This window comes from Opisthocomus hoazin, chromosome 3 (genome assembly GCF_030867145.1).
Source record: "Opisthocomus hoazin isolate bOpiHoa1 chromosome 3, bOpiHoa1.hap1, whole genome shotgun sequence".
Lineage (NCBI taxonomy): Eukaryota > Metazoa > Chordata > Aves > Opisthocomiformes > Opisthocomidae > Opisthocomus > Opisthocomus hoazin.
Genome location: NC_134416.1, coordinates 25329036 through 25401124, shown reverse-complemented (window position 1 = coordinate 25401124; position 72089 = coordinate 25329036). Strand labels below are relative to the sequence as shown.

At 45.2% G+C, this 72089-nt stretch overlaps 1 protein-coding gene across 1 annotated transcript; it reads right to left on the bottom strand.

Annotated features, from left to right (window-relative positions):
- Nucleotides 1-24363: 24363 nt before the first annotated feature.
- Nucleotides 24364-52129, bottom strand: YWHAZ (tyrosine 3-monooxygenase/tryptophan 5-monooxygenase activation protein zeta). Its single transcript, XM_075415773.1, has 6 exons — nt 51975-52129; nt 49461-49764; nt 32830-32953; nt 28976-29139; nt 28787-28882; nt 24364-25424 (listed from the first exon to the last, which is right to left on the bottom strand). The coding sequence occupies exons 2-6, from the start codon at nt 49752-49754 to the stop codon at nt 25365-25367; spliced, it is 738 nt and encodes a 245-aa protein (XP_075271888.1). The 5' UTR covers nt 49755-49764; nt 51975-52129; the 3' UTR covers nt 24364-25364.
- Nucleotides 52130-72089: the final 19960 nt, after the last annotated feature.

Genomic DNA, 72089 nt, shown 5'->3' with positions numbered 1-72089 from the left:
TCACTGCCCCACTCTCTGCTGGCACAGAGGTTTGTGGCCAGGACGTGGTTGCAGAACGTGAACCACCAGATCTCAGAGCCCAGCACAGGTTCCCATGCCCCAGCCCTCCTTCTGCAAGCAGCTACCGGGCCAGTGGTTTTGAGCCACAGCCTGGTTTTTAAGCATTTCCTATTGTCATTGTGGAGATTCTGCATGATTTCTTTCTCAGTCGCTGAGGAAACCAGCTTTGAAGACAAAACAGGAGCAAAGGGGTCCGAGATTGGTCTTATATTTGGTGCAGAAAGACCCAGCTCCCATCAAGGGGCTGAAGCCCACGCCACCTCCCTGTGCCAGTCATGACATGGAGAGTGCCATGCGACCGCACCCATGGATGATTTCCATCGCAGCTAACGTGTCAGCGAGGGCATCTAATGGAAATAAGCTGTGCCTGTATTTTTGGCCCAGTTACCTTTTCTTTTCTGGAGTGTCAGGCAACCAGCCAGACTCTGCTGCAAGTGGGGGGCACGCTGTTGGAGCCCTTCTGGGATGTGGAACCGCTCTGTATGCCCACAGCTGTAGTGGGCTGCAGGAGATGCGCTCAGCGCTTTTTGCTTCATCAACAAGATGAGGTCCTTGTGTCCTGTGCGGATGACCTCCATGTAAGTGGCAGGCAGGGAAGTTTGCCTCGGTTTTGGAGCCAGGAGTGAGTATCTTGACAAAATACAGATTTTAGGCTAGGGATGCAGAATTTGAAGCAATCAGTCAAGTTAAGTTAGCAAGTACCTGTCCATCTGCTGATCTTGGCCTGAGCCTGAAGAAGGTAACACCTTTCAGGTGACCAAAGCTCCCAAGTTACTGTCCATCAGCTGAACCATGGGTTGGGACTGATCTGCTACGCACGACCCCAGTGAAGTGTGTCGTTCTGAAGCCCATAAGAAAGTGGAAGCTTGTTGCAGCCACTCTGGAATACCTGGCTGGGTCTGGGGGTCCATGTCTGTCCCGTACCATGAGGGTCTTGCAATGAAGTCCTCCTATACATCCATGTCTCCAACAGCTTGGAAAAAACATGTGAGCAACAGGAAGGTGCACAGGCTGTTTCCTTCACTGTAAACAGTTACACTCTTAACGAAGCCTTCCCAGTGGAAACGAATAAATGACACCCCCCGTTCCCAGCTTTGGTGTGAGAGTCAGCCCACCGAGGCTCTCCTGGCTCTCCTCCTGCCTTTCTTTAGTCCGGTGTGGTAGTAATGGCACAAAGCCTTTCTCCCTGCTGTGAACAGGGATTGTCGCAGCCAAGGCTGCATTATACACCGTCATCTCCAGTATCAGGACAGCCAGTTAAAAACAATTACCTTCTCCATCTCCCGGCTCTTCCCCTTGTGCCTTTCAGCTATTTGCACCAAGAAAATCTGTGTTTCCTGACAAAAGAGCCATGTTCTCCTTTGCTGTTTCAGCTAGGATGGAGTGCCAGCGGTACGCTTGCCTGCTGCGTCCCCTGTGAGCGCTCGGCTTGGGGCCTGCCCCACCGGGGCATGGGGTCAGAGGGCTGACGGGGATGTTCCGTCTAGCTGCTGTCCCTGCCCTCGTACGTCACAGTGAACGGGAGCCAGAAAGAGGTGGCCAGAGGCAGCTGTGCCAAGATGCAACTCCCAGGCTTTACCACTGCTGCTATTTATAATTTCTCCTGCCTGTGCCGTGTTGATGAGATAATAGGCTAGCTGTTTTGCTAGGCAAGCTGTGTTTTTTTACCATGGATCTCTCTTGCTTTGTCATCGTTTCCGTGCTTTAATGGGATGCTCTTTTATTTTTTATGAAATGCTTTACTAATTCCAGTAAATAAGAAAGGTGGGGCACATACTGGAGCGACTTCAATTGAAGTGAAAACCAGTGTTACAGACCAGAGGCGGACGGACTGGGGACTGACCGCTTGGACCCCTTCATCACTCTGAAGAACCGTATCCAGCGATGCAGTCTGCCACTTGACGGCTCCTCCTTCATGGGTTGTTGGTGGCCCAATCCGGAGGGTGCAGGCCTCTTACGGTGACTTCTGTGGGAATCTTCACATGCTGTCTACGGGGCACATCGCCCCTGTGCTGGACTGAAGCTGGAGCGCTCGGTGCACTGTATGACAGAGCCTGCCAGGTAGACCTGTGCAGTCATTAGTTTCTCTGGCAGCAACAAGGCTCGAAGCTTTTCTCTAAAATCCAGTAATAATCCAGAAGGGAAGCAGAGCCTATCTGCAGGAGCCTGCCTGGAGAGCTGAATGGAGAATTATAGCCCTATGGCACTGTTTACAGAAGGATGGCTCGAGAGCTTTAAAGCTAATTAACTCTCCCTGCAGTTTCATGGGCTTTGCCACAGCAATACGTTCTTGCAGGTGGTGTATGTCCTGACCGCCACTTCGAATTCAAAAATCTCAAGAATAGAGATGCAATCAGGGAGCCAAAGGAAATTCAGAAGAGGACTGTCCGCTGAGGACAAGGAGAGAGGGCAGCCCTTCCAAAAAATGAGGTCACTGGAAACGTGCCCACATTCATGCAAGGCCTGTTGCTGAGCCTGAAGCTGTTCCCAGGCCAGCGCTCTGTCCACAAACACTGCCTTCTCTTTCGAAAAGCAGAACTATAAGTTACAGGTGGGCTCTAACCAGAAGCCAGGATCTCTAAAACCGCATAGGTTTCTGGAAACATCTGATTCATGTTCAAAATTTGCTGCTTGTCTCCGCTTCACTACATCTCAGGACTGAGTGTGTGAAGAAGGGCTCAGCTTCCCCCGGAGTTCAAGCTGTGTGCATGTGGAGACCTCTCTTATTTCTCCTGTACAACTCCTGCTTCAGCCTGAATCTAACCCACATTTATTTAACATGCAGAATTCAAGCTGCTGGTTATAGGCCTACATCCTGAGAGATCCTTTCTCCTGGAAGCTGCAGGATCCTCCCTGCAGGCCTGGGCAGCTCATCCTCCCAACATGATGTGGAGTGGAAAGTCACATTTGGGGTGTGTGACTCAAAAGGGAGTTTAAGAAAGGTGTCTCCCCCAGCGTTTTGTCCTGTGATGTCTGGTACCATGTAGGTGACCGCAGCAATCCAGAAGGGCTTATTTTATGAGAAAAAGCTGATTGCACCTTCCTTGAGCTCTCCTTCGTGCTCCACTTTTTAGGCAGTTAATTGTCATCCCTGTTCTGCAAGCAACGAACCGCTGGCACACAGATCTCAGATCACAGCCTTTACTGCTTCTCTGGCTTCCTCCCTGCTGTTTCGCACCTTTCAGAGGTTTTAAAAAGACAACAGCAGAACAGGGAAGGTTGTCCAGAACTGCTGATCTCCTTTTGCTGACCCCCAAATGGTCATGTCCTGCAACCCTCATGGAGCAAGGGAGGATGCCGCCACGCCTTTTAACTCACTTTATTTTCCTGGCAGCGCTGCTCCTCTGCCCAGGGGTCTGAGGTCTCTTGGGGTCCTGCCATCCCCTTTCTTGTGGCCCAGAGTGGGGGGGGGTGCTCTTCTTCCTGTGTTAAAATGTGCAAAACAGCGGCACTTCAGGACAGCCTCACCTCTAAACCACACGGTGCCCTGGAGGGATGTCCAAGATTGCTCCTGGTTGGATGGAAATAACTGCATTAAAAAGCATCAGCCTGCTCCCAGCAGCCTGGTGGTTCATCCCGGGGGCATGGTCCCAGGCATGTCCCCAGGGTACGTCCTTGAGGCATGTCCCCTCTCTCTGCTGGTGGCCCTGCCGGGTGCAGACAGAGGAGCGGCCGGTGTTGCTGCGAGGGGAGCGCGGCGTCAGGGTTTCTGGCTGGCTGGAGCTGCCTTTCGAGGGCTGCCAGCTGCGTGTCCTCTGTGCTGCACTGAGATGGGATGAGGCACAGGGGAGCAAAGGCAGCCTGTCCCCTGGGAGCCACGCGGCTGGTGCTGGCGGGGGTATCATGGTCGTGCTCGTGATCCTGCCACCAGCTCGTGGCTGGTGACTGAATAACCTCAAGTCAATTTTTAACTTTCCGAGCACATGAGCTCCTTTTTCAGCAAGATGACGTGGCCCCTGGGAGGCTCGGGCGCTGACGAAGCAGCCGTCTTGTTGGATTTCCCTGCTTGCTGCTGCTGAAAACCACGGCTTCCTTCCCCGGCAGCGGGTGGGTGCCTCCGGCTCCCTCTGGGCCCCGTTCCCTGGGGCAGCCGGGCACCTGCTGCCCTCCCCAGTGCCCCTCCAGCCCCTCCGACAAGTACCAGGTCCCCTAATGCTTTCATGCTCCCAATCCCTTGCACCTCCAGGGGAAGGACGGTGGAAAAAGCAGTCCCAGGTGGCATGTGCTAAATGCACGGTGCAGCGTGAGGTCAGGGAAGAGGGTTTGTTTCCAGGCCCTGGAGAGCGTGGAGCCATCACGCCTGAGCAGCACTTGGGCACTGTCACTGCTGCTCCCGCTCCGGGCAGAGGGGTCAGAGTAATTGGCAGGCGTGTGGCTGCACTCCATCTCGCTTAAATGGTGGTTTCTTGTTCTGCTGGGGAGCGTGCCCCGCTGCTGTCGAAAGAATGCCAATGGCTTTCTGAAAGCAAATACATGTGCTCTGTTGAGACAGAGCAGTGCTACCTCTCTTCTTCTGAGCGGGGGGTGAGCCGTGATCAATCAATTAGCACTGATTAACCAGGAGGAAGAGGAAAGCTGGCTCAGGTAACGTAGCCCTGCTCCTTGAGTACTGGGGCAGAGTGGTTCAGGTCACAGCGGTCCTCAATCACAGCCTTGGGTGCGTGGGGTAAAGCTGTTCCTGGCTGCTTTTAAGTAGGGAATAAGCATGAGAGCATTGGGGCTGGGCAGGGGAGGGGCTGCTCTGGGGGAGGAAGAGGTGAGGAGCAGGGATGGGGGGACAGATCTAGGCGGCGGGACAGGGTGGGTGAGGCACGGTCACCCCAGAGGGAGCTGGCTTGCAGTGCTGCCTTTGGAACGTACCTTACCTCGGTGCTCCCTGGTTCTCAGATATTTGCACTTGATCACTTCAATGCCTCGTTTCCTGGTTTTAGAATCATAGAATAGTTGGGGTTGGAAGGTCATCTAGTCCAACCCCCTGCAACAAGCAGGGACATCTACTGCTAGACCAGGCTGCTCAGAGCCCCGTCCAACCTGACTATGAATGTTTTCAGGGAAGGGGCATCCACCACCTCTCTGGGGAACCTGTGCTAGTGCCTCACCACCCTCACAGGGAAGAATTTCTTTCTTATATCTAATCTAAACCTATCCTCTTTCAGTTTAAAGCCATTACCCCTTGTCCTGTCCCTACATGCCCTTGTAAAAAGTCCCTCTCCAGCTTTCTTGTAGGCCCCCTTTAAGTACTGGAAGACTGCAGTAAGGTCTCCCCAGACAGAGCCTTCTCTTCTCCAGGCTGAACAGCCCGAACTCTCTCAGCCTTTCCTCACAGGAGGGACACTCCAGCCCCCTGATCATTTTGTGGCCTCCTCTGGCCCCGCTCCAACAGCTCCATGTCTTTCCTGTGCTGAGGGCTCCAGAGCTGGATGCAGGACTCCAAGTGAGGTCTCACCAGAGCGGAGCAGAGGGGCAGAATCCCCTCCCTCGACCTGCTGGCCACGCTGCTTTGGATGCAGCCCAGGGTACGGCTGGCCTTCTGCGAGGCTCGTGTCGTGGCTTTTCACCCACCAGTGTGACCTTTTCAGCAATCCGACCTGCGCAGCAGCAAAGGCAACGCTGCAGCAGCCCCAGGCTTGCTTGTTTTTTTTCAGCGCAGCATTGCAAACAGACCTCAGGGGTGCCGGGCTGTCGTGCAAAGCCACAGGGGCTATTCCGACCACAAGCACTCAGCCCAGCTCCCAGAAATCACAGTCACCTCTGGAGGCCCGGCCCCATCTGTTGAGAGGTGTCAGATCTGCTCTGTGAGGGCCTAAGGACTGGCGATGCAGTTTTATTCAGCAGGGAGCTCTGGTGTGTTTCGTCCAGTTGACATCGATGGCGTTGCCGGTGGGAAGTGCCAGCTGCGTGGCTGAGCACTCCTGAGGAGACTCACGGACGAATATGGGCAAATCCACTGTCTGCCCAAACTGAGAGGTCTCCGGGAGCCCGACTGTCACCCTTTTGTTGGTTCCAGGGATGGAGTTTTTAATACAGTATTTTGTCGGCAGACAAATACCCATTGAGAACTACAAGGGCATTGCTAGGGCGTGCAGAGATGCAGTTAGAAAACCAAAAGCTCAGCTCAAATTGAAACTGGCCAGAGATGTCAAAAACTACAAGAAAGGGTTCTTCAGGTACATAAACAACAAGCAGAAACAGAAGGAAAATACTGTTAAACAGGAGAGGTGAATTAGTCACCAACAATGCTGAAAAGGCAGAGGTTTTTGACACTTTCTTCACCAGCACTGCTGGGCCCCAGGGCTTGGGAGCAAAAATCCAGGTTGATGCAAACACAGAGCCATCGTCAGTGAAGGAAGAGTTGGTGTGCGAACTGTTATGGGAGATTGGCCCCTGCAAATCGATGGGCCCTGACAATATCCACCGGGGGGTATTAAGAGAGCTGGCTGATGTTGATGCAAGGCCACTCTCTGTAGTCTTTGAGAAGTTGTGGAGATTGGGGGACATCCCAGAAGACTGGGAGAAGCCTAATGTCACCTCCATCTACAAGAAGGGCTTCAAGGAGGATCTAGGAAATTACAGGCCCATCAGTCTGCCTTCAGTCCATGGGACAGTTATGGAACGAATCCTCCTGGAGTCTATAACAAGCCAAATGAAGCACGTCATTGGGAATAGCCGCCACAGATTCACCAAGGCCAAATCGTGCTTGACAAACCTGATCACCTTATACGGCAAAAAGTAACCTGCTTGGTTGATGTGGGGTGAGCGGTGGACATTGTCTACCTGGATTTCTCCAAGGCTTTCGATACGGTTTCCCACAGCCACCGCCCAGACAGACTGATGTGTTACAGTCCGGACAAGTGGTCTGTGCGTTGGGTGGGGAACGGGCTGAGAGGCTGCACCCAGAGGGTGGTGGTGGTAAATGGCTTCTCTTCAAACTGGCTACCTATCAAAGGTGGGGTCCCCCAGGGATCGATATTGTGCTCAACGCTGTTTAATATCTTCATAAGTCATCTGGATGATGGGATCAAGGGTACACTGATGACATTTGCTGATGATACCAAACTGAGTGGGGAAGTGGACACTTTGTAAGGGTGAGCCACTCTGCAGGCAGACCTGGACAGGCTGGAAGAGTGGACTGACAAGAACCTTACGAAGTTCAACAAAGACAGATGTAAGGTCTTGCACCTGGGAAAACAAAATCCAGGAATACAGCCAAGGCTGGGATCTACCCAGCTGGGCAGCAGCTCTGTGGAAAGGGACCCGGGGTCCTGGTGGACAACAAGCTCAATATGAGTGAACGGTGTGCTGCTGCAGCAAAGAAAGGCAACAGGATGCTGGGTTGCACCAACAAAGGCATCACCAGCAGAGATAGGGTCATTATCCCACTCAGCACTTGTCAGGCCACACCTGGAATACTGTGTTCAATTTTGGTCCCTGCTACATAAAAAAGATGTGGACAGGCTGGAGAGGGTCTGGAGAAGGGCCACAGAGATGATCAAAGGCCTGGGAAGCCTGCTATGTGAGGAAAGGCTGCGGAAACTGGGATTGTTCAGCCTTGAGAAAAGTAGGCTTAGAGGAGACCTTATCACCATGTGCCGATATTTAAAGGGTGGCTATAAAGAAGATGGCCAATTCCTTTTTACAGGGAGCCACATGGAAAAGATGAGGGGTCATGGGTACAAATTACTCCTGGGGAGATTCCAGTTGAACACAAGAGGACAGTTTTTTACAATGAGAACAATCAGCTGTTGGAATAAGCTCCTCAGGGAAGGGGTGGGTTCCCCAACATTGGACACTTTTAAGATCTGGCTGGAGAGGATGCTGGGCCATCTTGTCTAGATGGTGCTTTTGCCAAGAAAGGTGGGACCAGATGATCTTTGATGTCCCTTCCAACCTGGTATTCTATGACTCACTTTATTATTAGTGGGAGCAAGACTTAGAGCTACTCTTGAACTCAGAGAGACTTTTAAGCCCTCCTGCCTCCAGCAGCAGCCGCCTGTACCCGGCACCTCGGCAGAGGCAGCTGAGATGGCCCCGCTTAGCCCATCCTTCCCCACCACACTGGGGGCAAGGCTGCTCAGGGAAAGCTGGGAAGAGCAACGCAGCGCAGGTGCTGCAGTATTTCAAGCACAAAGAGATACCAGGCTATGATTATCTTCCATGAGGATGTGAACAGGTGAAACAGGGTGTAATTTATGATTCTTCTGTTCAAATGGCAATGTGTGAGCTGCTACGGTGGCTGAGGATCGAGTGACAGCAGCAGCCTGCAGGTCGGATTGCAGCAGGCGTCAGAGCTGGAGGGATGCCCGAGGGCAGGTCCCCTTGTTCCTCAGATCCGCATGGCTTTTGGTGAGGTTTACGTGGAGACGGACGACTCACCCTTGTTTTTCAGTGGAAGGGTCTGCCCTGGGCTTCCCTAGGAGCATCGTGGGGAGCTGTGGGACTGAGCCCAGGTCACAAGAACAGTCCTTGCACTGCTGTGTGTGCACCTCTGTCAGCCTAATTAAAGCCTAATAATTAGGATTACCATTCTCTTTATTTTTAATTATGAGGTAGCGCTTTATTTTAGAGTGCAAAAGTAACCCTGTAATTACCTTGTACGATTACTCGGTTGTTAGCCAGTCTCTGATGCTGCAGACACCAGGAGAGCCCTTGGCAGGCTGTCACGGGGCTACATGAGCTGGGCAGAACCCCTGGCAAAACCACGCCGTCCTCTCACCCTGACCACACCGCGAGCGGCCCCATGCTGCTCAGCCATCTGGCCCCAGCCCGTGCTGGTGCGCGGGGTTGTTCCTTGCTGGGGGCAGAGGGTGACATGGCCTCTGCCCGGACAGGTTGCAGCCCTGGCTCAGATCCGAAGGATGGATGAGTTTATGTGGTCACTGTGGCGAGAGCCAACGGTGGCTTCACCGAGCACGTGGTGATTACGATACGATGCTATGATCATACGATTCTATGAGGGCGCGGGGCCGTGCATTGCTGTGGGAGCAGCCTGGCATCGACCCGGCTGCCCGGTGCCCTGCGGGCTCACAGCCGTGCTGGAAACATGCTGGACAGCTTAATTTTTCCTTCTGCTGACAAGCCTTGGGCGGGTGGAAACGCTGTTCTCGGCTTTGCCTCTGTCACTGCCGGGACCCTGTGCTCTGCCGGGCTCGTGGCGAGGTCCCGTGTCTTCCCTCGCACCCCCCGCTGGGTTTGCTTCTTCAGCTGAGCCGTTCCAGAGGCTGGCTGGTATTTCAGTCGCTGAAGAAATTAGTAACTGATTTATGTAACGTCTCGTGTGACTGCAGGGTCTTCGCAGAGACGCAACTGCGAGCAAGTACACTATTGGCAGAATGAGAAAATGCTCCCGAAACCCTGCCCCAGGGCTAGCGGTGGGAATGGCATCGCCCGGCCAGATGCCTCGTCCGTAGCGGCTCTGTCCCCTTGTGCTCAGCTCGGCTCTGCAGGCGAGGCCCCAGCAGCCACGACAGCTCAGCCTTCCCCGGGCCAGGAGCAAGCTCCCTCCTGGAAAAAGCAGCTTTTGGCCTCCCCTGTTTCTGCAGGCGCCGGGTCGGGCCCTGCCCCAGGAGCACAGTGCTCAGCACCCAGGTGTCCCATCGCCCGGGGCCCATTCCCGCTGGCATCGCCTGCTCTCCTGGGGCCGATGCTCTGAGCTGGGATGGTCCAGGGGTTGTTTTGACACACAGACGTGCGTGTCCATGGGCCAGGGTCCCCGTGCAGGAGCGGTAGGTGGGAAGGCTGAGCAGCGATGCCAGCTCCGCTCTTGGCAGCTGTGATTTAGCAGCGAAATCTAAGTAGGAAATAACAAAGAAATGCTTGCAACATAAAAATGCTTTTGGTGCGAATAGAAATGTTTAAAATAATCTGGATTTTTTTCATGTAGACAAGGCTCAGAAAATGTGCTTTGTCAAAGTGACATGCAGTGAGCTCAAGTAGGTGTACCCATTTCAGGATGAAAGAACAGAAGCCGCTCGCTTGATGGACCCAAAAGCTTTCTTAGAATTACAAAAGGAATAAATGATCTCAATCATATTAACGCCTGGGTGGTCGCCTGAATCTTCGCGAGAAGTGCTCACCACATCCCAAACGGTGTGGTTTTAAGCCCATGCAACAGACCACTTCAGATGACCTCATGATCTCTTTTTCAGTGTGTAAGTTATCGCTGTTTGGGTTTCATTCCAGCAAGAGCGCGTCCAGTTCAGTGAACCCCAGTGCAGGAAGACAACCGCTGGTCTCGCCTGTGAAGGAGCGCTCTGTGGTGCCAGCACATCCCAGCAGCCTCCTCACCAGTGTCCCAGACGAGGTCCAGCGGCTGACAGCTGGCAAGGGGAGAGGGGAGGAGGGCTGCGGAGCCGTGTGAGCGGCTGGACGGGAGATGTGGCCCCTGCTCATGCCTCCAGCAGGTACTGGCTGCAGCAGCGCTCCTTAAAGCGGTTGGGGTTGGACTAGATGACCCACAGAGGTCCCTTCCAATCCCTAACATTCTGTGATTCTGTGGTTCTCGCCCAAAGCCACAGCAGCTCAGCGTGGTGTCTTCCCAGCAGCTGCAATCAGGACACCAACGGCTGAAGCTGCTGTATGGCCATGTTTATAAAAAGAACAGAAAACAGTTTCTAGGTTGTAGCTTTCCCTCCAGCAGTGTGTTTTCAAAGGCAGTTTCTCAGACTCTCTTCTGATCTCAGGTGAGTGGGACCGCTGAGTTTTGCCGTACTTACTTTGGTTCAGCAGTTGTTGCCAGATTCAGGAAATCAAAAGTTCTTCGCCAAGGGACTTATTCAAATGCAAAATGAATTAGGCTTTTTTTATCTTGCTGCACACATACTTCAGGGATTTTGGAACATTAAGAACCCCCAGAGACTCCTTTCTTCTCTCCAATTACCATGGTTCGTCTTGACAAGCCGCGATACCCGCCCTTGCAGGCAGCTGCCGGCAATGCCACGAGCGCGGGGGAGCGACTGGGGCCAGTGGGAACAGTCCCGTGTTGTTTCTGGAAGGGGCACTGGAGTCTGGGCTCCACGGTGGGGCTGTGGTGGCTGAAGTGTGTTAAGAAAAAACATCACGGGGCAATGGAAACCAAATTAACTCCCCTCTCTCCCATCCCCGCTCCTCCAGCTGAGCTGATAGGAGACAGCAAATGCTGGAAACTGTAAAATTCACTTTAATCACGCTGGATCCTGGCCACGTGCGATGGAGAGATTCTCAAGTGAAAAGGCACTGAGAAGTGCTGTGCCCAACATTTACCATCTAAACCTGGTCTGACACGACATATTGGTATCTCCCTACAAACCTTGCTTGGCTTCTGCCTCCAGCTCATCACGGTTACGGCAGCATGCTACCAAAACCATAATCTCGCAGCAAATGTTAAGAGATCTCATCAGCACGTTGTTTACTGTCGAGTAACAATGCAACACGAGGATGAGACAAACCCACTGATGAAAATCCTTTACATGTATTGTCTATAAACAGAAAGTTCACCTTCACTTCTGCTTAGGGGAAAGGAAGATGGAGCAATGTGCTTTTTTACTGCCTAACCTAGTTTCTTTTCAGATATAGAAAAAACTGTAAACATTTTTCAGCTCAATAACTATTTATATCTTTTATAAAGATATTTTTGTGTCTTACGCAGGAGTGGAGAGCATGCAGGGCAGGATTCAGTGCTGCATGACCTCTGCTTCACGCAGGAGTGGCTGATGGGAGAGTCGGCCTGCTTCAGGTCGCAGACGCTGGCAGCAAACACACCTTTGCTCCACGGGATGGAAAAGCGAAGTACTGCAAGTTTGCAGGCTCGAGCAATAGGAGCAGGCTGCGGTTTCTGTGCAGGCTGCCATCAGAAAGGAGGGGGGTCCCACACGCTCCCAGTGTTGACACTGGCGTCTTTGTGCGGCTGCGATCAGGGACCCCATCCAGCTGAAAATAAAGGTTAGTTTTCAGCTGCACCAGTTCTCTGATTGTGAAACCACACAACAAGATGATTCGGATATCCCAGGATATCCTGGGAAGCAAACACAGCAGAACTGCAAATCTTTCCCTCCAGTGTGAACTGCAACTTGTGCCACGAGGCTTCTGCTTTCTAATTGCAACACGTACTTTCTGCGCAGTTGAGCTTCCAGTCCAGTTTCTCTGAAAGATGACAGCAAGACTCCAATTGATTCCAGAAGGAGCTGATTCCCCACCGTGCCTGGGGCACAGCACGGCAGCAAGGACCGGTCCCCAGCGCTGCAGAGAGACCCGCTCAGATTGGCAGCTGCGCATGGGGACCGCGGCTCCGATCCTGCACTTTGCAGCGGGGATGAGGGCAGTGCCCTGCCGTGCACCACTCTGTGCAGAGAGCATCAACGTGCTGCGGGCAGCTTTAAATTAACGCTGAGAAAAACATGTCCAGGTCTCATTCGCAGGTTTCCTGAATGCTTTTTCACAGGATCACAGAATGGTAAGGGTTGGAAGGGACCTCTGTGGGTCATCTAGTCCAACCCTCCTGCCGAAGCAGGGTCACCTACAGCAGGCTGCACAGGACCTTGTCCAGGTGGGTCTTGAATATCTCCAGAGAAGGAGACTCCACAACCTCCCTGGGCAGCCTGTGCCAGTGCTCCGTCACCCTCAGAGGGAAGAAGTTCTTCCTCATGTTCAGACAGAACTTCCTGTGCTTCAGTTTGTGCCCATTGCCCCTTGTCCTGTCACTGGGCACCACTGAAAAGAGTCTGGCCCCATCCTCCTGACACCCACCCTTCAGATATTTATAAGTATATATTAGGTCCCCTCTCAGCCTTCTCTTCTTCAGGCTAAATAAGCCCAGTTCCCTCAGCATTTCCTTGCAGGAGAGATGCTCCAGTCCCTTCATCATCCTCTTTCTTCACCCTTTTTTTGCTTGAATACTTACTCTCCCCAGCTTTGCATGTCATTTCACTTCAGTGCTCTGCTCCGTGTGTATGACAGGTTGAAACACCAAGGGTTTATTACCTGCACAGCTCCTCTCTTTATTCAGAGATTATGATTTTGACAAGAAGTAGCTTCTTGAGGCCCCAAGGTGCCCCGCTGCCCTCCTGCCCCAGCCACACAAACAACCCAGAGGGCTTTGTGGGAGCTGCCCGCTGCTTTCCCTGCTGCTTGGCAGCAAGGGAATTGGTTATAGAAAAAAAAAAGGGGGGGTCAGGAATCTCCCTGCTCCTCAAATCATTGTCTCCAGCAATGCAGAGGGTGCCCTTTGTGGGAGCTGGTCACACATGTCGGCTCAGGAGTGCTGCCAGAACTGCCTGCTCCCGCGGACATGGGCTTTTAAACACGCGCAGCCTGGCTTTGAGGTGGGGGAAAAGGGTAGCGGACAGGGCTGCACACACGGAGCAGAGAGCAGGCACGAGTCAGAGCACAGAGGGGCAGCTCCTCTGCCTTCAGCCATCAAAAACCAGGACTGGCTTGCCCATCAAAGGAGAGAGGAGCATCTCTAGGAGGTGCAGTTACAGGGAGGGCGAGTCACCCGTGGAGAGGGTCCCTTTTAATTCTGCTGGTTTTTGAGGGGGCTAGAGGGGTTAGGACCACCCTGGCCCTCGAAACCTGCTCCTGGAGGCTGATGGAGAGGGCACTCCCACTCTGCCTCCCCTCTGTGGTACCAAGGCCAAGGGTTCGACACTCTGCAGCTCAGTACCTTGTCCTCTTCTATAGCTTGATGCTGAGCAATACTGCCCAGGGGCCTTTGTGCTCAAAAGTGCTCCATTAGCCTGGATGTGGTGTTGAATTTGGGGAGCCTGACATCTTCCTCCTACTCCGTGACCTGGCACACCAGATGCTTGCTGTTGTGAGACAGATAATCGTGCTGTCCTATGAGCTAGGCAAAAACAAAGATTACAGGTATCTCTGGACAGAAAACACACATGTTGCTGCTCTACTAAGAGAGCTCAAGTTCATTATTTACTACAGAGAACAGAGTTTCAGCGTGGGTTGCCAACAGTGCTTACTTGCAGGCTCCAAGGCTTTAGTACTTAGGTCTCTGGACAATTCTCCACTGAGGTTTCATAGCAGATGGAGCTGCCAGGCAGTCACAGACAGAGATGTGAACTCCAGCACCGCGTCCAGCCTCTGGAGGAATTCTGCAGATGCACTGAACAACAGCTGAGAGCATAAGCCCCCCAGGACGTGTGGTTTTTATGCCTCTGTAGAGCCCAGCACAGCATTTGCTGCCATTATCAACAGCACAAACATCTCCTAAGATATTTCCCTCTCTCTCGGATAATTGTGCATCTTCTGGCTATTCTGAGAAGCAACAAACCCTTGTCTTGGTGCTCCTTCCTCAGCTGTGGAGTAGCTAGACTTCGACACTGCATCCTCAGGCTCTCCGTCAGAGATGCAGCTAGAGGTGGGTGTCAAGATACTTTCAGCAGTAGCTCTGAAGTAACTACAAAAATACTGTTTTTTCCATCAACAACATAAGCAACGTTTTCATTTTTTGAAAGGTAGATGTTACCTCTTGCTGTAATATGCCACTGAAGTTGCATTAGAGTATCTGATAGCTTCTCAATCTGTTTTTTTTGTTTTTTTTTAACTGAGTTATATCTTCAGCTGCATATGGCCTTAGCATAAGGAGTTTAAGTCTATGACACAATGGGAAACTGTAGCACGTGCTACATGAAAGAAAAGACATAATTAAAGAGGATCTAATATCACAAAAAATAGTATTACAGTCCATTCTGTAGGGTTAACAACTAAAAGAAAAATGTGTCAGAGTGTAACAGACATTTCTTGAATCAAGAAAAGATTGTCTGGCTCATCCCTCTTGGACATCTTATTTCCTCGTGAAAGATACTTAATTGATTCTTTAATTTGTCCCAGGAACCTTTTTAGGGAGAGTGTGATGTAGCTTTTGCTCAGTATGTGGCATGAAGCCTGCTCCAAATTCAGTTTACATTTCCTCAAAAATAGCTGTGATTTTCTATAAGGTTTAAATTACATCTTGAAGTTTCTTGTTTGGATAATAAATGTTTCAATCAAACATTTCAATTAAAAGATCTCTATTATGAATTTAAGTCCCACCTGGCAGCCCTGCAGACTGAAGTCCGTTCTTCAGCCAGGGAACAGGAGCAGAAGTGAGGCCAGCAGCCACCTCGAATTTCTCTGCCAACATCTCAGCTGTCACCTTTAGGGATAGCTTTTAGGGACAGAGAAGAGTTTAGGCTTCCTCATTATCCTTTCCAAGAAAATGTAATTTCCTATTATCATCCCCCAAAACCTAGAGAGCACCAATGACAGGTGGTGCGATTGCGGCAGAGAAAGAGCTGGCCTGTTCAGTTGGCCTTTGGTGGATGAACTCTGTCATCACAGCTCTGCGCTGGGCGCCTGCAGCAAGCCCACCCAGCTCCCTGGAGGTCTGTCGCTCGCGATGCCTTCTCGGGTGGAGGAGGAGCCAACAGGCAGGCAGAGGAGGTTGGTCACATCATCTCCCCAGGTTCAAACAACCTGAATTTCTGGGGAACCATTTTGGAATATTCCATCAGTGATGGTGATGGCCATAAACAGGTGCTCTCCCAACGGCTCGGAACTGGTTCTCCATTCCACTGCTTGACCTGTCATTTGTACCGTCAGCCTCGGACGGGATTTTCATCTTCCAATGCTTTAACGACCAGAATGCGTTAACTGACTAATCTGCAAAAATGACTCAGGAATATCCATCGCCTGCGGGGAGGAGATCTTCATGGCTTTGTCTCTGAAATTAGTTTGTTCCGTGTTTCCGAGAAGCAAGTCACAGATGGGGATTCAGCCCTTAGAGCACTCCCATGTTCAGCATCGGTTGCTAAACGTGGATATTGCCCCATCCAGATGCTCACAGAGACAGGAAAGCAGCACAGCATGGAAGTCAGGGACAGCACAGGTCAGAGACACTGAGCTCTTGAACTTCTTTGGGGAAGAAGAAGATTCCTTTTCATTTTGCAACAAAATACCATATATACAGTATTACCAGAAGAAAGTGAACAGACAATTCGGTAATGGGCTACCTTGTTTCATCCATTTGATAGGGAAAAGGAAAAAAAGGAAAATCTTGAAATTCAGAGACAGAAAATCCAGATTTTTTAGTCTGAGTAAAGTTTCTTCTTAAGAAAACTGCTTGGCAGAAACCAGCACAGCAATTTCTTTTTCACTTCCCTTTGTTATCAATCCCAAAGTATTAGTAGGATAAAGGAAAAGGTGACTCATGAATCACCGTGGCTCTTCAGAGGTATGAGGCACAGTCTGGTGAGGCTGCAAACTCATCACAAACTTCATGGCTGTGATCACTGAAAGCCTCCCTCCCTCCCCCTCCGCACATACATTTTCTGCCACCACCAAATGTTCATCCAGGCATCCGTTTTAGCCTTCCACTCGACTTTCAGGTGGTTTTCCTAATTACGGCATCTTGGACCCATCCTTTCACAGAATCACAGAATGGTAGGGGTTGGAAGGGACCTCTGTGGGTCATCTAGTCCAACCCCCCTGCCGAAGCAGGGTCACCTACAGCAGGCTGCACAGGACCTTGTCCAGGTGAGTCTTGAATATCTCCAGAGAAGGAGACTCCACAACCTCCCTGGGCAGCCTCTTCCAGTGCTCCGTCACCCTCAGAGGGAAGAAGTTCTTCCTCATGTTCAGACGGAACTTCCTGTGCTTCAGTTTGTGCCCATTGCCCCTTGTCCTGTCGCTGGGCACCACTGAAAAGAGTCTCCATTTCCATGGATTTGGAACATGAGGTACTACCAAAATATTTAACAAGAAACTTCTCTGGAGATTTTTCCCCCATTATTACCATGTTTATCCCACCATAAAAAGACTCTCCACTGCATCCCAACCATCAGGGCTATTTCCTTCCTCTCCTTGAAAAAATTCATCAGCCCTTTCACTTTCTGTTTCCCTAATTCCGCACCTCTCTCCCAGCCCGCTCAGGCAGTCTGTCTGTCCTGGCAGTTGCTGGGGACGGTGGGAGCTGCGGCAGGCAGCGGATTGCCGCTGCTCGGCGGCTGTGGCAGGCAGGTAGCTCCCATGGGGTGCCTCGAGGTTGTCCTTGGCTTGTACGCCCTGCAACTGGGGATGTCAAGGCTGATTTTGATTTTACTTTTACTTTCTGCGCGTATTGAAAACCTTGGGCTTTGCACATATGGCAGATTGAAGAGCAGGGAAGAATTATTTCTGGTGTGTATTATATCACTGCAACAGCCACTGAAGCAAAAGATCCCTTTGCTGACTGACCCCTCCGGATAATAATTTTGAACTCCTGCAGTAATGGAAAAGGAGAGACTGTTGAGTCTGTGACGACATGCCCCAGTGCTCAGCAGGCACTGGCAGGTTTCTAGTTAAGAAAAAATCAAAATCAATTAGGCGCTTCCTTTCAAACCCTTATCTGTGCAGTATTCAGTATCTGCACTCTGATGACGATGTCATTGTACAGGTCCTCCTATGACCTTAATTGTGACCTGAATTTCTAGTGAGGATAGCAATAAAACTAAACCCAAATTTTAATCAAAATCTCATCACAGTATTGCAAGTAGCATAGGCCTGACATACGCTTAACACATAAATTCTTCATTTAAAAAAAGGCAAGGGAAAAAAAAGAAGGTACAAGTCTAACACTGCTTCTCTCTCAAGGTCACATTTAATAAACCTGATCCCATTTTGAAGAAGTCCAGACCGTTTTTCTAGGTCACGTTCCACCTAAAAATTCTCATTTTTCAAGTCCACATGTGAACAGTTTGTGAGAGACTTCTCAGTCCCACAAAATGGCAGGCTCCCGCCCCATGTGCTGCTCCAGCCGACCTCACTGCAACGCTCAGAGGGCTGGCTCGGAAGCTGGGTCATGTCATCTGCGTGCTTTGAGGTTAGATTCTTGCTGCCTCACTTCCCTATCTCTCTCAGCACGTCTTCTTACTTCCTTTTGTTGTAGTCTTGTTATTAACATTTTCTTTGCTCACCTCACCAAAGTATCTGTTTGCATTCTTTGTAAAATAATTCCAGAACACATAATGCCACAGACTTATCTTCCCTAACATTTTAAGGTAAGCTATTTCTATAGCCCCAGCTGTGCAACCTTCTGTTTTGTTGGGGATTTAGCAGACAACTAATTTCAAGTCTGACAAAATAGACTGGGAAAAGATGGATACTACACAAAATCTGCTATACAGATGTTAGACTTTGTGAATACTGCTGACAGGCAGCAGGAAGTAAAACCCATCCTTATGCCTTGGCAGGTTGGGACTAAAGTTCAAGCTATGCTAGAACTGCAGACTGACCATCAACCTGCTTTGTCTTGGAGGAAATCACTCATTGCTGATGTTGGCTGCTCCAGGTAACGGACTTACACTTCTGTTTTCCTGCTATTGAAAGGTAAGGACTTTGCTTCAGAGACTGAATAATTTTTCGCTCTAGCGTAAGAACCTGTCACCCCTCTGTGTCCTGTTGCTCATGGACACATGGCAGGATGAGAACATAGGAGGTGAGTGGTCTGGATTCGCACTGAAATGCCTTACATCATCTAGTCTGGGTGAAATCTCAGCTAGAAGCATCAAGGAGTTAACCCCTCTCTGCTTTGAACAGAACTGTGAAACCCAGTACAGAAACGCTGTCAGGTCTCAAAGCACGTGTACAGATGTTTTGCTAAAGTCTAGTGTTTTCTCTACAAAGCCTAAGCCCGTCACCTCTGGTCATCCCAGGACACATTATGCAACCAACAGAGGCAACGGTACATCCTCACCTTTGGTCAGAAAAATTCTCATTCATGACTTGCCACTTGCTGGCAACCCAGATACAACCTCACTGACCTAGAAGGGTTCTCCAGTTCCTTTTGGCGGCAGGAGTTGGAATTAGATATGCTGATGCTAAATGGCTTAGCATTAACAGCAAAACAGCTTAACTACCCTGTCCCAGAAGGTTAAACTATAATGAGCTTCTTAAAAAATGCTCAGTGCAATGGACGAGCACTAGGCTTTGCGGCACAAGGCTGGAGATCGGTCTTCCTCTCCACCCGGTGCGTGGCTATACGGCCAGCAGAAAGAGTGGATCCAGACCAGAACACGGCTAAGGATTACTTTTGAAATGTAAAGAAATGATCAAGTTTAGATGTAAAGAAATAACCCGATGGAATTAAATTTGACATTCATCTATGAATAAGGATATTTTACCATGATAAGGGCTGATATTTAAAGAATTCTTTCCTCTTTAAGGATCTTAAAAAATTCAGCAGCTTGGGCTGAATTCACACATGTTGACAAGCTATTGCGTCCGCCCTACCAAGTCACCTGGGGTCCACGCACGCTGCCAGCCTGCCTGGGACGGTCTGCGGTGACAGCAGCCCAGGTGTACGAGATTCACATTTTATGTAGCAGGCACTCTACTCCACAGCAATAGTGGCGTTGTAAATGAACGCTTCCAATGTGCAGACGCCACTTTACTCACCACAAATATGTAGATCCCTGATGAAACGCTTCAGCTTTAAAGGGCTACAGCACAGCTTACACAAGGGACCAGGATTAAAAGCAAGGAGAAGAAAGAACGTGGAGTGAGCAGAGGCAGGGAGGGAGTAATTCCTCCTGCCAAAACCGATGTTTCTTGTCAGGCAAGAAAGGGCTGGGTAACAGAAATCATCTCCTAAGTTGCTGCAGGGAAGAACACCTCTGGTAAGAAAGACAACATAAAAACCGCCCACCCTAAGAAAGGAAAAAAAAACAAAAGAAAGGAAGCCCACGGTTAAAAGCAGTTGTTTTCTTTGACTATTTTCCAACCCCTTTTAAAGACAAGCCTCAGACATGTAAGCCAGGGCATGACATATTTGAAGTTCTGTCCTTGAAACCTTTTCTTTTTGCCCCCTTCCTCCCAGTCAGGAGTCACATAAAGCAATGCGTCTGCAGTGAATGACAGCATTCCAGATCCGCATCTAGCAGCTGAGTTTGGGGGCCCCGTGCATCTCCACCTCCTCCCAGGCTACTTTCAGCCGCTATAGTCTGGTAGGGTCTGGAGGTTTTGCCAGTAGGACTAAACATCCACCTAAATAGGTGCATTAGAAGAAGTCAGAAAAATAATTTTCTGCAGAGCTCTACCAGAAAGTTCTCCAAATGTGTTTAAAACTGCCCTGCTCACTGCAAGAACCTTGGATGTTCCAAAAATGCGGATTCCTGAGAGGCCAAGCAAAAATGCACGGCTTGCACAGTGAACCTCTGAAGCCCTTAGAAACTTCTCCTTCCGAGCCATCATTGTTGCTGCATTTTGCCTAGGAACAGAATGTGAAATCGCCATTTTCCCTCTATTTTTTAAAAAGCCATTTGGTACACGGCATGATTGCCTTGGCTCTACTCTGTACATATTTCACTACTAATAACCGTTAGCCCACCGGAAAACCAGCAGATCCACTCCTGACGTAAATGGTGGGGGTAAGGGCTGCGCAGCTATGGCCTCGCCCCGCGATCCAAGGAGAACCCCCGCGCCAGCCCGTGCTGACGGGACGACCAACACCCCTAATGCTCCCTTCTTGCCTCCAAAGCAGATCTGCACCTCTAACATAGTTCACTCTGCTTCGAGCGCCCATTTAAAGACTGCTGCGTTGTGCACCTGATGAGGCTCCATGTCAGCCTTGCTGAGGAGAGGGCAGAAGATAATCTGACCCACAACTGAAGCAACTGACGACAACACAAAGTGCTGACGCTGGTAAAATCACCAGGTAAAAAACCAGGAGAGCAGCCTCAGCTTTCCTGCTTTCAGCTGAAACTGAACTACTCGGGATAGGAAGGCGTCGGAGCACTTTCCTGTCACTCATCTGTCAAAAGCAGAGCTTGGGGACAGCAGGGCACAATGTAATGAACATAGAATTTAGTGTTATTTTCTGGATTCATATTGAAATTCTCTCTTGTCATGAACATTTCTGAGGTTTTTAAAAAGCAGGTAGTTGTTATGGCAATGAGCACTTGGCAGGTTTAAAATTTTTTTGGTGGTGTTGTTATTTCAGACTAGGCTACAAAAAGAAGAAGAATCCTTAAGGCAAATGATTTTGTTACATCAAAACAGAAGAATAAATGAATCAAGCAATCTTCACAGTGCAATTCGAACCTCAAGTGGAAAGGCATGCTTGGGTCTTCCTTTAACAACTAGCAGCTCCTTCTACTACAGCAGCTAACAGTAATACTAATTTTTCTAAGGGTAGGCAAAAAATTATTTTCAATTATATCCTCAAGATTAATGCGAGGCCTTTGAATATAGCTCAAAGGCTACAGCAATTGTTCAGAATAGTTCTCACTTTCAACAGGTTCCTCACGTGAGTTTTGAGGCACCTTACCACCACATCAGTAGCAAGCAATCTCCCCTCTTTGAGAGGCTACTTTGAGTACACGTTTTCAGAAAGGCTGGGATTCCCTATCTCCCAACAACTTTTAACTGTACCTTGGAAGAAAATAAAGCTACTTACCATTAAAAAAACCCCAAGAGAGAGTTGGGAATAGAAGCTAAATCTTGACTTCCAATACACCTTCTTATCCACAGGGCTCTCCTTCCTTCCCTCCTCCATTCAGAATCTGGACATATTAGCCTGTCAGGATCTCACTGAGATGTAAATTACTGGAACTAAGGAAGCATACCCAGTCACATGCTGCCGGCCGCGCAGATGGGTTACCAACAGAAGGTGCAGCTAGTTTAGCTACCTGCCTTCCAAAACGACCTGAAGCAAAAGGCAAGGTAAAAGGCAGGTGCTAACAGGACTGTCAGAGGCTGCTTCTGCAGCGCCTTGAACCTGCATCTTAAGGAAGAAATCTTCACAATAGGGGTGGTGAAGCACTGGCACAGGTTGCCCAGAGAGGTGGTAGATGTCCCACTCCTGGAAACATCCAAGGCCAGGCTGGATGGGGCTCCGAGCAACCTGGTCTGGTTGAAGATGTCCCTGCTCACTGCAGGGGGGTTGGACTGGATGATGTCTAAAGGTCCCTTCCGACCCAAGGTATTCTGTGAGTCTCAGTTTCTGCACGCCCATGTTGTCATTCTGACGTCTTCCCCGTCAGGAGCAGGAGGCTGCGGGGGGATGCCAGGCTGCCCTCGGCACAAGAGGCCCTTCTGTTTGGACATCCCCGGCCCCTCTCCTTGCCTTGCCCGTCCAACCTGAGCTGGCCAGCCCACAGCCGGTGAGCACTGTGCGGTTCCCAGAGAAGCAGCATTTGGTATCGCAAACATCTGCAGTGCTACTGCTGCACCAAAGGCTCGAACAGGTCCAAGCCCCACTCAGCAAAGTGGGAGACCACATTGCAGAACGGGACACGCACTGTGCGTGGAGCAACACTGCCACGTTTTAGGAGAGTCTTCAGTGTCAGAACAAAGACTGAAAATACAGAAAAATATGCTTGCAATGAGAGGAGGCTGATCATTCAATACAGGAAATTTTTTCATGATCAAATACTGTAGATCACTCCAGTGGAGGCACGGAGGAAACAAAGACTCGGGGGTGAACCTTCTGTGATATTTAAAAGATCAGCTTAGGTACTGAAGTAAGAGAAAGCTTTCTTAAAAGAACAAAACAAAAAAACATCACACCAAAAAAATCCAATGGCCTCTTGTGTAAAGATACCTTCATACTTTGTGTTTCAAAGCACAAGAGTAAAATATTTCTCTGCCATATTCCCACCAGTTCTCATTTGATTGTATGCTTTTTAATTTTCAGTAATACCTTGACTTCTCCAGGTTCATGGAGTAACTTTACAGAACCCTATTAACTCAAAACTTTCTTGAACAGTTGGATAAAAATAATAATTAAAAAAAAAGGCATTTTCAGGTCACATTATTTCATATAGCTTAAATTTAAATGTTTAAAGTGGTTTACCATACAAGTTGAAAGTCAAATCCTTCCAGTAAGGGAAGCAGGCAACGTCTTCATTAAAGCCTTTCTAAGAGACAGAACTCACATTTGTTAGAGAGTGGCCTTTCCTTTCTAAAAGTGGATCCAGTATCCCCAAAGGAATTTTTTAGTCATGGTCTGCCAACTTGCATTCCTTCCAGACTGGAATGTAACCCTTTGTTTTGCAGATGTATTTGATTACTGCTTTTTCCGTTTGACAAGTGCTTTCATGTATTAAAGAAGTCATTATTACTTTTTTCAGTGGTAATTGAGGGATATCCTAAATTCTCCCTTAGAAAGTCTCATTAACCTTTGCCCTCCATATTCCTCCCCTCTTCCCATTCTTAATCAGCTTCTGATTTGTATTACCTATTATAACAGATTACTAACTTTCAGTTCCAGGAATTGTGACTAGTGTTCCTAACTACTTTAAGCTTTGGGAGAAAAGGCGGGTAGGATAATCTTAATCTCAGTCCTTAAATTCTAGTTCTAGAATTGGAACTTCTAGAAATGCTTCTAGAATGCTTCTAGAAATGGAACATCACATTCTGAATGCAATTATCATATGTATTAACATTTTTTTTCCTTAAATACAAGAAAAAGCTCATAGTGAACTTCTAAAAAGTCAGACCTGTAACTTGAAGTCCACTGCATGTGCCAAAGGGTAAGGCAGTAGAGTTCCTGTTCAGTGACCTGGTTCACCTTACTATTCCAGGTATCAGATTAAGCTGGTGACACCAACATAACTTTTCATCCAAATAAAAGGTATCTAAAACTAGAAAATATTTACACTGTGCTTACAGGTGCAGCTCAATCAAGAAAAAGTCCACTCCAGCTTCCCTTGTCAACTAAATACAAGGAGTATATTTTAATACAGTTCAATTATTTTCCAAGAGTCTCAGTTCTTGACAGAGATGTGATTCTGTTTGAAAATTAGTCTCACTTTCCCTGTAATTATTTCATTTTCAAACCAAGTATCTACAAATGCCATAGTTACTCTGAGAATACCATCAGTACAGACCTCCATGGGGACGAGGAAAGGAAGAGCATCGTTACACCCGGGAGCCTTTCCACAAACTCAGCTGTAGTGTCTGAACCCTCTGGACTCTGCAGAGGCTCCTGCTCAGTTCTCTTTTAACGAGCCAACAGCAGCAAGCCATGGGGTTTCCACAGAACTAGGCCTGTCCCAAAGGTCAGCCCTTATAGAACTTTGTACGCTTTCTGCCGTAAGTCTGGGGACCACATGTTTAAGGCATCTCCAGGGTACCAGCTGGACGGTCAGAAAGCTGCAGGCATCTAAAAGCTATGAACTAATTAGTTAGAGCCATCTTAAAATCAGATATAAAGTATTCAGTCTTAACTTCCCTGAAATTAACTAAATGCCTAAGTGTGTACGAAAATTTTTCCATAATAAAAATACTTCCATATTGAATTTGTGTATAATTACTCTAAAAGGTGTGGAGAGACAGATCACATGAAATCTACACCAAAGGTAGTTGAAAAGTCCATTCATAAAACTTTTATTCCACTTACATCAACTTAATACACATGTTCTGAACAGTTATGCTTGGATTGTTCATGAAAATTTCATAAGACATTAAACAAAGCTAGCCATCATCTCAAGTTATTTCCCTGTTAACTATTTTTACAGCACATGCATGTTAGGCAAGTATCAAAAAAAAAAAAATCACAAAAGCAAAAAACCTAAAAAAGTTAAATACATGGGTTTTTGTTTTACTGCTGTGCTCGATATACAGTGTCATTATGGATATCAAGCAATTCATTTTTTACTGCATCTTTACTTGTACATTTGTTCTTAGGTTGCTTAAACCATTTAAATACAAATAAAATGTGTAGCAAAAATAATGAAAGCAACAGCAGGTAACTTTACAAATAATGGAATGTGAACCGTTTCTCTGTCCTTCTCTAGAGAAAGTTGACTGGGTTATCAAACTACCTTAAGGAACACTTCAGCTGCAATCAAAGATGTACACTTGATTGGTATATTCCACAGATTTCACATGTTGACGTGACATGCAATATCTATGGGACATCACTTTACTCACAGCCATGTGTGCTCCAGCTTGAATACTCGCGCTAACTACACCTGTGGCTGCAACTGATTATCCCTTTTTTCCATCATGACAGACCAATATGCAAGCAGTCATCTTTGCTTGACATAGAAAGCTGTTTTAACACTGGCCTTGTGGGAAGCCACAATGTACCAAAAGTACTATGCCAAACATGTAAAACTTGTATAAAAATTTCACAACCCTATATTGGCCACCTCAGATGAAAACAGATAAGTTCCCCAAATGTTAACTGGCTCTATTCCCCTAATATTAAACAAAACCACATGGGAAATATAGAAATCCAAATAGAAGTAACATAAACCTGTCAAATCGTAAACAAAAACTATTTGTGGGACAGCATGGATGACAAATGGTCTACTGTGTAAATTTCAGAATGAGGCAGACGGAAGTTGGAAGGCTGGTTAATTCTCCCCTCCTTCTCCTGCTTCGGCTTCATCTCCTTGGGTATCCGATGTCCACAACTGTTTGGGAAAGAAAACAGAGCAAAATAGGTAAGATATGACTAACAATTGATAAGGAATTATTAGAAAGAAACCCTACTTCTTAAATAATAGTTTTGTAAGAGGTCCTACTAAGCACCATGGGAAAAAAAGCACACACATTAACATGAATATATTTCTTGGCTATTGCTTCTACACAAGACAAATGGAAATCTAGTCCTAGGTGCCGTAACCCTACACTGCACTTAATGAGGAAGTTCATGAACAGTCAAAACCAAAGCTCCCACAAGGTTCACTAAAATACGATTACAAGCAGGCAAGAATCAGACCTACAGCACAGATGCATGAGAATCAGGAACTAAGAACACTGGTTTTCCCGTGGATTTGTACCTTCTGCTCAAGTGAGCTTTACGCATCTTTCTGAAGGAAGAGCTTCAGTAAAGGTCTCTCTTCACACCCAACATTAAAGTGAATTCTACCTCTTCTTCACAACAGGCATCTGAAGTTTTGGTTTTTTTGTTTAAAAAAAAAACAAACAAAAAAACCCCACCAAACCATTTCACTGAAATCTCTACCCCTTGGCTCTATTCAGTCAGTCGTGCCCCCCCTCAGCAACTTTCGGAACGCAGAGCTTCCAAACTCAGAGGGCAGGGCAAGGAGGGAAGAAAAAAAAAAATCAGGCTAAACATGCAGAATGCACAAAATCTTATTTTCAGCTCCATAAAATCCTACGAAGGAGCCATATATCAAGATTAAGCACTAAGGAAACTAAGCACCAGTTCCAGAGCAACACCCAAGGCAAAGAAATAATTTTGTGAACCAAGTATTTTGCCACGCTGGCTGCTTCCAAACTATTATCAGCCCAGTACAATTTGTAATCTCTCGCTTTACGGAGTTACAGCAGCATTAACTGAATAAGGATTTATATCCTTATATATATATATATGCTCTATAGCATAAGGTGGTAAAACCTAAGAACTAATTGTCTCTCTACCTACAGTCTACTCTCTACCTACACTAAGGTCTCACAAGATGCTAAAAAAAACCCACAACCAACCAACCAAAAATCCATCATCAGAACATTTTATCCTTTCCAGGAGTACAAGACAATAGAGCAACTTGCACAAGACCAGTAGCTTTGTTCCTGCTCTGAACATAATATGCCATATCTGCACTAAATGTTCCTTGCTGAAGGCATTAAGCAACAAGTTAGTTTACTGGTGACAACAGCATACTCAGTTCTAGCCCCTGCACTACATTCTGTACTACACTGTGAGAATACTACATTCTTCTCAACTTCAGTGCTATTCTTATAAGGAACAGTTAGTAAGAACAGTTTTATTAGAATTGTATCAGAGGCACCTGTCCTAAATCCTCACCTCCAGAATATCTACAAACATGTACATATACATACCTTTACTCATTAATTAAAAAGGGCCTGACTGGTATGAAAGGTGGATTACTATTTGAGAGCACAGTTTAACGAATCTGCTAGGGAAAAAAAACCCTTAAGGGGAAGAGATGCCTTTTTTTGTGTCATTTTTTAAAGAAAAAACATTTTCATAACAGAGCAAAGAAGGAATTACCTGTCAGTCTCAGTAAAACAGATTCTGGCTTCATATATTAAACAACCCTCTGAACACTTCTCTGCCTTCAGTCCCCACTAAGAATGAACAGACTCTTGTTCAGCCATACAAGACTCAACGTAAAAAGAATCGACGACTGAGGAAACCATTCCTGCACATAACTGATCAACATGCTGAATCATTGTCAAAAGCCTTTGTAACAGACTTGCATAACTAGCAAAACAGACCTTTTTCACATTTATGAAAGTCATTGCAGTCTGTCAGTCACACACCCATCCAAACTTATTTTCTACCTCAAGAAGTTGTGGAAAAACATGGAATCAATGCACTTGTACAGGTCACGCTAAGCATTTAAGGCAAGACATACAATCCATTCAAGAACATGGAATCCTGCAGCTGTCCACAGCTTTCTCCTTTATAATGGAAAGCTCACATCGATTATCAGGCCTGCTACTGTAAGTCACACACTGTGGTAGCTCAGTCCAGCTTCTGCTGTTGTATGAAACAATTTGCTTTCCAACTGCCATGGCAAGCTTTACGTTATTTTTACTGGGAAGCTAGCAATTAAAGTCAGCTTCTATTCTCTACTTCAATACCACTCATTCAGAGGACAGCTCTTGAGCAATCTCACTTGAGGGGAAAGCATAGACAGACATTGAGAGATGCCAACCCTGTATCTGTCTCCATTACAGAGGTTGAGAAATCTCTTCCATTTGTTTTGTAAGCAACAGCTGGAACAATCACAAGTAATTTTTTCAGTAGTGTTAAGTTGCCATTCCAGTGGAAAAAGTTCCAAGGAACAGGCAAATAAAGTGTTAGAAACAAAAGCAGAAAATATGGCAACTCCAATTTTATGCATCTGTACAACTGTACTCCTAGTTACGTTAAAAGAAGCCCAGCTATTTTGTAAATGCCTCTGATATCAGATGCACAGAAGGTGAACAAGGGGTTACATCTGGCAACACGAGGTGCTGCTTCTTTCTTCAGTTCTGGCTTGCAGTTCTCCCTTCCCCCATGAAGACCAGGGAATGAACTATGCCATTAATTACACTGTTGCATGTTTGCTTACATTTACTGTGTCATTTGCTTTAGATGTTTATCTTTGCCAGCTTGAAAGTTCAAAGTAGGTTAAAAAAACCCCACATAAGATGAAGATTTTGATTACTCTGACAGAGCAATGCAATCTCAATCCATAATTTAGACCAAAGACAGCTATGAGTCCAAGGAAAAAATAAGAATTAAGACAGTTGTTCTATGACTGCCATGGAAATAGCCTGGCTAGCACCGATTCCAATTCCAGCTTTACCAAAATTAACACCAAACAAAAAAAACCCCAAACAACAGGCCCTTAAATGGACTTGCTAGCTTTGTCTGTAGTTTTCATGTAGGATCTATCCCTTTGCACATGCAATCACATAGAATAAGCTATGTGAAATTTGACATAAGTTTTGAAGAGGCAAACGCAACTGTACTCTCAAACGTGGTTTAACAAATGATAACAACTTTGTTAGCCACAGTTCAAACTACGTCACTTAATCTAAATTCCTTGAATAAAAAAAAAAACCAAACCTGAAGAATTTGGTCAATTTGTCATGCCAGAAAACTTTGTGAATTGGCATGCAGACAAAAAAGAGGAGGCAGGAGAAAACGATGTAGCTCAGAAACATGATGTACTGAAAAACTCATCTGCAAGGAAATGACAAACACAGCTCTGCAGCTAAAAATGCACAGGACAACTCTGAGTGCCACAAAGACCAATCCCGTTATCAACAATATGCAAACTTTAATGATACTCACTGTCAAGTTGTCTCTCAGTAACTGCATTATTAGCGTGCTGTCTTTGTATGACTCTTCACTTAATGTATCAAGTTCAGCAATTGCTTCATCAAAAGCCTGGTGTTATAAAAACAAACAACCTCATTGGCCACACGACAAAAGGTTATGCAAATAATATAAACGGATTTCTCCCCCCTCCCTTAGACTTACCGTTTTTGCAAGGGAACAGGCTTTCTCCGGGGAATTAAGAATCTCATAATAAAACACGGAGAAGTTTAGGGCCAGACCTAATCTGATAGGATGTGTTGGCTGCATCTCCTTTTTACTGATTTCAAAAGCTTCTTGATATGCTTGTTGTGATTGCTCCACTATCCCTTTGGGGAAAAAAACAGACACACAAAAAACCCCACAACAAGTAAGTAATTCACATACTGTATTAAGACATACAATCAGGACTCTGTTCACACTTGCATGAACAAAGTACGTTAAGAGTGAATGCCTGTGAATGAACATTTTACCCAGTAAGTTGCAATTCTACGAAGATTTTACTAAATTACATTCTTAAATTATTAAAAAAACGAAGTTGTCACTGACCAAATCACAGGTTTGAGTCTCCCCCTGCCACCCTGTGACTACTTGCATTAACAAAGGTTTGCAGCACTTTTGTAGCACTTCAGGAATATAAAACCTACATGAAAAGGTACAAAATTGAAGTTCTAACTACACACAGGTTTGATACAGTCCCACAATTTCAATGTCTTTAAATGCTGCAAAGCATTACAGATCCACGTTTTAGTCACAGAAAACACTGATGACCTTTGCCAATTATGTTAAACTCTTTCAGTAACAGTCACCTGTGAATTCCCATTCAAATTGCTTGGCAAAGACAGTGTGGCATACATCAACCCAAATTAAAAACATATTTTTTTTAAAAGCTTCCAACAGTTCCATTTCCAGTGCAGACAAGGAAAGTGTTTTTACCTGGGTTCTAGTACCTATAAACTTTGAAGTAAGGGAAAAAAATTGGTCTCTTTTTAAAGAAATTAATCTTTTGCCATTCTCTTAATTGGTTCAATTGTACAAGTATGAAACGCTTGGTGGAAAAAAAACAACTATGTTGTGTAGACTAAGACTGAAGAGCTCAACAGTTTCCATTCTCACTGAATGCACTTGAACTTCTGAGCAGGCTATGCCTGCACAAGTCAGAGATCACGGCCCAGCACAGCCCACAAGCTGGACTATGCCCTTGATGACTGCAGGAGGCAAGAGACGTGCTGGACCCTCAGCACAAAGGGACCATTGTTCTGCACTCCCCAAGACTGTTCACAGCATCTGAGAAAAAGGTGGGCAGGAAGTCACTCCATTCAGATGCAAAAGGATTCCAATCCTAACATTTCTGGATCAAACCAGAAACACATTCAGCATGAGGTCTGCAACAGCGCCAGTCACATGTATTCAAAAATAAAGAAAGGAATTTTAGGCTAAGGGCTCAAAAATACATCAGTATTTAAGTCAGAAACAAAGTCTGAGAATAACTGAATACCAATATTCAGGATGTCTACACAATCTCTATTTGTTCACCTTTATGTATTCACAAAAATTAAAGTATCATATTGTCCTCTTCAACATGGAAGAGGGAGGACACTCACTGCACAATTATTCAACACTTTGTCCACTCTACACTCATTACTAATACTGGAGTGCTTCAGAAAAATCAGACAACTGCCATGATACCTTGAAAGCAACCAGAAATTGGTATATTATGGTTGAGAAGAATCAGGTTTACTGCAAGTTAAATTTAGAAATAGTGTTTCACCCTCCTCACAATGGAAAAGCCTTAGAAAATGGCACTGTTTATGAAAGCAAAACAAGAAAGTTCAAGGAATGAAGCCGAGCATTTTATTTTTTAATCATTTTTAACATCTGTAAACTCCTCCCCCCCCCGGGCTATTTTTTATTTTTTCTCCTTATTTGAGAAAATAGTAACCTTTTGAGCAGTGATTTGGGCAACTCAGTGCAAAATTTGATATATTTTGTTAATTTTTAAATCAGGCATCCAGTACAAAAAAGCTACAAGAGTTTTAACCTTGAATTCTTTAGAAAGTGTTGTACAGTTCCAAAGTTCAAGGCTAAAATAGCAGGGTGAGGTATCTGCTTGACATTCCTGTCTGCTAGAAAACCCCAGTTGATAAAACAAACAATCTGGTCTATGAAGATAAAAATCCAATTCCTAGAGTTGTGAGCTTTATACTGTTGCCGTATTTACTGCAAAAGGCCAAAAGGATACTGTCCGGCTAAATGGCTATTATTTCCTAAACAGTAATTATCAACTGCTCTTCTTCAATGTCACAGACAGCATACAGGAAAAGCTTGGGAGATGAAACACTTACTGGGGAAAGGAAAAGAAAAAAAAAAAAGAAAAAAAAATCTTAAGTTTAGGTGCCATAGTAACTACGAACTAGATGGGCTTTCAAAAAATTTTATTCATCTGGAAACCCAATAAAAACTGCTCAGCCAGGAGACTGGGTTAAATAAAAACGAACTTCAAAATCACTTTAAACAGAGATTTTCACAGTCTAATTTTAGAGTCTGCAACTTTATCCTCAACAGAAAAAGAAATTTTGGGACTCAAAATATTGTACCTTCTATGCATGTGAATGGAGATTACTGAAAGGAAAATATGATCAGTCTTTGTACAGTAACAGATCTAAAGTACTGGTTACACATGCAATTCTGCAGTGATAAGACTGGGTCAGTCTGCATGCAGTAAACATCAGAAGTCAAATCAACCCCTGCTATACTAAGTCTTAGTATCTTTATGCAACTTCCTGTCATCCAGCGTAGCAGGGAAACTGGGCTACCCTATGTAACGTGGATATACTACATAGGCCACAACGCTAGAGCAGACACATCTATCCCCTTGAAATTATTCCAAGCTTGTTTCACCCCTACACCAAACCCAAGCTAGTTTCTGTGAAGTCACACAGACACCTCTATCATAGTGAAAGAGCTTATTAGCTTGAGAGCAGCACTAGGCCCCAGGGGCACCACAAGCTGAACAGCACCATAAGGAACCTAGCAAGTCCTACAAAAGGGGCAGAGTGCTACTGAGCACCTGCCGCACACCTGAACGGTTCTCCAACAATCCCCAAGGGTCCCAAGTTCATGCATTCAGATTGCCTGCACACTCCCAAGCAGCCCATGCTCCTGCAGACTGAGCGCAGACTAAACCAAGAGAACAGCCATGGCTAGCAGAAGTTACCAGTCTGGGCTCTGCGCTGAAGTGCGCTGCTCTTCAGGACACACTGCCACCAGTCCTAAACTGGCGCCAGGGAACAGCCTGCCATTGTACCTAGACATAATGTATCGTTCCGAGTCGAAGGTGACTCTGCATGGAGTTAGCATCTTCAACTAGAGCAGTTAAGCCACCTAACAAGTGCCTTATATTAACTTTTCTAACTAAATTTAGGTGAAGGCAACTTACCTGCAATTATGACAAGCTGATTACATGAAGATATAAGAAACTCAAGGAAATAAGAAACATGTGGACATTCAACTGCCATGGTTATGGAAGAAATTTTCCTAACAGAGATTACTTTTATTAATCCTTTTCTTCTCCAGGTAGTTTCTAGTCTCTTTGCTCACTGACCCTATGCAGACTTTTTGTATTCTGCAGAAATGCAGGAGAAATAGCATGAGTAAGACTTCAAAAAGCTACAAGACTTTGTCCCCCAACAAAAAGATAAAAAACCAATACTCAGCCAGGCAGAAGATGCATAAACCTGTACTTCAGTGATAAACCAGACACACGCATACAAAAGTTAGAGTTGATTTCAAAATTTCGTGACTGAACACCCGTACCCTGCTTACAAGGGCAGAGGTACACAGAAACTTTCATAACTCATTTGAAAGACAACGACCTATGATTTTTCTTCAGAAAACAGGAAGCCTATTACCAAAGAAATCTACATCCAAATCAGAATTATTCTAAAATTAGTCGTGTCACTGCCCCACCAAAAGCAATCTAATTTGACAATATTTAGCCACAAGCTGACATACAATACCTTTCTTGTCATCTCCAGCAGCAACCTCAGCCAAGTAACGATAGTAGTCTCCTTTCATTTTCAAATAGAAAACTTTACTTTCTGCTTGCGAAGCATTAGGGATCAAGAACTTTTCCAACAGAGACTAAAACAGAAACAAAGAACATAGTGTTTTGAGCATACATACTTTTACAGCACGTTGAACCAGCAACTCAGTTATACCACAGTCTATTTCGAAGTCAAGACAGCTTTACTTTTTGCCTATTTTCTTCACATCCTACATAGCATATTTGGCTAAGGAGAACGTGTTCTGGATCACAATTCTAGGTACAAAAAGGAATGTTGCATGCTGTCACTCTGTGCGGAGAAGGTTGTGTGAATTTAGCAGATGAGTCTTGTATGACCAAAGGAATGGTTTCAATAAACTGTTAAACAGTACCCTGACAAAAATAGGGTAATGCAAAGAGCCTGGGCAGAATGTATACAATGGAAGAAAGTCTGCACCTGCAGAAGATAATAAAAGCATTTGAACTATCAGCTGCCAAATCAGAGACCCAAATATTTTAAATACACGGGCAAGAAATAAGCCTCCTTAACCTTGTTCCCATTAACCAGACTCTGGTACTCGCATCACCAGCAAGAAACTGGAAGGTGAACCTGGATTCTTGCATTTCCACACAGCTGACAATCTGACTGTCAGCTGTGTAGCACTGAAAGTGATCATCCATTTGACTTTATGTGCTGCCCTAACCCATCCTTCCTACATCTTCCAAAGCAAAGGTAGCTCTCTGGAGTCACTCCACCAAATCCTTCCTGTGGGCTGCCAGTTGAGACCAGGTTTTTCCAGATTATTCTAACTGCTTATTAAATTAACATAGCAAGTTCCCAGCTGAGGGAGTCATGTAATTCAGCAAGAGTTCTATTATGATGAAAAGAAAAAAAGGAAAAGAAAAAAAAAATCACTAGCTCCAACACATTTAGTCAAATTAAGGTACAAGCTTGTCAAGCTTCATACTGAGTGCTTAAAGTCAGACTGTGAAAGAAAAGCCAGTTGTTTAAAAGCCAGAAAAAGCACAGAAGTGCTCCTGAATACTCAGAATTAAATCAGAAGCTGTTAAATATACTTTGCTAAGGCTATGTAACAAACAAATTTTAAAAAAGGTTTTAGTAAGAATTTTTGGGTATCCTTTTTTCCCCTGTAAATTGACTGACATTTCAGTTTTGCCTCGCTATTTTTAGCTTGTATTTCCAATGACACTACAGAAATGGACAATCTATTTCAGTTCCGATTCACAGAATGATGGCTGCTTTACAGTGCTTTCCTCTAAATAGCACTCGGGAGGGTAAGTGAGTATCTTAAATGACGTACTCCTGCGATAGGCATACTCTGAATATGGTAGGCTGTTAACCACTGTACTGTGGCACAGGTACCTGTAGTACCTGCTCTGCTTAATAGGCCAACACAAAACTGTTTGCAATTCACAGAAAGAGCAAGAAGGGTGAACAAGCTCGGTTGGTTGGGGTTTTTTTGGCGTTGGGTTTTTTCACGAATATTTAGCCTGGTAGCCTCAACCTTGTGTGAAACCCTTCAAAATTAAGTGACCTATTCTGGCAGCTTGCTCTCAATTCCATCTCAGCAGTAATGAAGAGTGATGTCTGGCTCACAGAAACCAAAATCAAAGTTCAGCTTTGCCTGTGCTCCAATGAGATAAAAACCTGTTAGTGGACTTCTTTGATTTGTTTCAACATAATGAAAGGTATTTATTCAATCATCTTTAATATTAGATATTACCAGTATTGTGGGGGTTGGTATATAGCTTCATTTTACAACCACGCAGGGAGACACTGAAAAATACTGGGTGTCCTTGCTTCTCGTCTGAATGACAGCAGACACAACCCTTTGGCAATAAAGGAAACACACCACCAGCAAGCTGGCAGCAGCAGTATTTTTATGGAGCCAGCCAAATGGGCTGCCGCACTACCTGATGCCAAGGGCACCCTTCTGGAGGGTGTACCACTATGCGAGAAGAAGGCCGCAGAGCCACCTCTGCCCCAGTGCGGCTGGAACGAAGCAGAAGGCTGTAAAGTCTATGGGTCACACGCTTCAGCTCTCTGTAACTACTTAGGCACTTTGTTCTCATGTTAGAGAACTTCAAGATTCACAGCCATGACATTTTTCATCAGTGCCAAGAAACTCTGACTTCAATGACAAATGAAGGTTCACAGCTGCTGAGAATAAGGTTCCTTATCAGTTTTTCTCTGCAGGACTGCAATTAAGTCAGGTGTGTCAGTCCGCACCTACCATTCCGGCACCATGGGGAGTTGCCCTCCTTCTGTGCCCTCCATTAATCGGTCAGACCAAAATATTGTCAGTGATTCTAGAAACAGAAATTATTCATCCTCCATACAGAAGGTTGTTCCATTAAAGAGTACAGCTCTGCTCACTCCCATAGCGGCAACCAAACTTCCAGACTTTAACTTCACTTAGGCAACAAATGAGGTAAAGTTGTTTGCAAACACCTAACTGAATGGGTGAATTGGACCAGCAGACAGAGAAGAGGAAAGTCTACCAATTGAGAAAGTCCTCCTAATCAGATAGATACCAGCAAGGCATCAGCAGCTCAGACAGCACATATTTTCAATACAAGGTAAGTTTTAAACCCATGTCAAATTTGGAAGCCTAACAAACTGAGAAAAGTCCCTTTGAACAGCTATTCATAGAATATGGTCCATGCAAAGAGGCTCTGACTCCGAGACTGCACTGGTAGCTTGACTGTATCTGGATGAAAGACTCTATTCTATACAAACAACATGTAGGACTGGTAGGCCGCATATCTTTGGGAGAATTTTATTTATGCCAAACACTTCATAAACAGCAACAACAAAACCTAAAAGTAGATTAACATTTAAAAGTTAGCATGTGAAGTTACTGTAAGGAGAGCTCTCTCCTATTATTTACCTAGTACTATATAGTCAGTTTCTCCTGTTCCTACCAACCTTTTTATTTCAGGATATATTTTCTTTTATTGGCTTAAGTAAACATAAAACACTCCTTTGAAAACAGCCTGAAGATTCAGAGTGCACTGATTTATCCTAGACAGTGGCTGTGAAAGCTGCAGTCTGCATGGAGGTGGAGTGGCTACAGAAAGCCACACGGATGAGACCAACAAAACTACTGACCTTTCAAAGTTCAATTACAGAAGATAACATAAGATGTTAGGCACAACGAAAGGCATAATCAATGTCACACTTCGTTATCTGCTAACACATCTGCCTATGGGGAACACTGTTTATCTGTCTTTTTGTTTTTTTTAAATAGCTTTAACTGCAAAGCTTCTCAGGAGCATATAATTTTTTCCACAAGGAGGAATATCTTGATATTTAAGTCCTATTGACAGGTTGTTTGTCCAAAGCAGAAGAAACAGAAACAAGAACCGTTTCAATAGTACCACCAATATTTTGGTGGAAAATATCTCCTTTACATGTTGATATGCCCATGTTTATCAGTACAGAGCTGATCACCATACGGTCCACTGAAGTGCTAGCAGCTAGTCAAAGACTGGACCAATAAGCTCATCTGTAATTACTAAGTTTGTTAGGTGATCCACATCACTGCAATGCATTCAACACCCTGACAACTGAAGTCCATACAGCACGGGTATATTATAGCTACATGGTATGTAGCTAAGCCCTCGTGCTCATTCATGACATTCCTGCTTTTGTGCCAAATTCCCATCCATTTTTGATATACACTAATACGCGCGAACTACAACTCCATGGGCAGTTAATAACAGTGCCTCAATCAGAATCTGGTAGAAACAGCTTTTTGAACAAAACCAAAACACTGCTCCCTGGCCCCCAAACCCCACAACTACTCAGCCGTAATTGTCAGAGCTTTTAATTTGACAGCAAGAATCCAACTGCTGTGAAACAAACCACAGCACTGTTGTCAATTAGGCAGATGCAGCAGCATCTTAGAGCGCTTTTCAGTCAAAACCTGTAACAGCTTGTACAAGTGCTTCTAATACTTTTCATAGCAAAGTCACACACAGGCTTTCCAGACAGACTCAATGGAAAATTATTACTTTTTAAAAAAAACAAAAAAACGCATGCACTAAATCTGAATATCAACTCTTACTACTATGCTGGCCATTAAAAGATCAGGCTTCAACACTTCACATCTGCAACTGCGATTATGACTAAGTTAACAGCTTTCTGGTACTCAGGACTGCGAGCGACAGCACACTAACTCGGGAGATGTCAGCTATGCTCACGCATGCCATAGATAAGAAATCTCATAAATCTGGTACGTTCCCCCACCCCCAGCAAGTATGCACTAGAGAAAAGTCTTTGTCTCTAAAGACATAACAGAGGCTGCATGCACACAGCTTTATTATTCCACTGGCAAACTTCAATCCTGGCTTATTTCAAACACTAAGCTGGTAAAAGATTCACTTTCTTCATTCTTACACGTGTTCTTTTGCCAGAGCAGGACATAGTCAACAGATGGCAACATTGCCCAGAGAGGCTGTGAATTCTCCTTCTCTGGAGATATTGAAGACCCGCCTGGACAAGGTCCTGTGCAGTCTGCTCCAGGTGACCCTGCTTCGACAGGGCGGTTGGACTAGACGACCCACAGAGGTCCCAAACATTCTGTGATTCTGTGATTAAGCACAATGCATTTTGAGCCTGTGTTGCTGAGAGGTACTATGGACTTGTTCCTGTTGTTTTGAAAGATAAAGTCTGAAATGTAAGAGTTATCAGACTCAGTTAGGAGCATGAAGGAAGCATAACCAGTAGTAATTCCGTTTAACAAAAAAAAAAAAAAACACAAAACACAAACCCAACACCTAATCTTCTACAAAAAAAGTCTGCCTGGTTCTTGCTGCAAGCAGACATGCTTCAGTTTGTCAAACTGTGGTGAGAACTTCAGTTGAAGACAGGAAGCCAACCCATAAAGACTTGAATAGTCCTTTCCTGACACTTAAAGCCTAAAACTAGCCTTCTTTTCAAAGCATTTGCTTTCATCTTTGGCAAATGACTTGTGTGGGCCAGAAGACTATTCCCAAATTCATCATCAGAACACTAAAATCAGTGCCTCAGTTTTGCCTTCTTGCTTACAGTTCTGTGCATATTTCCCTTTATTAAAGGCTCAGCCTCAGTACACGTTATTGACTGAGGACTTTAGATAGCCATTATTGCACTCGAGGATCGCATCAGTTTTCTAATTAAGATATTTCCCTCCTGACAAACAGGAGAATAAGAGTAAAATCATAAGATGCTAGAAACATACAGTTGTAAATGAGCAGGTGATATGTAGCTAAAGTACTGAGAGCAAGAAACTTTGTTTTTAAACACCAACAAATGGTTATCAAGACACACCATTGAGGAAAAACTCTAGAGCTATGGGAGAAACAAGAAGATATTGCTCTCACATGAACCAAGCTGCAGAACGACAAAAATCCAAAAGCATACACTCATAAACATCAGGTAATTTAAAATGCATCAGTTTTGCTCATAGCTAACAAGGCAGGCCTTTTGTTTGAAAGCCACCTGACACAGTTATGACGTTATTTCTAGTTTTGAAGATAAATTACACAGGAGTATTAGCTAAACTGATTCATTTGTCGTCCATCTGTGGCATATGGCACAGGGATGAAGACATAGAACAATTCTTTGTTTTTCAAATTCATGGAATCCACAAATGAAACATCGTATCTTTTTTAAGCTCAGCCTGAAACCTATTTCACACCAACTGACAATGGCCTAATGCTTTCCTGATGTAAGCAGCATGCCACTATCTTTCTCCAAGACATTACAACAGCACAGGAGGGATTTTATTTGCTGGCAGGACTCTTCTGCCTACTAACCTACCTGAAACACTGCCCAAAAGAGGATGCCATTAGAAAAACACATAAAGAAAAAAGTAAAATACCATGCTTCCGTTAGCCTCCATCAATGCCCAGGGACTTCCTGAGCCAGATGTGGTTTCTCTCCATGTAGTAACCTTCAACAGGCTTCTAATCCACATTCCACACATTATGCAAACTCCCCTTACACCACCATAACCTTAATACCCACAATACACTACGGAGAAGCAGCTGGAGATACCTGACCACCTGCACCCAAGAAAGCGTTACTTTCATCTTAAACCTACTTCCCAGTTTCATTCAAAAAAAAGTTTAACTTATAAAGGAACTGTTTTTCAAGTCTGCATTTCTTTTAGAAGACTACCAGATAACTTCAGATTATTTGAACAGTTTCAATACCATTTCCAAACAGGAATCAAAAGCCCTTGCTGCATGTTCGCACCATCCAGGTAGCTATTTACTTTATTCTTTACAAAGGAAGAAGACAAGAAGGGGAGGAGGGAAAGAAAAATAAGAAAGATGCGATGGATATTAAGAAAAGGGACATCCAGCTAAAGCATTGTGTTAGAACAAGCAATAAAATTACAGTCTATTGAATCTGAAGATTCAGCTTTGCAGATGCATCAAGATGCACTTACCAACTGCAACCCAGAGAATACGAAGCTCCTCTTGTGTCCCAGTGCTCCTAAGGCAACAACCCTTTCTTTGTGGCAGGAGACAAAACTATCCAGCCTACCATTACAATGTTGACTTGCTGTTTTCTGACCACCTGCACAGCTGGGCACCAGCATTTTAAAGAATGACACATACAAAGTATCAGGTGTACTTCAGTAGGCACTCAAAGACAGCAATTCAGATCGGTGTTTCCAGACACACACACTTTGTGGGAAGAGCTACAGGTAACTCGGTTTCATCAAGTGGAACCCACTACCCAACCAGTGCAGTGACTGTAGCACACCTTTATTAAGCTATTCTTTTACAGACTTCTATTTTGATGACAAACTTATTAAAGTAGGCCACCGATGTCAGACAAGTTCAAGACACGTATCATTCCCATAAAAAGCTAGCATGTAATTTTCCATGCATGCGCTTTCTGCCTCAGCACCACAGGTAGGAAAGTTACTTGGGCTATAAACACCACAGCATGCACTGCACAGATTGGTACACACACTACAAAGGGTTTAACCAAGCCATTTGTGGCTGGTAGAAACTTTATTTACACACATCTATCTGAATTGTTGGAGGAAAATGACAAATATTTAAGGGCAATATTTTTAGACAATCCCTTCCCAAACTCAGGCTGTTTTGAGACAGGCTCATTATGCTGCTTCATTTCTACCCAGAGCTTGGGATAAGGGCTCTGCAACTGCTGCCTCATGGATGACCTCCAACCCTCTTGGGGGAAAACCAAAAAGACTGTTCTGCTTTCAGTCTGCTACTCCCGACAAAAGCAAAGCCTCTTGTTTAAAGTTAGCTACAGATTTCTATCTACTCATTTGCTCACTAGAACAGGAATACAAGAAAATCTGTCAAATACTAGTGACTGCTGTGGCACCAGAGATCTCTGGTAAAACATCTGCTGAAGAAGGAAACAAGCCTACTGCCCATTCTCAGTACCAGTTATTCTCTCTTCCCATCAAACTGGGTGCCCACACAAACAGACAGCAGCAGAAGTTTGAAAAAGGTGAGAAGAAAAGGCTGGCTGGAAGAGATGACGTGAGAAAGATGAGCCTCAGCAGGGGAGGAATTCAGAATTTGTCACAAAGGACCTTCAGGGGCAGGGAGGAATTTGATTGCAGAGTTCATGCAACAGTGGGAGATGTGACATGCATAGGGATATCCGGTATTGATAAGAGCAGGAAAAAGGTACACTTGATTAGCAGTTTTGCTCTAGTCAATCCAGTGAAGATCTAGAAAAGGAAAAATGGAGGAAGTGAGGCTTGAGTAATAAGAGGGTACACGAAAAAAAGAAATAAAGAACTAATGGAGAAAAGGGAATCCTGTATAACAGAAAGAATGGCAAGAAATTTCAGCTTCTGCAAAAAAAATACTACTAAAACAGTTTAAATGTGTTTCTTTAGAAAAGAACAAAAGCAGTATCACATATGGGCAGGTGGAGGAAAATACGGAAGAAGTAGGACACCCTGAAAATTCATCTCCATGCTGACATACATGTATGCCGGGGGGTAGAACCGAGTCAGTAAGAAGTAGGTGTATGCACTAAAACCCTACAGCATGCTTAGAGGGAAGATATGGCGTGGACAGACACACCACCGGTCTGCATAAAAAGAAAAGGAAGGGAACTGATGCAATGAGGAACAGCATCTCAGTTCACACTTCTACAGCCATACAACATAGCTCTCCTTCCATATCTACCCCACCCAAGTCAAACAATCATGCCCTTTACTAGTTTGCTCCTTCTACCACTTTGCTTTCCAATTAGTATCTATGTCAAAGAAAGCAAATACTTAATACTAGGATATACTCTTTGAGATTATTCAAAAGGCTTGTAAAGTCCTTCACGCCAGTCATTACAGGTTTTTATCAAAGTATTCTTAACAAACTTGACAGTGAAGGAACCAAACTCTGAAGCATAGGCAAAAATACCTCTCCAGCTTAGTAACCAACTCTGAGAAGACTCATATGAAAACCAACAGCCACTTAGACATTTAATAGAAAATTAGGATTAAAGTATTTGATTTGTCGAGCCATTACTATAGACATTAATATACAAAACAGTCTCCACTAAGGATCAAAGCCAATACGCAATTTTTACCTGTTTTTTTAATCATCTCAATTTATTCTTAAATATTGGGGACTTGCAACACAACAGAATGGTGCCAAATGCATTGATCATTATTCTTTAAAGAAACAGAACATCTTCTGAGAAACTTGAGATAATACGAAATTGAAACCAACTGAGTTGGATGAGAATTTCTGCTAGACAGGCAGGTCTAAGCAATAGCTATTGTGGCTGTACTCCGAACCAGAACATGTTCTAGCTGTCTCAGGACCCTACAATTTTGGTCTCTGAAGAAATACTACCAAACCCCCCCATAAACATGACAGAGCACTTTTTATCCTTCATAAGAAACAGAAGTAGGAACCATTTATCTTTTAGCAGCTTACACTCTGAGCAGATCTGAAACTTCCTGAAGCAGACTATGCATCTATTACGAGCTCATTACAGCATATGATGTTAATACAAGCATTTTATTAGCAAAAATGCCATTTTAGCAATGTAAGCCTACTCTGCACTAGGAGAATCTGATCAGTTAGAGATCAGATTCCCGTTGTCAAATATTTTGTTACCTGCATAATCACAAAGGGTAACAACACCCAGAAAAAAAACCCCACAACTGATTTCTACTTCGAGCTGATTAAATCTGATTTAAAAAATTAAGAATCCACTGTTTGTCTCAGCAGCAGCATGACTTATTATTACTTCTCATTAGAAGAGGCATTGCCAATTTCTGTCAGATCAAGAAAAATAAGCAACTGCGCGAGAGCTGACAGTAAAAAACAAGTTTAAGAAATAATCACAATCTTAATGCTCTTCAGTCAACTTTAATAACACAAGCTTTTTTTCAAACTGTTTCAAAATGGTAGTCAACTACTGCCTGAATGGACAACCAACTTCAGGTTCAGAGCCACGAGCCGCTCTGTCTGCCTACAGCAAAGAACAGGTAAAGCATTTGAGAACCTGTTTCAGGAACATGTTACCATGCACTTGACAGAAGTACAAGACAGAAGTTTCCAGATAAAATCAAATAGTGTGGCTTCTATTTATACAGACATACAGAGATAATGCACTAAGTCTGCTCACGTTATAGATTTTATATTTCTACCATGTACAGCTTTCACAGACACAGTAAAAGCTGGTATCTTAACAACGCAGCGTTTCTACTCTTAGCCTTCTAAGTAACCAACCAGTGAAACAAACACACTAATTAGCAGCTTCACAAAATTGCAAGTACATGGAATGAAGTTCTTGCTTCAACAGTGCGGAAGGAGAGTATCTGTCACCGGTGACTCAACTGATCGGCTTACTTAATTTTGCTGCTTAGAACCGCATATCAACAGTAAGTGCATAAAGTACTTGAACACTGAAGGTTGCTGTCAAATAAAGCAAGTTGTTACTTGGATGCTTTTGAACAGTATAAGCACTATGTATTTTTTTAAATAAAAGCCAATTTTTAAACATTAATGCCAAATGAAATTAATACAGCAGACTATTAGTTATAGTAAAGATTTGTGCGACTTCCAATAGATGCAAGAGGATATAGATACATGTATGTATGTGTATACACACTTGTGTGCATAGCCAGTATAAATATCAAAGGTAACTGCACGTTTAAATATTTATTTTGCATTTATGCAGAGCACCTTAGCTGATTTTATGATAAATTGGTGCATTAAACACACATATCAACATTATGGATTCATCTTAGCAAGAAGTGCATAAGTACTAGCTCATTTGTGCTCGTGCAACCCAGCCACCAGTACATTACTTCTGTATTCAGGAATCTAAAATCGTTTCAAACATGAGCTGAAGTTTCATGCATTTACAAACAATTACACAGACAATGGAGAATAAATAAAAACCAACACAAGTCATCTCATATTTGAACTGCCCCATGAATGATGTTCTAATTCTCCAAGATTCAACAGTTTTTCAACAGTTTCATTTGCTTAAAAAAAAAAAAAAAAGCTCTATTTTAGGCACGGCTTTCACTACGGGGCTGGGGGGGGGGGTGGGCGGGAAGGAAAAAAAAACAAACCTAAAAACCCAACAGCCAAAAAAACCCCACAAAACCCTGAAGGGGTGTAGGTACAACCAGGGAAGTGATTAAAGGATTAACAAAGTGGAATCATGAGGTTGATGCAAATTGCCTCAGCCTCCTACCTTCAATATATGTGAGCAATTATACCAGCCAAACCCTAACTGAAAAAGCTAGACTTGGAAAGTTAATCAAAAGCTTAAATTATAACCATCCTGGGAGGTTAGTAAAACCTGGCTACATTTTGCTCTGCGATATGTAAAAGTTCATTCAGCCAAGCATTTGTGAACCAGAAATACTCGCTTATTTTCACATACACCATTAGCACATTACCAATTACCATCTGTTAATACAAATTTTACCAGTGACATCAGATGACACCTTGAGTTCTGTGTCTAAGTTTGGGCTCCACAGTACAAGAGAGACATGAATATACTGAAGCGAGTCCAGTGGAGGCCACCAGGATGATTACGGGGCTGGAGCATACAATGTACAAGGCAAGGCTGAGAGAGCTGGGTTTCTTCAGCCTGGAGAAGACCAGCAGATCTTACTGCTGTGTACAGCTGCCTAGAGAAGATGGAGACAGACCCTTCCTGGAGGTCTAGGTGAAATGACGACAAGCAGCAGACAAGTTGGAACATGAGAAGTTCTGATCACATACAAGGATTTTTTTCTTTGTTTCTTAACCGTAAGTATGATCAAATATTATGACATGCTGTCCAGAGAGGCTGTGGAATCTCCATCCTTGAAGATATTAAAAATTTGACTAACAAGGCTTTGAGCAAGATGATCTAACTGGATCTGTTCCGGGCAGAGCTGAACTAAATGACTTCTCTTCCAACCTAATTATTCAATCAAAACAACTTAAAATAATAAGGACTAAGTTTTTTAAAAGAAAGATTTTGGCCACCAACTCCTAGATTTCAACAAGTTAACCACCCCCCTTCTGTGATCGACATTCTGCAAATAGAAGCTTCTACAAATGCCTCCCCTTCTTAGCTGAAAAACATCAAACAAGGGACAGCGATCTCAAAGACAGAAACGAAGTGCAGTCAAAAAATAAAAAATTAAGCAAGCCTGAAGGAGTCATAGAACTAAAGGTAGAAATTTTCATTCAAAACATTGACATTTTTGTTAGTATCAGATATCTTCGTAGTATAGAAGGTTGTGTGGTATAATCAGTCACTCCAGCTCATAAGCAATCCATTCATCTGCTTGTTAGCACCACTCTATGCGTTAGCAGTACTCTTTGACCATCAGGACACATGGAGCATACAATGGTTGACTTTAAAAAAAACAAAAACAAAAACAAAAAACCCACCAAAACCTCACACATGCACATGTCAAAAAGTATATGGCCTTCTACAGGCAGAATACTAAATTTCACAATCCTGTCATCAAGAATTAGTGCAGAAACAGGTGTTATAGATGTTAACATAGTAAATTGCTAAATCTTTGCAGGCAACTAGCAAACAGTGCCACAGTAATTTGAGTATGATGGCAATAAGCATTCATTCTGTTCTTTAAAAAGACATTTAGATGCATTCTGAATGGAATTATGCTCCCTTCCCCCCTAGTGAACTGCAGTCCCATAACAGGTTACTAAGCCTCCTCCTACTCCCTCCCCCCCCAGATCAGTACACATATGAAAGAATCGCAAACCTAAAGTCACTTCAGTAAGATTTAACTGCAGCTTCTCACAACAATTACCACTTCTAAAAAGCGAAGCACCCCTAACCAGTGCAAAGAAATCTAAATGGTATAAGCACACAAGGATTATCATTTACACTTCTGAGCATGAAGTTAGGAAGAAATAACATGGCAAAGAAAGCAAACAATTCATCTTATTAAGAGGGTCCTGAGCAGCACCATTAACCCGCAGCTTTTGTGGCAGGGAGGGAGTGGGGAAAAAGTGCTGTGTAGCACCCATGTGCAACAGTAACTCTTGAACGCTGAAGGGCAGCCAAGGTTTCAGGAAGCTCTCTAGACCTTAAAGGGAACAACCAAAAGGAAAAAAAAACAAACCCATAACTAAAACACAAACAACAAACCAAACAACAGCGAAACTGAGTGCTTGGACACCACAGCAATGAGATTGACTTCAGGTATGGCTGGGGAGGAACTTGGGGGAGGAAGAGACATCACCCATAAGACTGGGCATGGGGCAAGAACACGGGAACTGTCACCTATGGTACACTCTGGAGGACACGCAGGGGACTACTGTGGTATGTGCCAGCCTAGGGAAGAGCGTAACTGCCTAGAACTACATTCACACTAAAGTGAAGATAGCCAGTCGTGTTTTAAATGGTCAGTTTACATTTAGCTCATGTCAGAGACTCCCCGAAAGCTACCAGTAGTTTAGAGCTCCTGAGAATGTCTAACATGCAAGCAGCATCAGAAGTTATCTATTCAAAGACCTCTCCGTACATTCTTCCCTGCAATTCAGATTCCTCATTAGCTCAAAAATTCACCTTACCACAAATTTAATTCAAACCATTTCAGTTACAGCTCTGCTTCCCATTAATTGCAAAAAGCATTTTGAAGAAAGTCCACACCTGCTAGATTAATAACAACTTTTATTATGGAAATGACAAATACAAGATTATACTGGCAATTTAGACAGACCCTTGCTCCTACTATAGAAAGTGAAACAGGATGTGAAGCACACACTCAGCTAACATGAGGAAAAGTACTTAACCAAGCTTAATTTCCTGTATCAATACAAAATTTTTGAGGCTGGAAATCTTCTATAATACTCAAGTACATTTAAGATGCTAGAGTACGGCAATGTACTTCCTTCCCCCCACACACTATATTATTCTTGAAGAATGTGGAAATTCAGCCTTTATTGTTACAGTGCAAGGAACCTGTACTATGCACAGTGTGCCACCATTATTTGCAGTTTATCAGCACTGCCAGACCAACTCCAAATCAGAGTCAGTTATACTACATCTGAATATACTCCAGTGTATATCTGACAGAATTGGTGCTGACCAAGAGATTCTAGCCGTCTCTTCTTTGTATAGCAGCAGCACTCTGAGGCTGCAGCAAACCAGAGGATGAGTTCAGCTGTTTGTAGAGCTGCAGAGGTACTCCACAGCAGGTTCAAGCGAGGGAACATTTAGGAAATGGCAAGGATGTAGATGCTGGATTTTGCTGCTGCAAGGTCAGAGTAAAGGAGAAAAAAATAAATGGTTGGACCTGACCCACATAACTGCTAAAATTTTTATGACTGAGTCTAATAGTTATGAAGCAAGCAAAAAGTCCAGCATTAATTGCTCTTATTCACTCTGTTAGTGGCAGAGCCGGGAACAGAACCCAGGCACACTTCAGCATATTCTGCTTCTACTGGATTAGAGGAGATATTTCTTCCACCCCGCCAATAATTTGATTCCAACAGACGAGGGAAGAGAGGGAGAAGCTGCAAAGGAGCCAGCTCTGGCTACATTCTGCTAGTCACAAACATACTCTCTTAATTGGTTTCCTCCCTTCAACGCTGAAGTTAGGGCACCAGTCACTTCCACGCTCAGCTGTGATGTAACACCCCAGGGTATTAAATATTATTTAAGAGCCTAGCAGGCAATTGAAGACACAACAACAGCTCAAACAGATTCACAGTCTTAGTAAAAGATACAAAAGTTTCCAAGCTGCTTTTGTACTGTAACTGGTAAGGCTTGTGACCAAAAGCTTTGAAAGTCTGTTAACACTTCAGGTCTCATTAATGGCATAGTTCACACCCATCAAGATTTGGTAAGCCTTGTTTTTCACTTCTGTGAACAGTTACAGGCTAGATTATGCTGTACTAAAAAATACAGAGGATCTTCTAAAACAAGCAAACAAACAAACCACCCTGGTTCTATGTTTGCATGTAGTATTGTGCAGAGTCCTGTTATTAAAGAACAACTAAATATGTTATCACAACTCTTTTTTTCTCTGTTAAAGCAAAGTGGGTGTCAAATAAAATGGTCAGTCATGTTTCTAGGTGAGTAAGAATATGTGAACAGGATATTCTAACAAAGAAAACAAGAATATGTTTTTAAATATAAATCTAATTCTTCAAAACATTTAGCAATGTCAAAGGTAGTGCACATCATCTGAAAGCATTTTTAAATCCTACCCCTTGAATAAAAAAAAAGTTATAATTTTTTCTTTTTGAACTTAAGTCTAAAAAACTAGTTTTATTATTGATAAAAACTGCCTAAGGCATTGTTTCTTCTGGACTGAAATTTTTCCTTAATCCACTAAGAAATATTGGCCTGGCAACACTAAAGATGAGTAAGACATTAGCTTCCTAAAAGCAGTAACATGCTAAAGAATAATAATTTCCTTGAGTAATGTACGTATCTCTCATTAAAGAGAAATTCAAGTTCATTTTGAGATTCAAAAGATTTAACTAGATTCCTCATCCGTGTTCCACCCCCACTCCCCCATACCTCAGCTGCTGCACGCAGCAAACTCAAAAGCTAGGATTTTGTTTTAGTTTCTGTATTTAGCATGCACAATAAAAGCTAGTTTCACCTCAATCCAGTTTCCATTATCAGAAAAAAAAATTAATTGCAAACACCAAGTTCTTCTAAAAGGGGGTTTCTAAACCCAATTACTTATTCAAAACAACTTCTTAAACCCAAACATAGTTTACAAAAGAATTTGAGATCACTCTGAACTGAAGGCATCCACCTCCAAGGTCTGTCCCATTAATAAAATGTATTAGTTACTTCAAAGTAACAAGAAATCAGAATGCCAGATTTGGGTCCTTATTTCCCTGTCTTAAATACACCAGCCACCACTTAACGTCACAAAAAACAGTAAATCAGTTCTTTCCTATGTGTAAGTTTGGCATTTCCATTTCCATAGTGGAGTTTAAGCGTTATCCTTACACAAGATAACAAAACATAGAAACTGGGTGTGTTACAGTAACCATGGAAGCCAGCCTAAATTGGAAGCCAAGACTCAAATATCCATGCCGACTTTTACACACCCTTGGAGAACCAGTCTTCTAGAAGCAATCACCGCCCATGTCATTTAGTTATCTTACACAGCAAGCAAAATTTATGCTGCTCATTGATCTTCATTTCTGTTTGACATCAGATCCTCAAGCACATACTTCCCTCATATCAAATGTCATTCTGTCACGTCCAGGTACGTGATCCCTCATCACATATGGGATGGCATGCCAGCAGGGTGTCACCACAGGCCGGTGGACAATTCTGTTGCTGACAGTAACGTCCACCTCACAAGTGGCTGCACGCCTGCACATCCATTAATCGTGTGCTCGCTGAAGCACCACAGGCATATGCAGTTGAAAAAACCCGACGATCTGGAATAGCATTTGGAAGGGATTCGGATTTCATAAACCAGTCTCCTCACGAAAATACAGGGTTGTTTGCCAGGTACACGCACATTTTAACATAACTACAAGCCACAGAAAATGCCTAACTTCAACACCCTTCTAGTTTGCTACTAAAAATTTTGAGTTTAAGAGGGTATTACAGCATTTCTACTGCCTCTTCCTGCAGACAATTTTCTGCATGGCTGAGTCATAACTAACATTACATCATCTTACCCAGGGAGGGGCACAATTTCCGTAGAGTAAGATCTACCTCTTACAACTAGAGCAGCGTATTAAAGTTGCAGAAATCAAAGTGATCTAGGATACAAATATCGCATTGAGAGGGAAGGGTGGAGTAGAAAACCCGAAACTAAACCTGTATTTAGTTCAGTCTCAAGGGAATACATTGATTTTTCACAACTATTACTTTACATACAATAATGTTTCAACATGTCTCCAAATACATTAGCATCTATAACTACAATGATTAGTATATAAATAATCAATACATTAGAGGGAAAGAAAAGTCAGACAGTTTTTAAACCTTGTCCTTCAGCAACATCACAGGAGACCACAGCTTTACTGACAGACTAGAATTAGTCCCAGAGGGCCCAGCACCATTTACCCTGCAACTCTAAGTAAAAACGGATCAACAGTTTCGTTATTTCTCACCAGCACATCGTTGCAGATGTCTCTTAGCTCAGTCTCGATTTTCTCTCTGTACTCTCGAGCCATCTGCTGTTTTTTCTCAGCGCCTTCCGTCTTTTGTTCAATACTTGAGACGACTCTCCAAGATGACCTACGGGCTCCTACAACATTTTTATAGGCAACAGAGAGAAGATTCCTCTCTTCGTTGGACAACTCAGCTCCTTGCTCAGTCACAGACTTCATGCAACTTGCCATGTCATCATATCTTTCAGCCTGCTCAGCCAGTTTGGCCTTCTGCACCAGCTCATTTTTATCCATGCTGATATTTCTAAAGAGGAAAAATAGCGAGGCATTATTCAGACACTGATCAAGGACAAAGGTGTTTTAACTTCATACGCACAGCAACCATTCTCTAAGTAGTTTGGAACTGTAAGAGGTACAACTGAAACGCAGAACATAAGGCATACAAGCACTCAATGCTCAAACACGTGGATGGAAGAGTTAAAGTCACTGCTTCCTCCTGAAAATAACATACTTACAAAAGTTTTCAATGTATTAAAATAAGTGCAAACAAAAGCATCCAAAGGTGAACCGAAAGCAAACCATTCCTATTTTATGCACATAAACGATCCTAGTTCTTTGCCATCACTCTCTCATAAGACTATCTTCAAACTGCAGCATCAGCTGCATCCAATTATCAGTATAACAAAATTGACAAAGAAAATGCCCAACAGCAAATCTTTTTCACAGGAGAAGACCAAATAAAGGCTAGACAAACAGTACCTGGCAGCTCTCGGTGCCTAACAGAGCCTTACAGCTACATGCTGAAAGACTTGGCACAGGGATCTACAAATCAAATCCCACACCGGATGTTACAAAGTCAGAATGCACCAAATATCTCAATTTCAAGGTGTACATCTTTCAACGATGTTAACTTCCTTTCCCAAAATGGGATACAGTACACGTTCTGAGCCGGGTACTGCTGCTTAGCCTGAGTGGCTATGCTTTCGGAGGCAAAAGGAAATTTTACTATTTAAAACTATCACTTCAACATCAGTATTTGACATAGCACAACCTGGCCAAGATGCTTAATAACCTGCATCTTAGCAGCATTTTTAAAAAAAAAAAAAAAAAAATCAAGCTCTGCTGAGCAGAGGTATCGGGTGCACTTTTTTTTTTTAAGTAGATCAGGAAAGATTCCTCCTCCCTCCCCCTCATCCTTTCCTGTATCTTGACTCGATCTTTTTGAGGCCCTGGCAATGTGCTTTGGGATACATCACCCTTCCAGAACCAGTGCTGGTCGTGTGTGCTTTACATGTTTCCGTACATTCTGTACACAACAACCCAGCACCTTAATCTTTAACCATTAACCTTTTTGTCATTTCAAATTAAGTTACCACAAACCACAGCGGCACTGTCTTCCATTTCTGAATGAATTAAGCGCGTTTTAACATCCCCGTCACCTGAAAGGGAAAGTTTTAGCAGCTCCTACCCCCCACGCCGCGGCACAAACTCCCGCGCTTGTTCTGCAGCGTTCGCAAACGCGCGTTGAAAACTTGCCCGCAGGGGTTAAGGAGCCATTTTAAAGCAGGGTTTCGGCTACAGTTATTTACCGCCCGGCGTGATCGGGACGAGCGCGGCTACGCGGCCCGGCCCCAGCCCGCCATCCCGCCGGGCTGCCCCGGCAGCATCCTCCCCCCGCCGCGGGGGGACAGCGGAACACGGCGCGGCCCCTGGGGCAGGAGCGGGCGGCACGGCCCCCTCCGCCCCTCCCCGTGCTGCGCCCGCCGCATCCGCCGCCGCGGGGACACCGCGCGCCTCGCCGGCCGCCTTTGTCATGGCGGATGGGCGCCGCAGCCCAGCCCACTCCGGCGCGCCTTAATCCCGCTCACCTCCGCCCAGCGCCGGGGGCGGGGGGGAAGGATGCCGCGTCCCCGCCCCGGCAGCGGCCGGAGGAGGGGAAGCCCGCGGGCCCAGCCCCGGGGGATGCGGGGGGAGAAGAGAGGGCGGCGGAGGAGGAGCCCCCCCGCCCCCGCCGTCCCGGGGGAGCCGCCGCTGCCGCCTGGACCCCTCGGCCGGGGAAGGGGGAGGATGGGCGGGGGGGTGGGGGTGATGGTGAAGCGATCCCGACGGAGGGGCGGCCGCCGCGGCTCCTCCGCGCCCGGGCAGCGCTCCCGGCGGGGGACCACACCCAGCGGCGGCCGCCCGCGCCCGCCCGGCGGAGGCGGCGTGTCCGCCCCCCCCGCCCGCCTTCCCTCCCCACAGGCGCGGGGTCGCCCCCGCCCGCCGACCCACGGGCGGGGCCCTCACCTGCCGCCCCCCCCATCGTCGGCGAGGAGGGGCAGCCGCGGCCTCACCTGCGCGGCCCCCGCCGCCCCGCTCCCTCCCCGCGGAGCCACCCTGCCGCCGCCGAGGCCGGAGAAGCGGGGGAGGGGGTTAGGGAGGGCTCGGCGCTGCCCGCCGGCCGCCTCGCTCGGCCCCCCCCAGCCCGCGGGGCCGGGTCGCGGGGCGGCCGCCCGGCGCGGCGGGCCCCGTTACCTGTGCGCGGCGGGAGCGCGGCGGCGGCGGGAGTCTCGGGGCGGGCGGGCGGCCGGCGCGGACTGTGCCTGTCTCGCGGCTCGCTGCGCTGCAGCCTCTCTCCCAGCGCCACACACGGCGTCTCCGCCAATCAACGCGCCGCAACGCAGGGGCAGCGCACCGCCCGTGACGTCAAGCGGGGGCCATGGCAACGGCGAGGGCGCGAGCACGAGCCCGCGCCTCCCCCGGCGCGCCGCAGGGCGGAGGACCCGCCAACCGCCGCGGGCGCTCGGCGGCGCGCGGGTAACGGCGGGCCACGCCTCGGACCGCCCGCCCCGCCCGCGGGCGCGCGCCTCGCCTCACACCACACCCCGCTTACCCCCCCCGCCCGACTGCGGAGCCTCCGCGCTGCGGGGCTGCCGCAGGGCCGGGCCCGGGCGAGGGGAGGGGAGGCGGCGGCCCGCGGCCCTGGCCCGCTCCGGCGGGGAGCCCCATTCGCCCTCCCCTACCTCGGCCGCTTGGTCGGCTGAGGAGATCGTGCGGCGCGGTGCGCCGTGTGGAAACGGGGGGGACGATCCACGGCACCGCCCGGTGTGGCCGTGGGCGGTGTGTGGGTGGCACCCCCGCCCTCCCCTCACCCCATGCCTCTCCCGGCTTTGTGTTTTCCACGAGGGCCGAGTTTTTCCTCGCCGAGCCCCCGCGGGGTCTGGCCGGGCGTGTGCGGCTTCGTTCCCGCTGCAGGGACGCGGCGTGGGGCGCCTGTGAGGGAGCCCGGATCGGTGGGTGGGTTCCGGGGTACCGAGGGGACGGGGTCTGTCCCGGTGCCAGTGACCACCGAGCGAGGCATCGCGCCGTGGGCCGGGAGCCTCGCGCTGGGCCCGGAGAAAGGATTTTTCTGAGAAAAAGTGTTCCCAAAGGCGTTCGAAGCCTGCGTTCGCTTTGTCCCCGTTTTTCCACAGCACGCCCCAGCCTGAATCCATCTCAAGCATGCGGTGTCCTGACCTCGGGTATGCTTTCTCCTGGGCTCTGGGATCTGCACTGTTTCACAGAATCAGCAATAAGATGGAGCCTAATAAGATGGAGGAAGCACCTCGGCGTGTTTTTTTGAAAAGGTTCAGGTAGGATAGAGGGGGTAGGGAGATTTTTCCAGCCTCGTGTCATACCTGGTAATGCCACAGAATGGGAGCATCTCCAGCGGGAGAGGGGTATTCCCCCGCGGGGGCTCGCTCCAGGCCTTTGTGCCTGTGGGAGACCCCTATGAGCCGCCCGCCCGATTCCTCTCCAGTGCCGGGTCTCATATAAAACCTCAGGCTCTGGTCGTGTAGGTGGTTGCCATATCCCAGCTGCGTAACTGGAAATCAAGCGGCAGCAGCTTTCTGAGCGACTCCTGCTGGGATCACAAATACTTGCTTGACTGATTGTTCAAAACAACTGCAGAAACAGCCACAGCACAGGACAGACATGTATTCGCGTAGACAGAGTCATAAAAATCTGCTGGTAGGGCAGTGTGTGGGAATAGCATAGGACGAGCGAGGTGCTCGCTTCTTGGGAAGAAAGAGGGAGTTATGAATGTGTTTGTGTTCTTGACAAGTGACTGGCTGGGACCAGGTTGGTACGGGACCAGAGGAAGCAGCGTGAACAGGTTCTCCTGCAGATGCGCTGCCTCCTGCCTCAGGCCTCCTAGTCTTGCCTCTCTCTCTCTTTTCCAGGTGCTTCTCGGGTAGCTTCTTGGCATGTTCGTCATCGTCCTTCCGCCTTGCAGTGATGAAGTGACTGTAGACCTGAGAGTGCGATAAAGTGACCAGAATGGGGGTTTTATTTCTAAATCTTCAAAACAATTTGACTGAATATCGGAAAGGTGCTATTTTAAGCTCCGCACAACAAAGTTGACTTTATAAGAATGGGCCTTTTTTTTGTTTACCCTTAAAATTGTATCATATAGAGAACAGTCAGGCTTTCTGTAGTGGCATTTGAACTATAGGGTTTGTTTATGGATTTCTTACTACACTTTCTCATGGCCTAAGATGTGTGTTGGTATTTGTCGTAACGTACGTGTTTCTTCGTGCTAAGTTTTGTCCAGCAACTTTTGTTATCTTAGACATTGTTTTAACAGTGGGGTATTTTGTGTTTGATTTCTCATCAGTTCTAGTGCCTTCCATTTACTCAAGTTTTAATGAATTTTGCTCACGATCCCATGGAATATTGCTGGAATGCTTGTGAAGAGAGCTAAAAAAACCCAAAGTGGGCAATACTGAGTAGAGCAAAGCTCACCAGAATTTACTAGCTGTGTCAGATGAGAACATCACTGTTGCTTAACTTAAATGTGGAGAATAATATAACCTTCCTTTTTACTTCCCCAACAATGCTTCATTGGGGTATACAGATAGAGAGGAGTTCGTATTTGAAACAAGCATCATAAGGCTCAGGTTCATAATGTATTCCAGTACACAATGCTTCTTCATCTTATCTGTTTTTATTTTTTATCATTATTTTCCACTTTAGGAAGCAATAGGAGGAGAGCTTGAGAGCTGTACTTGAACACAGATGGTATGATGGCACAGCATTTGCTGCAACTTGCTTCAAGTTGTGTTACAGAGTTCATTTTTAACATAAGCTTTAAACCTTTATTTTGTAGAAAAGTCTCATTGAAATGGCAACCACCCAAATACAGACTATATGTTTTCAGAGGTACTTGACTATTTTGTGGTAACATGATGAAAAATTAACTGATAACATGAAAAATAATAATACTTAAAAGTGCATAAAGAGTCTGGACTGGAGCATATGTTAGATGAAGCACAGGTATATATTGCTTTTTGGTGTCTCCAGGAAATGTAGGGGAACCCCTTGAGAAGCAGGCTACAACATGGTAGGCAGTGTTAATTGTTTTGTGGAAGGAAAACAGCAGCCTTTCCATTCACTTCTTGCCATTATTTCTGGTTTTGGAGTGAATGGAACATCTCCTGCAACAACCTAATTGCCACTAACCATAGTTTTTGTTTGCTAACAGCCCCATATGTCAATAGAGGCTGCACTCGTTCCCCTTTAAGTGGGCTATTTTTGCCAAACACCATTTCCACTCCTCTGGATATCCTGAATGCTGCCGTTTGAAACAGATCCAAGGAGTTAGACATTACTCACCTTTGCATATGCCGTCTCTTGAACAGATACTCTCCTGCTGTCTTCTATTCTTGTATTTCCTGCACTTTCCCCCAGTGTGGAATGTTTTATTTTGTCTTGCTTATTGCAGTTTTGACCAGGGAAATTTGTCTCTTAAAAAGATAGGCTTAAAGCAGTTTCCCTTTTCTGCAAATGCATTTTCCCTGCTGCTCTCCACACAGCTTTTTGTTCGATGACTTGCACTTTCACTATCTCAGACTGTCAGGCATACTTGTCGGCAGCTAGAAGCAAAAGCTCATTTGTAGAGTTAGGCACATTTGCATATAAAAGTGTGTGTGTGTATATATATATATATGTATGTTTATTTACATTGTTTCTCTCTTTCTTATATGAGGGAAAGAAATTGAGGGACGTGAGTGGGGGAGAAAATGACCCCAGATATCTTTTATTCTCCCTCTAACACAGCATTTAATTCTTTCTTCTTCCCTTTCGCCCTTTCTCCCCTAAGTGCTTAGTTATGCTTCCCTGTGCTTAACCATATTTAATTAAAAGTGGACGGGTAGCAAGGTGGGGCTATCCACGCACTGGAAGAGGATGGCCAGGTGTTTGGGAGGTTACCCTCGCACAGGCCGGGGAAGGCAGTCCAGGACGTCTGTAGGAATAGCTCTTAAAGGTGGGTGAATGCTGTCAGGACTGGAAGGTGCAGTGGTGATCATGCTTGGTGCTAACCAGGCTGCTGCTAGAAAATGGAGATGTTGTGATTGACTGTTTCCTTTCCTGGGAACAGGAAAATGAGGAAAGGCAGCCTAGCAAAGGGCATTTCTCTGGAGACCAGAAGATCATTCTGCAAATCTACGGCCTGCGGGGGCAAAAAAGAAGAGTTGGCAGCTGTCGTGTGCTCTCCTGCTGTCAGGAGCTACTTTTCCAAAAGCTGCTTGCTCAAAATCCTGGCTGTTGTGACTTTGTTATATACCTTTCTGTGCTGTTCTTCAGATGGCATGATTAAACTGTGTATAGGAGTATTCTTATTCAGTCTTTGTGTGCTACTGTACGGCTTTGAGCTTCTTGCTCCCCACGTAGCAAAAGCAAGATCGTTGCAGTATTACCACCTTTCTGGAACAAAACATTTATTAACATTTTTTAGGAATATGTCCTAGCTATCTTTATTTCTTTCCTTCGCCACAGCCTGTGATTTACAAGCCAAACTACAAGCTTTGCACAAGGGAATGAGATCTTTCATTCCTCTCCTTTGTAATCTGATTGTGCTTTTGGATCAACTGACACCCTTCGTCCTCAGGACACTCTTAGGGGTTGACCCAACTGAGAGACTTTAGTGAAGGATGGATGCATTTTAGACTTTCCTTTTCTTTTTGTTCCTTTCTTTTCCCCCCAGTGGTCTAAAATGAGTCAGATTCTGACTCTGTCAGGTGCCAGTGAGAAAACATATAAATTGCGGGTAAGGCTGCTGTTTTCCATCACTGAGTGGAAAGTAGTTAGAGCTGCTGAATCTCACATGGCGTTTCTCTCTGCCTCATGGAAGATGTCCTCAGGACCTTCTCTAACCGCCTCACCTGTCTGTCCATAGTCTAGTTTTACAAAAAATGACACATCTAAAGAGTCGAAGTACCAGTGAGCCCTGCGTAAGTACTCCTGTACCTTGATTAAAATCCTCAAATGAATATGTATATGGGCTGGTTTAAGCGTAGATATTAGAGAGTGAGTGCATGGTTGGAAGTGTCCCCAAGGATGATTCCTCTGATTCAACTGTCAGTAAAATGCAAAGGTCATTTTCACAAAAATAATTTTAAACAATGTTTGCAAACATCTTGTCATCCAAGTGACAAGTATCCAGGAAGGCTGTCAGGATAGCCACCAAATAAATGGCATAGAAGCGATGAATTGTAAGTTATCGCATTCCCTGATTCTGAAAAAAAGTAATGTAAAAGGGCAACTTCCTTCACAGAACTTGTCACCAAATGATGAAGATAAATCAGCAGTGGTCTTTACTTCCTACAGACCTTTCTGAGAAAGGAAGCTAGATGTTGTTCTTCTTTGTTTAGAAAAAGCTCCTGAAAGGTATGAAAGACTGTAAGTTTGCACAGGTGTCACCAAGAGCTGAATTTAGTCGAAAGAACTTTCGTTTCTGACATTTAGTGTATGAGATGGGGAAGAATGTCAGGACCTGGCCGTACTTGAAGGGCTGCAATAACTTTCATTAGCCAGTTAGCTGTAAGGAGAGTTTGAGAGGTCTGGGTGGCGAGGCTGTCGTGTATGTCTGTACACAGATCTCATTTGGTTCCTTTCACTGTAGCATTTACGTGCGTTAATGACATATTGAATGTAAAAGTGTGCAAATCCTTGAACTGCTGAGAGCTCACTGAAAACAGGCACCTTGGCATTGCTTTGGGTGTGTCTACTTTCCCAGGGAAAATTCAGTTTGTTTCTCTACCTGAGCTGATTTTACAACATCAGACGCAAACTCAAAAGCTGCACGAGAGAACAAAGTTCATCACGCTTGAATAAGGTTGATTAATCAGACTATTTTGAGATGCAGCTAAGAAGCATTTTAGGGATGCTGCTGCAGTCATCAGAACTGTGAAGAAATCAAGTGAAATATCCCCAACATCAGCAACAAAAAGGAGATTTAACATGAGTGTTTGGAAACATTTGGCTAGACAGAGGCCTGCAAGTGGAATATATATGGTTTATATATTATGATTTTATTATATTCTCATTCCTAACTGATTACCCAATACTGAGGTATTTGTGTGTTTTCCAAAGATACATTAAAAGAGCATATCTCATGTTTTCTTCTCCATTTCTCCCCACAGGAAGCAAGATGGATGGTGCTGAAACGGGCGTACTTTGCCCTGGGATGTGTGAAGGTGGTTGGCCAGCCACTCCGCTGGGAGCACTGACTGCATGTGGGTCCTCCGGGGCTGGAAGTACGAGTTTGAGTGAATTTAATACTGTGTTGATAAATTAACCGTGCATCAGTCTTATCCTGGTCCTCTGCACAGGACTGAGTTACACCCTGAATTATTCAATCCTGAGTAATTCTGTTGGTTTACAGATGAAAACAGTTCTTTTCTTTTTGCAAACAATAGCCATTGGGATTTGGGAACTTGGAAATCTTTTTAGCTTGTATTCATTTCCGTTATGTGTAACTGCTCTTGAGTGAGCAAGGTAATACTTAAAAAGTGTTACCAGAAGAGACAGGATGTCTTGAAGCACACTTGAGACTAGCATCATTCTGTAATACCTACTTTGATTTATTTTTTGACTTATTTTTTATTTATTTGTGCTTACTAGCTAAAGTTATTTTAATGTTGATTGTCAGGAAAAAGGCTCCATAATGTCTTGTTTCAAATCGGTTCTGCCACTTAATTTCAGAGCTTCTTGTCGTGTATGCATTTATCCTGAGTTTGTCTCTTATTTTTTTAAATAATAGATTCTTTACTTTCTTTACATTCTTTAGAAATATACCATAGGTGTTAGAGTTGACGGCATCAGAAAAAATGCCAAGGTACAAGTTACCAGTCTCATAGGGCATTCCCTGAGGATTTCTGGAAAACCTCAAAACTGAAATAGCATAGCTGCTATATGATGCATGCAAACTCTCGCTAAAAACGTTTGCCATTAAAAGGATCAATGGGTAATGTATTGAACCTGTATTTTTGAAAGGTACGCCAAGGGATTATTAATACAGTGAATTGTGTATTAGATAATCATTTGAAGTTCTACTCAAAAATGGAAACATACAGCACCTCAAAGGTCGTTTTATGAGATGGTCTAAGAAACGACAATTTCTGGAGTAGAAAAATCTGTCTCCTTAATCTCTTACTAGTATCTGAATGGTTCAATAGAGGTGTGGATAACTTACTAGCATATTCTGTTAGATTTTCACAAGCCCTTGTTAAAATTATCACAACAGGCTACTAAAGAAATACAGGATGTAGTTTTACAAGGAAAAATTAAGCTCCTCAATACATACTTAAGTACCTTTATTCAAGTTATAGCCATTAATAGCATTTCTAACCTTGAAGGTTTTCTTAATGCAGTAGGAACTTACATTTTCCACTGGTGAAATTGCTCAGTTCCCTTGTTTTTGCTGCCGAGCATGTGCAAAACCATCTTGACAGCTCCAGGCTGCTAAGCCCCAAAGAAATACATAAAATAAGCATTTTCTTGCAAGTTTCCTCTCAACTGCCTGTCAACTTCAGTTTTGCATCCCAGCAACCAATTTCAACTCATTTTATTTTATACTGACTACATTTATCACAATTTATTTTATATTCTTGATAGGATATTGAAAGAGGCTCTCAGGGCCACAGATTGCTGCTGAAATGTTAGACAACATTTGGCATGAACAGGATCAGAAATCAAAAACTGGCATTTTTTAGCCTGGTTGCGTTTGAAATGAGGTTTATGAGATTGTGTTGTTTATCTCTCTGTACATTCAGCAATTCCCCTTAAAAACTCTGGGACTCATTTTCAACCAAATTTGAAAGATGAGCTGAAATCTCAAAATAAATAAGGTCTGTGAAAAACTGCAGCTGTACAGAGGACAAAGCGTGTAATTAAATGCCTGCGCTGTGGCAAAGGCAGGTGGAACCCAGCCTTTATATAGGGGTTGAGAGCCGCCAGCTTGCCAGAGCGCGCTCAAAGATTTTTGATCAAGTATAGCACATCCTCTGTAGGGAGGGTGGGTTTTGGAAGGGAACCTGAGGTTGTTGCGGCAGAGGAAATTTTAGGAGGCAAAGAACATAAGTTCATGGAAACTATCGATCAAACCCCACCTTGTTTGCTTTATTTCTTGCGGAGCAACTCAATTCTCTTGCCCGGCCTCTTCTTCCTTCCCACCCTGAACACCTTTTTTCCTCCCAGTGTCTCCAAAGTCCGTTACTATCTTTGTATTCCCCTTGCTGTCCTGGCTCAGCATCAATTCTTGTAACTTAACCGGCCTAAGAATTCTGTCTGATTTAGTAATGAGGTCTCAGATATACCCTGGTGGGAGCCGGTTAATGGCTGTTTCTTCATCCAAAAGTTCAGACAGGCTGTTAGGATGTGCTCATGCCAATAGCTGTAACAAAGCTAATTGGTACTGACCCCTTCCCATCCTGACTGGAGAATGTCCTGCTTTGATATTGATACTCATCAAACATTTGTGGATTCCGATTGTGCCTCCCTGACAGCTACCTGACATTTTAAAGACCCAGCTGTTGTGTGGTGCGACTAGTGACTCTAGTTTAAAAGCAGCTAACTAAAATTAAGCAAATTATTATTTTTTTACTCTACACACACATTCAAAATAGTATATCTGACCCAACATCACCATGTTTTTAGAGTATTCATATCAGGTGTGGAGGCTTACAACTATCCCACAGGGTCTAGTACTCCAAAAAACTGTGTGAGAGTTGTGTATTTTACAAATCAGTTTAGCTGAAGAAACGGAGAAAAATGCCTTGTCTCCTTTTTGTCTTTTCTGTCAGGTTCCTCCTCAAGATGGATACCTTATCTAGCAAGGAAAGTTTTTGTAGTTCTTCTCTGGTCAATTATCTAAACAGGACACAACCGAGCTGATGTCAAAACAAAGAATACACACATGCATAGTACTGGGCTGTGATAAAGGCTGCTCTTCTGCACAACTTCCCAGCCTGTGAAACCTGTCTGGTTTTGCATAATAGATAAGCTCCAGGAAGTATAAAATTAGTGGGAGTGCTTGCAGTGTGGTCAAGTTACAGTTTTACAGTCGTTTAAAGGTCAGCAGCAAATTGACATCTACACCCAGTCCCGCAGGATAAGGCTCTGTAGGGACAAAGCTCGCAGGCAAGCATCCACATGATTTGCCTACGGCCATATGGAAAACCTGAGGCCGAGGAGGGGGCTAAGATCCCACCCTGTCACTTACAAGCCAGGGCCAGAGTTACCAAGCCAATCTTTCTCCTCATATTTCTAGAGCAGACTTTGAAACCTAAGCCCCAAGAAAAGATTTCTGAAGCAAAAACTCAAGCCTAAGGTCTCACAGGACAGGTACTCTTTTTTCCCCCAACTTCTGGATTCTCTTTTTCTTACTACTTAACTTGAAAATGAGGTTTCGATGAGAAGAAAGTTAAACTGCTGCAGGAGATTACCAAGTTTATGGATGTTATTATCTCTCAAATAGTTAATGTCTCACTTATCAGTTAAACATTTTTTTTTCTTCAAACTTGGCAGGCTTCTGGCTAGGCTAATTAAGAGTGCAACTAGGCTGTAACCAAATGATCTCTATGATACGATAAGCAGCATGCAAGCAGCAATGATAGCAATAGACTAACTTCAGAATGCTGTGAGTTCCTCTGAGCTTCACTAACAGATTTGTTGATCAGCTCCAGATTTTACAATGTCATTTTTCTTCTTCTTTAAAAGAAAAACTGTCACCAGAGCTGGTTACAGCTCATGCCTACAAATGCAAAAAGTTGTATGGAGACAATAACACACAGGATGACTTGTTAGGCCATGGATAAAGATGCGTACCAGTGCCAAGTTTCAGAGAAGATGGCTTGCACAAGGAAAGCTCAGAACTCAGAAGCAGAGATTGGGTGCTTTTCTAAGGAGGCTAGGTGGAGGGACAAGATTTGGGGAAAAAACCTAAACGCCAAAAAAATGCTGTAGAAAATGTTCCACCTGCTGTGAAAACAAAGAGGAAGGAAGGTAATAAAAGAATTGCGAAGCATATCTAGTTTCAGAACTTGGCTGAAGAAAAAGAAGCAGTAAAAATCACTACTACAGATGAAATCCATAGATAGTCTTAAGGGATGGAAAGATCTGTACTGCATCCTGCAACTATTGGAAAGCACATGAGGTGGTGTTAATAAGGAGATTGTAAGACAAGGTGGAGATTCAGAAGTGTCCAGCTAGAGCTATATGGTTGCTGTTCTGGAAATGTCCTGAACTCTGCAGAGCATGCTTAAATCCACAAGTCAGTGCAATTCATGCTACAGCGACTCAGCGCTGACCAAGAAGTTCTCTAAATGATTTGTCTTCTCCATCTCCTATAGATAGCTGGTGATGCGGCAAACACGGTCAGGAGTCCTCTTTCTGACAAAACTTTTAAGCGCTTGGTGCACTGGCGTTTCATCTGCAGTACCAAATCTACCCCTCGAACAGCTGGATGCAAGCTCGGGGAAGACTTTTCCTGCAGGGTTCTCTGGTAACAGCGCTAGGCTGGCATACCTGCACCTCAGCTGTGAATGAAACCTCTCCTGGCACTTGTGCAGCATGCCACTCCCAGAAGATCTGGGAGTTTGCTAGGCATGTCCTGCCCCTGGCTGGTGCGGTCCCTGGCACCGCTCTGACATTTACAGAGCAGTTTGCATCTCCAGCATATCACCTCTCCAAGTAAATAAGGCATAGCAACTCAAAGGATGTTCAGAGTGCTCTTCAGTGCATTCATTTGGTTATACTCTTTTTCTATGGCTTGGTGCTTTGCCACCAACCAAAAATTCGTGTGTCCCCCCCCCCCCCCCCCCCTCCATGATCTTCCTCCCACAGACCAGCCTGGCTGGAGATTTTGGCTTGCTCCTCTCTTCCCCAGCACTCCCCAGCAAGCTTCTTGCTCTGACAAATTCTCCCTTGGCAGCAATAGCTCCTGCTGGGTTCCTCCCAGTCTGTGGTCATGGCTACTGGGGTGTGAAGTGTTCTGCCCACCTGAGTCAGAAATGCTCGGCAGCTCCACTGACAGCATAACAAAGAGCAAGTCACCAGCTGCCTTGTGCCCAGCCATCAGGGCGGTCTCACTGGAAAGGGCTGGATGTGGGAATACCTGGCCTGAATGCTGCAAACTCTCAAATTATTTTTTCAGCTCTAACAGCCTGCAAACTGCTTCAAATTTATGGATCCGTCCTGCACATAATTTAAAAGTGCATTTTCTTTGGAAAAAATAAAAATGTTTGTCTACCTGAAAACGATCCTGTGTTATGTTTTGGGAGTGGGAAAGAATATCCAAACTAGATTACAAAAATACACAGCATATTATTTTGATTACAGTTATTCTGAATATTTTCACAGATCTGAAATTCTTCAAAGGTGTTTAAAAAATAAACGAGGCACGTATATTTTTTTTTTTCCTAGAGCTTTAAAACCTAAATTTTATCTCCATGTTTGCTAGAGATCCTTTTCTCTACTTCTTTTATACTGAGCTGCCCAAGTAAGATACTGGTTTTCTTTGGTGTTTTGTTGGGAGGGTCTTCAATTAATCTGCATGAGATGCTTTCAGCGAAGGCTGGCTGCAGAGCCCACAAAACCATTGATGCTGCAGTGTCAGTGTTTGTGAGGAGTGCAGCCTCAGTGGGGGCTTGCTCTGTAACCTGGTGGGGGGCATCTTTGCTGGACCAAGCGCTCGGGCTCTTCTCGTGTCGCACCTGGTGCATCTTCCCTTGAGCATGTGTTCCTTGCTGTCAAGTCATTGCTAGCTGCCTGCAATGCCGAAGGGAATGTCTGTTCTCAGATTGGGGGCCATTAAAGTGTGGTTTCCTTGTGGAGATGAAAATGGCAGGTTCCTGCACGTGTTTGTGTCTTCCCATCTTTTTTTTTATGATGAAGTAAGTCATGGTCTGATTTGTTATCTGTAGCGTGGTTTCGGTCTTTCACCATACTGCTTACTGCTGCAGGGAAGGTGCTGGGGAGCCCTGCTACTCCTTGGGAAGGTGCTCTGAGTTCATGCGCTTCACACAGCAATGATCACCAGATAGGACACAGAAGTAGTACTTAGGGCGTGGAGCAGAATCAGACCTCCTCTCCCTCGGCTGCGAGCTCTGGCCAGCAGACCAGAAGCCTGTGATTGCTCTCAGGATCAATGTTCTGTCATTAATTTTTGGACAAGTATGACAAGTTTTTAGCAGGAGCTAAAGGTCCCCTTGTGGAGCCTGGTAGCAAGAGTGTGTGAAGAAATGGGTTTGTCTTCTCTCAGGTGGATGAACTGGATCTGGGTCCCCCGTGTCCTGGGTGAATGCTCTTCCCACTGAAGTGCTGGGTTAAGGTGATGGGAAAGAGAAGACAGGCAGCTTTGTTCACTGTTTGAAAGGAAAACATGATACCTGCTTGTTCTTCTCCCAGCTCCATCTTCAGAAGAAGCAACCGGCTTTTAACTCCTGGCAAAGAGAGATCCTTCCCTGCAACCTGGATGCAGGCAGAAGGAAGATGCCCCGTTGGAGGGGTGGTGCAGGGGATCTGGAGGCCAGGCCCGTGCGCGCTGTAGCAACGGTGTTTTCAGGAGACCACTGTCACGGCTCCAATGGGGTTGCGTCGTGCACAGCAAGCGGAACGTATCCCTCTACATAGGCAGAGAGCCTGTCCTCCGGGAAGCACCAAAATCTTGCCAGAACTTGACATGAGGTGGGTGGGAAGGAAAGAGAGGTTTTCATGATTTATGCTGAAATGACATGCATGTTTGCAGGCCTCTGTGTTCACGTCTTTCTTCCTGTGCTCCATATAAACAGGAGTCAGCTCCAGTTAGAAGGCAGCTGCATATGGGACGGGCTGTGGGCTGTTATCATTATTTCCATAACACTTGTCTGTAAAAACATCAACCTGTGCTGAGACCCAGTTAGGCTGTAAACACAGCAAGCTGGAATCCCTTAGAGAAAAAGAAAGATCGGTGACTTGCCTGAAGTCAAACATAAGTCAGTGGCAAAAATAGTACCTGATCTCTGGACTGAAAAACTGGTGTGGAATCAGCCTGGTTCGTCTTGTGCTTCCCGCGGCTCGTGGACAGATGTGAATATGTTGGGCTGAATTGGAATCTGTTTGATCTAATTGAGCCTTAATTGTAATACATTAAACAATTAAAATAATGAAGATCAGGCACAATCAAATTTCAAAACAAAGAGATTTAGCAAGATTAGACTGTTAAAACTGTACAGATGATGCCATTAATCTTGGAGGAGGTCCAACACAAACAATACAATATCTAGCCATCTGGGAAGACAGCAAACTGGAGGTAATAGCAGGTTCCCAGCATAAAGTGTAAGGGAGTAAATGGCTTTTCCCCTTCCATTTTACAGCTTTGTTTTTAGACAAGAGCGAAATACTGAACATATCAAAGCACGTATATGTATGCACATGTAACATAGGTGTGATGGCTATGAGTCACACAAATTTGTGGACTTCAGGAAGGCAGGGAGTTCACAGCTTGAGACGCTTCGTGAATTATATATACTACTGCACTTCCCACTTACGTTTTTAAGAGTTATTCTGTTATTTATAGTAACTTTAGCACTGAGGAAGCCGCCTTTGACTGACAGCTCCAGGAGCAGAAGTTGCTCTTTGTCCACAAAACAGGTACAGCACTTCGGGAGACGAGAGGGGGGCTTGGGCGCCGTGCTTGTTCCTTTTGTGGCCTCTCCAGGGATCTCATCATCACTGTTACTGACCGTAATGCATTTGTGACACCTTGTCGTTTGCGAGAAGAACCCCCAGTGTTGTCCGCGTGAAGCCAGGCTCCCCCCAGGAATCCCAGAGCTGGTGGAAGGTCCTGGAGCCCGGGCACAAAGCCATGGGGAGGGAGTGCTGCAAAACACCCCGGAGCTGTTTGTTGGAGGCAGAGCGCGGGGAAGAACAATGCGTAACAGCTGATAATGGAAAAGCAGGTAAATGTGACCAAAAGCGTGGCCTGCAGTTGAGAGGTAAAATGATTTTACCAGAAAAGGAAATTCTTTTAAAAAATCCAAAGAACAAAGACATTCGAGGCCTCCTCTGGGAAATAAGGATGACCAATCTAAACTGCAGGTTTTCTTTGTATAATCGAACACTGTATTCCTGGAGGGATCTTTTTATTTGGTTCTTTGCTCTTACTGATTCCTCTCGACAATGTACACAAGCTGCAGTACAGAAAATAGAGATAGTCAGAGAGAGATAACACTGTACTGAGAGAATTTAATTAATAATTCCTTATGGGACTGTGGGTAACTATGGGAAGAATGGCGGAAGATGAGCAAAAGAAACCCTCCTAATGTCTGAATGTATTAAATATTTCATTGAAAGAAAGCAAAAGAGCCACCAAAAGGAGATTACAATTCTTGGAAAAACTAAAAAAACAGGAATATTAGGCAATGTATTCTCTTTTCTCTTTCAGTTTCACTTTAGACAAACTTAGCACTGCACCACTTTCAAGGAGGAGAATTTGGGCCAAGGATTTAGCAACAGACATCTGAAGATCTCAGAAAAAGCAAGGGATTGTGAAAACAGAACAAAAGAAAAGACTCTCTCTCTTCTTCAACAACCACCATCTTTTACAGTTCTTTGGGAGACACGCGTGAAGCGCGTAGAGGGTGGATGCCACGCACACCGAGACGCAAATGCTAGACACCCGTTGTTCCACAGCAGGCAGCAGACAGACAACAGCAATGCTGCTTAAGTTCAGGCTGACCCGGGAACGAAAGATTTTTGGCATACTGATCTTGACCTCTCTCTTCTGTCCTGTCAGCTGTTACTTCCCAGTGCCCTTGGGCTGGCTGAATTTGCTCTTGCTGATGGCCTTTATACAGTTTCTTGCCCTGGTACTTACATTGAAGCTGGGCTTTTTGTTTTTTGCATAGATCTTGGAACTACAGATTAAAATCATATATCCCTGCTTTTATTAGAAGCTTTGCTGAGGTCCAGAAGTTGCTGGAAGCCAGATACTCTCCACCATTTACTGGCTGTGAATTATGTAGATGCTCATATTTTTAATTTCCTTTCATTTAGTTGTGTGTGCAGGACCTCTGTCAAGACCAGCAGGGAACTCTCCCCTGGGTACAGAGAGGCAATTCAGCGTCTGTGCCTACCCTGGCTTGTAAAAGCCTGGCAGCTCTTGACAAACAAAGCCTAGAAATGTTGCTATTAAAAGCATTTATTGAATAAATCCATATGTGACAAAATGATAGCTGCAAAAAGCGGTGGAATTGTTTTTTAATGGATAAATCTTATTTGAAAGGTAAAGCTGAGCTGTAAAAGCGCAAAGAACAGTCACCTGAGGATAGAGCTTTGAGCAACGTGGGAAAAATTAGAACCACTATGAACAATATAGAGGATAATAGATTTGAGAACATGTCTGCTTTGAGTGGGAACTTTTATGTAAAGAAAAGAGAGGATAAGCCTGGATTTGACTTCAGCATTTGAACGCTCTCACGCTCTAGAGATAGGAGATAGGAGAACAAACCCTCATTCCCTTTAGCAAGCCTGCAGCAGTTAGAAACAAGAGGACCCCTGTTCCTATATGCAGGGGTCAGCAGACTGCAAAGGGGTATGGTGGGCAGGCTCTGGCCTCCCAGCGAGCCGCACAACTAGGCTGCGAGGCCCCCGGGTCTGCCTTTGCACCTTGACTGCGTGTTGCACCAGCCTGTCAGCCTGAGCACAGCCTCTGTGTTTAAGGGAGGCAGGGTGCTGAGCTCGCTTGGCTGAAATCTCCCTACGGGGCGGGTAGCAGAGGAGCAGCGATTGTGTAAAGGCTGTTGCAACAACTGAAGAGCAGCTCTGCTGGAAATCCAAAACTGCCATGGGAGGGGAACCTATTTTTGTGTCTCTGCTTAAAGCGCCTTTGCTTTGGCCTTGCTTGGGTGATGGGAACGTGCTCTAGACACTAAAAAAGTGGAAGAAAAATAAAAAGGTCATTCTTTAAAAGAGGCATCTGGGCAGTGTTTAGCCATAAAAATAAACCTGAATTCAAATATATATATATATATATATATATATATATATATATATAAAAATCCGAATTGTTTCTTGGGATGCTGAAAAGAATTTGTCATGATGGGCTTTGGGCAGGTGATGGCTGGGGCTGAATATTTCCTGGTGAGGGACGGGGAGACCTTTGTTGGAACTGGCAGAGGCAGATGTGGTGACCTAGAGGTGCAAAATAGCCTCTCTGGGAATGTGCGGTCTCCAGTGAGGATAGACAGCTCCCGTGACTGCTGCTGACATACGTGAACACAGTGTGGAAACACTCAAGCCAATTCAGGAATTTCTTGGCACACATGAAGTCCACATTAGGAAAATGTTCTACATCATTTGAGGGATGGTCCAGCTTTCCCAGTCTCTTCAAAGAGATTATCAGAGAAACTATGAAAACAGCATATCAGGATTATAAAGGTTTACTGGGAGATCAGATAGAAATGAAAGGGAAGACAGAAAAATGTTATGGAACAATGAAAACAAATAAAATCCAAAGCCATAACATTGAAACTGATCCTGCAGAGAACTCCAGGATGAATATCGCATGCAAACTCGTATTTAAGAAGATATTTGGGAAGCAATGAGTTCAATCTAGCAAGGAACAGATTTTTCAAAGTCAGACATAGGAAAACAGTCAGAAGCATCTACTATGTCTGGAATATTGCACATGCAGGTGCAAGTGCCTAATTTAGAAGTGAGCCTCTGACATTCCTGCTCACAGTCTACGAGCAAGGGAATGTTTGTGTGCACCTATTCCTGTAAATCAGTCTCGTCACCCATGAATAACTTGCTTTTGGAAATGTCAGTATTTTGTGTGGAAAAAAAAAGTCCTCTCTTCACTTTCTTCCCAAAATAGGATGCCTAATGTTGGTAAAATTGTAGACCTTTTATTTCAAGATAGATTTATGCTAGCTTTTCTGCAATGGCAGTTCTCCCATCTACTGCTTCCCAAAATGGTTGTGGTAGACCTGTGATATATCATCAAGGAATGTCATGTGCTCAGTGCTTGCAAACCATCTTTTTATTAGAAAACATCTTAGTGAAAAAAGAACCATTTTCCAAAATTTGGGCTATTTGAACTTTCAGAAGTGTCTAGGATCCTAAATTTCTACCTTATTTTACCAAAAAAAAAGACATGTAAAAGAAAAAAGCTCAGTTCAACAACTTATCCAGGGGAGAATAGCTAGAAAAATGGAGAAGAGAAGCACATTGTATTGAATTCACATGTAAAATCCCCCCTTGCATTACAAATGAGCCAGGGTACCACTGCTATGTTCCAGTCTCCAACCAAAGCAGCTAGAATCCCATGTAAGTAAAGCCCAGCTCTGCTGTCTTGTCTTCTTTCCTCCTTTGCCCAGTGTTTCTGTTGTTCCGGGGATGAACGTGGGATGCTCTGCTCGCTGCCAACCCCAGCCACCCCATGATGGTTTCTTTTTCTGGAGGAAAGGCCTTCACTCCAGACACCTTGCAAAACGACCACTGGGAAAAGTAAGATGGCTCTGTGATTGAAATAGAATAGAATAGAATAGAATAGAATAGAATAGAATAGAATAGAATAGAATAGAATAGAATAGTTCAGTTGGAAGGAACCTACAGTGATCACCCAGTCCAGCTAGATACTAGATCTTATCCAAGCCTTCTGCAGGGACTGGACGGTGTTTTGCCACCAAGTGCAGACGTTCTGCAGATGCAGACCCGCATCTCCCCGGGGAGTCCCACACATGTGCCCCGCAGGGCGGGCGCTGGGCACAGGCAGCACAGGCGCAGGACCGCAGGCAGGCACAGAACGCAATGCACCAGCCCTGGGAAACCAGGCTCCCAGCTGCGGTGGCTGGCGGAGGAGTGCAGAGAGCCAGGGCAGCAGTTGCTGTTAGGGGTAAAGGGAGGGCCCCATCCTGCAACAGCACTTCTGCCTTCACCCTTCCTATCCCTGCAGCAGACGCAGCGGTGACAAGCTTGGTTTTCCGTCACAGTGCTGCCCTTCCTTCCCCTTTCCTGTGGCAGGAGCAACGCTGGCCCCTTGTCCTCAGGGTGGAAATGTTCAGTGCCACCAGCTCTTCTGAGGAGCCTTCGACTGACTCTGCCTTGAATTCCCCATAGCAGAGGGCTGCACTTGAAGCTGGAGACTCACAGCCACCCGTGGTCCTAAGGCAGTCCACAGGAGAGGTATGAACTTGTCACTCGTGTGAGTTCCCAGGGAAAAGTCAGATGCTTCAGCTAAATTAGAATTCAGAGCTTGTAATCAGGTTTTGCACCAGCAGAATAACCTCACGGTTAAGGCAAGGTGAGTGAAACCGGAGAGCTCCTCCCGTCTCAGCCTGCAGGAATCTGAATGCACACATCCTTTGGGAATACCGCAACCACCAAACTGCGCTGCTGCCCGTCTAGGAAAAACGGAACTCTTCACCGCAGGACCCGCTGAGCAGCTGCCGCCTCATCCTCCCAGCCCTCGGCTGCCTCTTCAGAGGGAATTTCATCAGTCTGCTCCAGCCTTGAACCTGTACCATGAACTAGAGAAAGCAGTGGGCTCGGATGCCTTTCAAATCACTTTGAGGCTTGCATTGCTTTATTTCTCCCAACAATTCCCATTTGTATACCGTGACATTTAAGTCTCCCAGACCCTCGAAGCAGAACGGCTGGGCAATTATAAACTGCATTTGTTGTTCAGCTTGCACCCCCCCTCCCGTGAACTGAGCCGTGAAAACAGAGTTCGCAGTGCTGGCTCTGTGCTCGTGGCCGGGCAGCACCATTTATAAACCTCAGGAATGGGGCTTTATGGCCCATCCGCCGTGATGGATGCAGAACTCCTGCAGGTCCGCAAGGCTTGATATTCAAATAGACAGTCTGATCTCCAGATTCTTCCTTCCACAAGGTGTTCAGGTTTGGCCTGGATAAATGCCAGGTGCCCACCAAATCCACTCTATCAACCCCCTCCTCAGCTGGACAGGGGAGAGGAAATGTGATGAAAGGCTCGAGGGCTGAGGTAAGAACAGGTAGAGATCACTCACCAGTTACTGTCATGGACATAACAGACTGAACTTGGGGAGAAAAGGGAGTTTAATTTATCACCAATCAAATCAGAGTAGGATAATGAGAAACAAAATCAGATTTTCAGACAACTTCCCCCCACCCCTCCCTTCTTCCTGGGCTCAGCTTCACTCCCATTTCTCTCCCTTCTCCCCCCGAGCGGCGCAGGGGGACGGGGAATGGGGGTTGCGGTCAATTCGTCACACGTTGTCTCTGCTGCTCCTTCCTCCTCAGGGGGAGGACTCCTCACACTCTGCCCCTGCTCCAGCGTGAAGATTCCTCTCACGGGAGACAGTTCTCCACAAACTCCTCCAACGTGAGTCCTTCCCATGGGCTGCAGCTCTTCATGAACTGCCCCAGTGTGGGTCCTTCCCACAGGGTGCAGTCCTTCAGGCACAAGCTGCTCCAGCGTGGGTTCTCCACGGGGTCACAAGCCCTACCAGCAAACCTGCTCCGGCGTGGGCTCCTCTCTCCACGGGTCCACAGGTCCTGGCAGGAGCCTATTCCAGCACAGGCTTCCCTACAGCCTCCTTCAGGCATCCACCTACTCTAGCGTGGGGTCCCTTCCACGGGCTTCAGGTGGAGATCTGCTCCACTGTGGAACCCCATGGACTGCAGGGGAACAACCTGCCTCACCATGGTCTTCATCACAGGCTGCAGGGGAAGGCTCTCTGCTCTGACATTTCAGGCACCTCCTCCCCCCTCCTTCTTCACTGACCTTGGTGTCTGCAGAGCTGTTTCTCTCACATCGTCTCACTCCTCTCTCTTGACTGCCGTCTCCCCGCAGTTTTTTTTTTGTCTTCCCCTTCTTAAAAATGTTATCGGAGAGGCGCTACCACCTTTGCTGATTGGCTTGTCCTTGGCCAGCGGTGGGTCCGTCTTAGAGCCAGCTGGCACTGGCTTTATCAGACATGGAGGAAGCTTCTCGCAGCTTCTCACAGAAGCCACCCCTATAGGCCCCCTGCTACCGAAACCTTGCCATGCAAACCCGTAACACAAGGCCAAAAAATCTTCTCAACAGAGAAGGGCTGAGCTGAATTTCCCATCCAAAAATCCTGCTTGGATCTCTGTTTTCAGACTCTCTTTCTTCTTGGCTGCTTCACAATGGAGGGCGCTCTATAAATGTACTTTATTATCAGCCTCCTGGGAATGGAGTGTGACCGGTTATAGTAATCGCTTGTGTTTCTTAAACACCTTATGCCTGACTTCCTAGCCCTTGGCAAATGTTAGGACTTCAGCCCTGCAGTGTCTGGTCAGGAAGGTAAGCACTTTCATCTTAGTCTGGAGAAGAAGAGGCTG

Coding starts and splice junctions, on each gene's coding strand:
- YWHAZ (XM_075415773.1), bottom strand. CDS start 49,754: ATGGATAAAAATGAGCTGGTGCAGAAGGCCAAACTGGCTGAGCAGGCT. Junction 29,140..32,829: donor TGCTGGAGATGACAAGAAAG/GTATTGTATGTC, acceptor TTTTCCCCAAAG/GGATAGTGGAGCAATCACAA. Junction 28,883..28,975: donor CCTGTTCCCTTGCAAAAACG/GTAAGTCTAAGG, acceptor TTATAACACCAG/GCTTTTGATGAAGCAATTGC.